At 46.6% G+C, this 71,541-nt stretch overlaps 1 protein-coding gene across 1 annotated transcript; it reads right to left on the bottom strand.

Annotated features, from left to right (window-relative positions):
- Positions 1-19,807: 19,807 nt before the first annotated feature.
- On the bottom strand, positions 19,808-40,946 carry GPRC5A (G protein-coupled receptor class C group 5 member A). The gene is made up of 4 exons (XM_010371012.2): positions 40,675-40,946; positions 24,494-25,422; positions 21,321-21,379; positions 19,808-21,009 (listed from the first exon to the last, which is right to left on the bottom strand). The coding sequence occupies exons 2-4, from the start codon at positions 25,413-25,415 to the stop codon at positions 20,923-20,925; spliced, it is 1,068 nt and encodes a 355-aa protein (XP_010369314.1). The 5' UTR covers positions 25,416-25,422; positions 40,675-40,946; the 3' UTR covers positions 19,808-20,922.
- Positions 40,947-71,541: the final 30,595 nt, after the last annotated feature.

The following is a 71,541-nucleotide window of genomic DNA, read 5'->3' as shown; positions in this document are numbered from 1 at the left end:
GAGAGGCAAGCATAATGACGATTTCTAATATTCACCTGAATCGTCACTAAAAGAGCTTCCAAGTGCACTTTGGAAGTGCCATTGAATATCTTTTCTGGGTTTTTCTTTTTGGTTGTTGTTGCTTTGTTTTGCTTTGTTTTGTTTTTGTTTTTGTTTTTGCTTTTTTTGTTTTTGTTTGTTTGTTTGTTTGTTTGTTTTTTGAGACTTATTGCAAGCTGCGCCTCCCAGGTTCACGCCATTCTCCTGCCTCAGCCTCCTGAGTAGCTGGGACTATAGGTGCCCACCACCACACCCAGCTAAGTTTTTTGTATTTTTAGTAGAGACGGGGTTTCACCTTGTTAGCCAAGATGGTCTCGATCTCCTGACTTCAAGTGATCTGCCTGCATTGGCCTCCCAAAGTGCTGGGATTACAGGCGCAAGCGCTATGAGAACTTGAATCGCATTTAGTATCTAGTTAAATCAAGTCTAGGTTTGGCAAATGATATGGTTCTTGAGGTAACTGTGTCATCATAGGATTCAAGATCAACTAAACTGCAGGAATTTCACTTGCATCTATTATTGTCCACTAATTGTGAGATGATGGCAAATATGCTACAACATACATACAGAGGAAGCTATCCATAGAATTGTACAGATATTCCAACTTGTAGAACTGACATAATTTTTCACTCACTCACATGTTCTTTACATGATATAAATGCACTGAGGGAGCACATTATGCTTTTTTAACTACTTTCTATTTTATTTATGCATTTCTTAGAGACAGGGTCTCACTATGTCACACAGGATAGAGTACAGTGATGCAGTCATAGCTCACTGCAGCCTCAGACTCCTGGGCTCAAGCATCCTTCCACCTCAGCCTCTTAAATAGCTGGGACTACATACGGGTGCACACCACCACGCCTGACAATTTTTTTTTAAGAGACAGGGTCTTGCTATGTTGCCCGGGCTGGTCTTGAATTCTTGGCCTCCTCCCACCTCGGCCTCCCAAAGTGCTGGGATTAGAGGCATGAGGTGTCACACCTAGCCTAAAATAACTTTTTAATGTGCAAGTCACCCCTTAACTATTCTGTTTTAAGAGTTTGAAAATGTGCACATCCTCCTAAAACAAGACCCACCTACATGTATTGAGGGGGCTGAACTTTTTAAAGTATATGCTACAAATGGAACATTTTTTTTGTAGTTTCCACCTAGGCTTTATTTGTATGTAGAAGAAACTCGTGTAGACTTTATCTGCAACTAATTTTTACATTTCTCAATGTTTGGCCAGACGTGGTGGCTCACACCTGTAATCCCAGCACTTTGGGAGGCTGAGGTGGGTGGATCACAAGATCAGGAGTTCAAAACCAGCCTGGCCAAGATGGTGAAACGCCGTCTCTACTAAAAATACAAAGTTAGCCAGGAGCGGTGGCAGGCGACTGTAATCCCAACTACTTGGGAGGTTGAGGCAGGAGAATTGCTTAAACTCAGTGTGGTAGAGGTTGCAGTGAGCCGAGATCACGCCACTGCACTCCAGCCTGGGCAGCAGAGTGAGACTCCGTCTCAAAAAAAAAAAAAAAATTGTCAATGTTTAATTCAGTGGCATTAATCACAGGGCAATTTATCTCTAGAAAAACTGAGTTTTTCCATTTTGGTTTGAGTATATATAGCTGGTCAGATTAAAAGAATGTTTGCTGGCCAGGCATGGTGGCTCACACCTGTAATCCTAGCACTTTGGGAGGTTGAGGAGGGTGGATCGCCAGAGGTCAGGAGTTCGAGACCAGCCTGGCCAACATGGCAAAACCCCCATCTCTACTAAAAATACAAAAATTAGTTAGGCATGGTAGCAGAAGCCTGTAATCCCAGCTACTTGGGAGGCTGAGGCAGAAGAATCGCTTGAACCCAGGGACAGAGGTTGCAGTGAGCCGAGATCATGCCACTATACTCCAGCCTGGGCAAAAAAGCGAGGTCGTCTCAAAAAACAAAATCTTCACTGTGGCACTGCTATAATTAGACTTTTGTTTTAAAAGCAAATGAAAAGAAATGAGTATACACCTAAAGCAGAATAAGATCTTAGATCATAAGGGTCCAATGATGACCCTGTGATGAGATGCCTGATCTTTTACGGTAACAACAATTTTTTTAAATAGTGCTTTCTACTTTATAGCACTTTACAATTTACAAGTGATTTTCACATCCACCATCCCATTCGATCCATTGGATGGTTACCCAATGCTTTTCAATTATGAAATACACACACACACACACATAGAGACATACACATATATTATAATATATATTTTACTAAGATGCTAAGACTCTCACCTAATAAACTGCATTTGGGCCACTATCACTCTGCTGTTTTTTACAGCATAATCTGAGCCACCTCTATAACATAAAATAGACACATACCCCATGAGAATCTTTATTTACTGGCAGAGATGTCACTGCATGATTTTCAAAAAAGACTGTGCTTTTGGTTTTTAGCTGCAGTTGTTACTGCCGTGTCCTGCTGTTGACAACTCATTTTTCTAGACACCAAAACAACTAGTAGGGGTGGTTATTTAGAAAATTAGGAAAATCTGTCAACTTTATGGAAAGTGTCACTGTGGTAGTCATAAGTGCTGTTTTCCAAATATTTCCAAACTCTCTTGTCTTCCGGGTACACTGCCAGTTTGCACTTTTGCCCTTTTTGAGGTTGTGGGGGATGATAACGCTAATTCTGCCCTAAAAGTTGTGAGCAGAGGCTGGGCGTGGTGGCTCAAGCCTGTGATCCCAGCACTTTGGGAGGCCGAGACGGGCGGATCACGAGGTCAGGAGATCAAGACCATCCTGGCTAACACGGTGAAACCCCGTCTCTACTAAAAATACAAAAAACTAGCCGGGCGAGGTGGCGGGCGCCTGTAGTCCCAGCTACTCCGGAGGCTGAGGCGTAAACCCGGGAGGCGGAGCTTGCAGTGAGCTGAGATCCAGCCACTGCACTTCAGCTCGGGCGACAGAGCAAGATTCCGTCTCAAAAAAAAAAAAAAAAAAGTTGTGAGCAGAAATGACGTCACTTCCAAGTCCCAAGCAGTTAATTGTTGATGCAAGACCCTTGTGGGCTTTTTCCTTCCTCCCATGGTGGTAAGCAATATTCCACATGGCAACTGCCGCATTCATCTGGGTTCCATGATGGAACGTGCAAGAAATAAAGCTTTGTTGTTTTATGCCACTGAGACTTGGGACTGTTTGTTACATCAGCTAACCCAGCCCATCCCGACTGACATAGCCACTGAACCAGTCGTTTGGTATCGTGAGGTAAAGCAAGGAATTACTTGTCTGAACACTTTACCATCTGTTATTCTAGTGTTCTTCAAAGACATTCTTACATCAAAGAAGAACCGCCCTGCTCTTGACTGATGCATGCCAGACTGCTCTGCCAGCCATGTGGCTCCATGCTTGTCCACATAATTACAATTCACAGAGATAGTTTGCTTCCATCATAAAAGCATGTAGAAGGTCACCCTGCAGGCAGCAGAGGGCTGGTTTAAGGTGGAGCCCTCGAAGTGTGGCCTCTGGACCTGGGCCTGGTCGGCTGATGGTTTGTCACTAGTCTGCCACAAAGTAAGTATAGAACTCAAGAGTAAGCACTTAGAATCTTCTGTCTCCCAGACAAAAAGCAATTCTGTCTAAGTGACTGAGAGCAAAATAGACTTCACAAAGGAGGTCAAAAGCTCAAGTTCTGTCTTACACGGGGTTGGTGGGGGGTAGAAATTCACTGAGCAGATGATGTCGGGAATGGTACTCAGAAAAGCCACACACAGGAAGTCTCTGTGTGAGTTAGAAACATGTGCCCCCTCTGAGCGGATGAATTTCAAAATGTGCCCCCACCCCAAAGGATGCGGCTTCAGGCCGGGGTCCAGGGCTTGGCCAGCAGTGAGGCTGGATTCCAACCCCACCCCAACCATCTCAGCTGGGTGCCTTTGTGCAGTGCAAAAAACCCAAACTAGTCAACTGACTGCATTGGCCCAGGTATGCAGGTCAGAAAAGTCTGTCTGGAGGTGAGGCTGCAACGAAAACCAAGGCTCATTCAGTGAGCTACAAGACCTCCTTATGCTGGAGCAGAGATAGACAAAGAGAGAAGCAATGGGAGAGGCTGGCTCTGACCCACAGGGCTTCCATCCCAAAAGGAGGAATCTAGACGTGGTCTGTGTGTGAAGAGCACTGAAAGGAGAGGCCTGATCATCAGCAAGCACTGCTGTGCCAGGCCCTCTTGGAGCGCGAAGCAGAAGCAAACGTGTGTCCCTATGTGCACTTACCAAAAGATCCTCCCATGCTTTGAACCAAGTGGCAAAACCTCATTTAAAAGTCTCCAATCGGCCGGGCGCGGTGGCTCAAGCCTGTAATCCCAGCACTTTGGGAGGCCGAGACGGGCGGATCACAAGGTCAGGAGATCGAGACCACCCTGGCTAATACGGTGAAACCCCGTCTCTACTAAAGAATACAAAAAACTAGCCGGGCGACGAGGCGGGCGCCTGTAGTCCCAGCTACTTGGGAGGCTGAGGCAGGAGAATGGCGTAAATCCGGGAGGCGGAGCTTGCAGTGAGCTGAGATCCGGCCACCGCACTCCAGCCTGGGCGACAGAGCCAGACTCTGTCTCAAAAAAAAAAAAATAAAAAATAAAAGTCTCCAATCAAAAAATATTAAGCCTCAGCTGGGTGCAATGGCTCACACCTATAATCCCAGCACTTTGGGAGGCAGAGGCAAGTGGATCACTTGAGGTCAGAAGTTTGAGACCAGCCGGGTCAATGTGGGTAAACCCCATCTCTACTAAAAATACAAAAAAACTAGCCAGGCATGGTGGCGTGTGCCTGTAATCCCAGATACTTGGGAGGCTGAGGCAGGAGAACCGCTTAAACCTGGGAGGCAGAGGTTGCAGTGAGCCAAGATCTCACCATTGCATTCAAGCCTGGGGAACAGAATAAGACTCCACCTCAAAACAATAAAAATTAAAAATTTATATATATATACATATATATATGAAGCCTCCTTCCCCCATCTCCCTTTCCCCTTTCTTCTCTCTTTTAAAACAAAAACAAAAATAAAAAGGCCAGGTACAGTGGTTCACACTTGTAATCCCAACACTTTTGGAGGCCAAGGCAGGATAACTTGAGCCCAGGAGTTCAAGACCAGCCTAGGCAACATAGCAAGACCCCTATCTCTAAAAAAAAAAAAAAAAAAAAAAAAAAAAAAAAATTATCTAATAAAAATATCCAAGAGGTTGGGCGTGGTGGTTCATGCCTGTAATCCCAGCACTTTAGGAGGTTAAGACAGAAGAATTGCTTGAATCCAGGAGTTCAAGATCAGCCTGGGCAACCTAGCAAGACCCCCCTCTCTACTAAACATCAAAAAAATTAGCTGGGCGTGGTGGCACGTACCTGTGAACCCAGCTACTCAGACAGCTAAGGCAGAAGGATTGCTTGAGCCCTGGTGGTCAAGACTGCAATGAGCTGTGATCGCACCGCTGCACTCCAGCCTGGCAACAAAGCAAGATCCTGTCTCAAATTTTTTTAATAAATTTTTTAGAAAGTACCAAAGAATGGTGGTACACACCCATAGTTCCAACTACTCAGGAGGCTGAGGTGGGAGAATTGATGTGGCTTGAGAGGTTGAGGCAACAGTGAGCCATGATGGTGCCACTGCACTTTAGCCTGGGCAACAGAGCAAGATGCTGTCTCAAAAAAAAATATTATAAGTCCTCGCTTTCTTTCATCTCCCTTTCTTCCCTCTCAAAATACAAACAAACTATATATATGTGTGTGTGTGTGTGTGTGTGTGTGTGTGTGTGTGTGTGTGTGTGTGTAGTGTGTGTATAGGTACGTGTGTGTGTATATATATATACATATAATATATATATATATATAGCCTTTCATTGCCAAATCTGTTTGTACCCCATTGTCAACCCTCGCAGATCCATGGCAGGCACACAGCACCCACGCAAGCCCAGGATCCGAAGCCTGATTGGGAACGGTTCCTCTCTCGCAATAACGCAGGTTTGTAAAACAAACCAAACCGCCTGGTTTTATAAGATTTTGATATGCTGTTTATCATGGGCTTTTTGGTATTGATTTTGTTTTTAAAAATATTGCGGTAAGGCTGGAGAAACTGAGGCAAGTATCAGAGCAGGAATGAAAGTTTATTAAAAGGCTTTAGAGCAGGAATGAAAGGAAGTGAAGTACACTTGGAAAAGACCACGCGGGCGACTTGAGAGATCAAGAGGACAGTCTGACCTTTGACTTAGGGTTTTATAAGTCATGAAGCACAAGACATGCTTCCGGAGTCTTGTGTTCCTTCTCCTCTGACTCTTCCCTTGGTGTGGCCTGTCCACACGCGCAGTGGCCTGCCAGCACCTGGGAAGGGAGCATGCGCAGTGTGTGGCCTGCAAGCACCTGGGAAGGGAGCATGCACAGTGTGTGGCCTGCCAGCACCTGGGAGGGGAGCATGCGCAGTGTGTTTGTACGTATGCAGGAGTTGTACACATGCTCACGTGAGGCGTTCTTCCCTTATCAGTCGAATGTCCCTAGAAGGTCATATACCAGTTAAACTTTGCCATTCTGCCTCTTAGTGGTCATGCTTGAGCCTACTTCCCCAACTCCTAAGATCTTATCGGGAAGCTTTTCATCACCCGTTTCAGGTGTTTTCTATCTACTGGGAGCCTGTCTTTCCCTGGCACCGGCTGTGACCAATTATTATTTTAGAGCAACAGACTAACAGCCGCCTGACCATCACCTGATGGTCACCTGAGGTTCCTGGTATTGGAATGGACCCTCTCCTACCCTGCTCATACTTGACAGCCACCTACTGTAACATCCCTAGGCAGATGAAGATGAGAGTGTGGAGTTCCAACAGAGGCAGACATTAGGGAATGAGCTGAAAGGTGGAGGTGGAAGTTGTGCAGGGAGATGAGATTGCACTGGGTACATAAGAAGAGAGCCTCAGCAGGTTTTGTGGTGGAGCAGGCTGTCCCATCTCCAACCAAGCTCCCCCTACGCCTTTGTCTCCATATGGAGTTCCGCTGTTAACCCTGGGCATCTCCAGCAAGATCCCTACGGGGAGGGGGAACTAATCTGAGTACTGTTTGCAGAACCACACACGACAGCTCTGAATGAATAAGCCAAGAGAACACCCTGAGATTCTTCCTGCGGATCTGGATTCCCAAGCCGGGAAGGGGTTGTTGGAGCCTGCATGGAAGATTAGTAGATCTGCAAAAACACAATGTGGGTGACTGGCCGACGCATTGTCCCGACCCTGTCCAAGCAGAAGAATCGCCGCGATACTTGCTCCAGATACAAATTCTTGGGCCCTGACTCAGATCGACTAAATCAGAACGTCCAGGAGGCCTCAAAACACTGCATTTTTAACAAATTCCCATGTGATTTTTAACACAGTATAAGTTTAGGAAGCGCTGCTCTGTTGACAAGGAAAGGCTCCAGTCTGGTTTGTAGCAGACTGTCCAGGCTTTCCCAATTTGGTGCAAAAAGGCAGAAAGTGATTGGCTTGAGAGGGCAGAATCAATGGAAAGAGTTTATGAATTATTTCTGCCCCTGGGAACTTCGTCTTTCACTTTTCATCTTCTTCCCCACCCCCATCTCTTTGGAGTATAATGTCCCCCACGCCACGGTTCCACATCAGCTCTGACCTGGGGCTCCCACCCAGCCTCCATCCAGGACACGCTCACCCTGTTTGTGTAAGAGAGAACATTGCCAAAAGCAGCTTATGCCTGAAAATTCAAGAAGACAAATTCTCCCTGAGCCTATTTGCTGGCATTCACATCTGTTTCCAGTTTGGTGTATATCATCTGAAGGGTCCTTGTTCATCCATTTTGGTTCAAGTCAGTTTAGAAAAAAATGCACTTTACGCTGGGCGCAGTGACTCATGGCTGTAATCCCAGCACTTTGGGAGGCTGAGGCAGGCGGATCACTTGAGGTCAGGAGTTTGAGACCAGCCTGGCCAACATGGTGAAACCCCATCTCTACTAAAAATACAAAATTAGCAAGGCATGGTGGAGGGCACCTGAAGCTACTTGAAAGGCTGAGGCAGGAGAATCACTTGAACCCAGAAGGTGGAGGTTGCAGTGAGCCAAGATCATGCCACTGCACTCAGCCTGGGTAACAGAGTGAAACTTCATCTCAAAAAAAATTTTTTTTAAAAGAAGGAAGAGGCCGGGCGCGGTGGCTCAAGCCTGTAATCCCAGCACTTTGGGAGGCCGAGATGGGCGGATCACGAGGTCAGGAGATCGAGACCATCCTGGCTAACACGGTGAAACCCCGTCTCTACTAAAAAATACAAAAAGCTAGCCGGGCGAGGTGGCAGGCGTCTGTAGTCCCAGCTACTCGGGAGGCTGAGGCAGGAGAATGGCGTAAACCTGGGAGGCGGAGCTTGCAGTGAGCTGAGATCTGGCCACTGCACTCCAGCCCGGGCGACAGAGCGAGACTCCGTCTCAAAAAAAAAAAAAAAAAAAAAAAGAAGGAAGAGAAATGCATTTGGAAAACAATGCAATCGATCTTTGGGGAAAATCCATTTAAAATGCTTCTCTTATTGTTTTTTGGGGGTTTTTGTTTTGTTCAGCTTTGGGGTATGCTTTTCTCTTTTCTCATATTTACAGTTTGTTCTTGTGTGGTTCTCCTAGGAAACAGCACTTTCCCAGGCTTGACAAAGAAAAGCCTCAGGGAAATAAACTGGGATGTGATGAAATGTATTCAGCCCAAGAAGTAAAAAATTCCTTTCCTTTCTTCCAAGCCTGAGGCTTGTAAGTTGCTTTTATCACACTGGATTTAAGTGTTCTTATATGGAAACAAACACACACAAAAATCTGATGGTTGATCAGCTGGAATTCATCAAAATTATTTGAAGACAAATTGTCATTCAAGACACCAGAATGGACAAGAGAGGATCCTGAGAGCTGTGTTCTGTGAGGGAAAGACCATCATTCTAATTAGCCTGTGACAAAAAAAAAAAAAAAAAAAACACCCTTCTCCCAAAAAGTTTATTCATTTTACCCATGTATACAGGCACTGTTCTAAGCTCAGGGAATACTGGGAAAAACAGAACAAGTTTCTGTCCTTCTAAACCTATATAATAATGAGAGAAAAACACACAAACCAACAAATAAATCTAAATTTAAAATTTCAGTACCCTGAAGACTTACCTGGCCAGAGCAGCCCAGCATTAAACTGCCTGCTCCGGCCGGGCACGGTGGCTCACACCTGTAATCCCAGCACTTTGGGAGGCTGAGGTGAGCAGATCATTTGAGGTCAAGAGTTGGAGACCAGCCTGGTCAACATAGTGAAACCCTGTCTCTACTACAAATACAAAATTAGCCGGGCATGGTGGCTCGTGTCTGTAATCCCAGCTACTTAGGAGGCTGAGGCAAGAGAATCTCTTGAACCTGGGAGGTGGAGGTTGCAGTGAGCTGAGATCGCACCACTGCACTTCAGCCTGGGCAATAGAAAGAGACTCGGTCTCAAAAAGTAATAATAATAAAAAATTTAAAACTACCTGCTTATATCTGAGCCAGCTTGTAGTCCCAGCTACTCAGGAGGCGAGGCGGGATGACTGAGCCCAGGAGCTCAAGATCAGCCTGGGCAACATAGTGAGAACCTGTCTGTACAAAAGATAAAAGGTAAATAAAAATGAAAGATCATGAAAATGAAGGTCACAGGGATGGATCACTCGCTGTGGGCTGGGACAGCTGGTGACATGCACTGCTTTTCAGCTACACAATCGACAACCTTGCTTTGCTACTGATTTGAATGGAAATGTGTTTTATTTGGCATGACAATGTGCACATACACATACAGTGATAGGATGCAAGGGCACTGGTTTCATCTCACACGTAGAAATGACTCTCCGTACCTTACGCTTACAGCCAATTTGTGTATACAGCAGTGGACGTGGATGTGGGTGGATGTGTGGGTGTGTCTGTACACACAGCCACTAGCAGATACCCCACACATACCAGGAATTTCTGAAATCCTCACAGACCACTGAAGAAGATGTCTGAGGAGCATGAAAGCTTCTCTACTGCCAAGCATGGTGGCTCACACCTGTAATCTCAGCACTTTGGGAGGCCAAAGCGGGAGGATTGCTTGTGCTTGGGAGTTCGAGACCAGCCTGGGCAACATAGAGAGACCACCCCCATCTCTACAAAAAATCCAAAAAAGCTAGGTGTGATGGTAAACACCTGTAGTCCAAATTACTCAGAAGGCTATTGCCCAGCCTAGGTGACAGGGAAAGACGAAAGAAAGAAAGAGAGAAAGAAAGAAAGAAAAGAAAGAAAGAAAGAAAGAAAGAAAGAAAGAAAGAAAGAAAGAAAGAAAGAAAGAAAGAAAGAAAGAAAGAAAGAAAGAAAGAAAGAAAGAAAGAAAGAAAGAGAAAGAAGAGAAGGAGAGGAAGGAAGGAAGGAAGGAAGGAAGGAAGGAAGGAAGGAAGGAAGGAAGGAAGGAAGGAAGGAAGGAGAAAGAAAGAAAAAGAGAGAGAAAGAAGAGAAGGAGAGGAAGGAAGGAAGGAAAGAGAAAGAAAGAGAGAAAGAAAGAAAGAAAGAAAGAAAGAAAGAAAGAAGAAAGAAGAAAGAAAGAAAGAGAAAGAAAGAAAGAAAGAAACCTTTCCATTATGCAGAATATATAAACAGCCATTTTTCTTTCTAAACTCTAGCTTTCTTTTAAAGTTAAATGCAACAGACAAGCATGTAGACTCTAGCCCTGATGACCAGGGAAAAATATACAGGTACCAATTCATTGTTTCTGGCACTGCCACCAGGTTTGTCAGAGAAAGGAAAGGACAGAGGACCTAGCCAGGGCCTTGGGGGCAGGGAGGGGACGGCCACCATAATCAAAAGAACCACCTCTGAGCATGCCAGGTTCTGTGCTTTTAGGAGGCCACTCCTTCTCACCTTGTCGCCCATCTTTCATGAAGCTGGGGCATTCTGGAAACGCAGAGGAAAAACTGGAAGGACGCTCTATGATGAGGTCAAACCCATATGCCCAATTTCACACACAGGTCGTGACCCTTTGGGAATCGTAACTTAATATTTTCCTGAATTCCTGATTCTCTCTCTCTTTTTTTTTTTTTTTTTTTTTTTTGAGACGGAGTCTCGCTCTGTCGCCCAGGCTGGAATGCAATGGCACGATCTCATCTCACTGCAACCTTCGCTTCCCGGGTTCAAGTGATTCTCCTGCCTCAGTCTCCTGAGTAGTTGGGATTACAGGCTCACACTACCACGTCTGACTAATTTTTTGTATTTTTAGTAGAGATGAGGTTTCATCATGTTGGTCAGGTTGGTCTTGAACTCCTGACCTCGTGATCTGCCCGCCTCGGCCTCCCAAAGTGCTGGGATTACAGGTATGAGCCACTGCACCCGGCCAAATTCCTGATTCTTAAGTCCTTAATTTTAACTTTAGTTAAATTAACATTCTTTTATCTTCATTACTTTGCTAGGCCTCTGATTTTACAACTCTTCCTCCTACTTATCAGCTCTCACTCCCCATCCCCTCACCCTCACTCTGATGCTTTCTTCCCAAGGAAGCCCTGGCACCCCACCCCTTCCTCTCCCTCCCTCTAGTTCAGTATATTCTGGACCCTCATTCTGGCTCCCAAGTATCCAGAGGTCATGGGCTTGTGACTCAGATGACTAAACTCGTGCTACCCAAGTACAACGCACATGCCTTTTTGATTTTGCTGAGTAACACGAATCATGGGGTTCTTTCTTATGCAATTAATCACCCTCAAAGACAACATGGACTAGTTTTTTTTTTTCTTAAAAAGACAGTAGTTTTTGTCTAAAGAACAAAATCAAGCAATAGTTCAGACATTGACTACATGTATCTGAGGTGGGAGAACACAGTGGTGTTTACAAAATTCAAGTGCCTTTGCAAAGCATTTTAGATCATCACCTTGTCCACAATAAAGTCATGTTAATATAGCATGAGCTGGCTGGGCGCAGTGGCTCAAGCCTGTAATCCCAGCACTTTGGGAGGCCGAGGCGGGGGATCATGAGGTCAGGAGATCGAGACCAGCCTGGCTAACACAATGAAACCCCATCTCTACTAAAAATACAAAAATTAGCTGGGTGTGGTTGTGGGCGCTTGTAGTCCCAGCTACTTAGGAGGTTGAGGCAGGAGAATGGTGTGAACTCGGGAGACGGAGCTTGCAGTGAGCCAAGAGCGCACCACTGCATTCCAGCCTGGGGGACAGAGTAAGACTCTTGTATTTAAAAAAAAAAAAAAAAAAAAAAAAAAAAAAAAAAAAACATAGCATGAGCTCTATTCCCATGGCAGCTCCCATTCTAAAGCAAGGCTCTGAACAAGGGAGTTGTCCTGCAACACACAGCTCCCTTAATTTTAATCGACATCCAATCATAACACTAAAAGGTGAGGGCCCATCCCAAGAGTGAAGAGCATTTCCATTTTCACCTAAAGAGCAAAGGAAGCGTTTGGGTTGGAGGTTTAGGGAAGGAAAACTATCCAGTAAAACTAACAACCTAAGAACCTTCTATGGCTCTTAGATTCAAATATGAGGAATAACAACTCAGCCAATGAAAGTCCAAACCCTAAGAGTCACAAGCTGCTCCAAGCTTATCTAAGGCCTTGCTCCAGACAAAATTCCCCACATTGTCCCCAGCAGAGCCGGAGGATGTGTCCTCCCCTTTTAATAAGTATTATTATTGGATGTCGTTGGTAGTTGTGTGATACAAGACAAATTCTCTTCTTCGTAACTTTGCTTTAGAATGCAAGTTGCCTTAGAAATGGAGCGCATGCTATTTGAATAGCACTGAGCTTGAACATCACCAGCCAAGAAAGGACCCGCTATTTTGCAGGAAGCTCTTCTGGAATCTGCTTCCCTAAAATTTCTAACCACAGAGCCACCCGTTGGGCGGTCATTATTGAAAATGGTGGGGAGGCAGCAGGGAGTTAAACGGATAAGAAATCTGGAGGCAGCCCACCCCGCCCTGGCTCCCAGCCCATCATTTGACAGCTGTGGAGCCTTGGGTGTTACTTAGTCCCTGGGTGCTTTGGTGTCTGCAGGTGTTAAATAAAAAAGGGTGACAATAGTAATAACCCATGAGGTTTTTATACATATTAAATTATATTATATATCTAAAGCGCTTAGGCCGGGCACAGTGGCTCATGCCTATAATCCCAGCACTTTAGGAGGCTGAGGTGGGTGGATCACCTGAGGTCAGGAGTTCGAGACCAGCCTGGCCAATATGGTGAAACCCCGTCTCTACTAAAATACAAGAATTAGCCAGGCGTGGTGGCAGGCACCTGTAATCCCAGCTACTCAAGAGGCTGAGGCAGGAGAATCGCTTGAACCCGGGAGGCAGGGGTTGCAGTGAGCCAAGATCATGCCATTGTGCTCCAGCCTGGGTGATAAGAGCAAAACTCTGTCTCAAAAATAAATAAATGAAGCACTTCAAACAGAGCCTGGCACGGAGTAAGCACACAATAAATGTTAGTGATGGTGATGATCATGTCCCTGCAACATCTCCTCTCCGGGTTAACTAGCTCCAGTCCCATCAGCCATTCTGTATGTCATGAAACACTAAAAATAGCTCCTCTGTTAGAAGCTCCTCCATCAGAGTGAGCTGCACAGATGTGGATTTTATGCTCTGATGTGGTATCTCATGGGAACAGCACATGCTTTGACTTGGACTTCACAATTGTGTCAGTGCTGCCTACGATTGCTTTGACTTTCTGGCTGTTGTCTCATCACTGGTCCTTCTCAGTTTTCTAGACACCTCAAACTACCAGGTCTTTTGCATAAAAACTACTGTCAAACCAAATCTTTCCAATTTGTATTTATGTAATGTACTTTGACAGCATGAATACATTTACATCTATTAAGGTAAATTCTTGATTTGGGATCTTTATTCCAGTTATTGTAACATATTTGTATTCTGGTTTTATTATTCAGTCTTTCCTAATTTTGTGTCATGTGCGAAACTTGATAAATGTGCTCTATCTTTATGCAAGTGATTGATGTAAACGTTATCCAAACAGATGCAAAGATAGAGCCCTGTGGTGCATCACTGGAGACTTCCATGTAGTAAAGGATCTCTTCTTGAATGTTTGAGTTATGACTCCACCTAACTCTATTATCATGATCTCTGCTTTTTTCCATTGTTCATAAAGATATGCTAAAAATTGACACATGCTTTTTCTCTTTCAATTCCTGGCAGAAAAAAAAAAAAGCTGGCCTGGAAGCATTTCTTCTTAGAGAAACATAGTAGCTTTACATAATCAGGAAACACAGTGCTAAGCCCCTACAATCATATCCCAGAGCTCACAGCATGGCTACATGGGCTTGTTAGAGGAGTTTTCTGAGTTGAATTGATACAAACCCAGCAGGATTGACAGATCATCATATGGAAGGGGCTTGCACTAGAAGCAACTGGAACCAGGCAATTTGGTGTGGCATATGCGGCAACTAAATTTCACTAACATGTCATCTTCTTTTCTGTTGAAGACCATGATTGGATTGGACTTGGATTGAATCACTGGGCTCAGGGCAAACATCTTGGCTGAGTCATTACAAACACAAGTTATCTGCAGGGCTCTCCAAGGACTACCTCTGCACCTGCTCCCAGAAGCTGTACGGGGAGAGAGGGCTCTCCCAGGTGTGGCATTTGCTCCCTGAAGGGAGCCAGAATTCCATGCAAAGAGAAAGAAGGGGTATGGGTGTGGGTTTGGGGCTCATTATGGGCCTCAGGAAAGTTGAAGGAATCAATAACACAAACAAGTGAATAGGAATTCACTGTTGGTTGGGGGCATGGTGGCTCACACCTGCAATCCCAACACTTTAAGAGGCCACAGTGAGAGGATTGCTTGAGCCCAGGAGTTCAAGACCAGCCTGTGCAATATAGTGAGACCCCGTCTCTACAAAAAAAAAAAAAAATCTCAAAAATTAGTCAAGCATAGTGGCGCATGCCTCTAGTCCCAGCAACTCAGGAGGCTGAGTGAGAGGATCGCTTGAGCTCAGGAAATGGAGGCTGCAGTGAGCTGAGATCACACCACTACACTCCAGCCTAGGCGACAGAGCGAGACCCCATCTTAAAAATAATTAAAATGAAGAATTAACTGTTTACTGGATCCTGAGCTTAAGACTAGCTGAATCTGGTCAATTCTGAGATAAGTTAAAAGATGAATGGAAAATAAAATATCAGGCTGGGCATGGTGGCTCATGCTTGCAGTCCCAGCACTTTGGGAGGCGGAGGCAGGAGGATAGCTTGAGCCCAGGAGTTCAAGACCAGCCTGGACAACATACGGAGACCCTGTCTCTACAATTTTTTTTAACTAGCATTGTGTGGTCGCGTGCACCTCTGGTCCCAGTCAGTACTCAAAAGGCAAAAGGAGGAAGACCACCTGAGCCCAGGAGGTTGAGGCTGCAGTGAGCCGTGATCATATCACTGCACTCCAGGCTGGGTGACAGAGCAAGATCCTATCTCAAAAGAAAAAAAAATTACATTTAAAAATTTTTTAATGTTTTTAAAGAAAATCTCAGTAAAGGGCAGCGTGTAAGAACTGGATGAAACCTTGAATACATTATGATATGAAACCAAGTATATCAAAAGATGGTGCTTGAAAACCACAAATTTTACCACCTGACTCAGACTTCTTTATCATTGTTTTATTTAAAATGTTATTGTCTCTGATTGGAAAATACAGTCATGAGGGCTAAAACTTGAAATGATGTGAAAATGCATCCATTAAGCAGTGTTGCCCCACCACCCTCTCCGTCAGTCCTATCTCATGGTGGTGGGGAAAATGAAGACAGAACTCTTTGCCTTGCTTTGCAATCCCTCCTTTGACGGCCTTCTGTCCCAGGAAGCCAATGTTCATTTGATGTGGAAGAGGGACCTGTGTTTAACCAGAAGCTGTCCTCCCCTCGATCCCCTTCCCATAGCTTACACGCCAAAGGGAGAGGCAATGACCAGAGGAGAAATCAGGGGAAGAAAAGGCAATGGGGGAGGCAAAGGGAAAGGAGAGGAACACTTAAAATATACAGTGAAATTTGAGTAGGATTCTCTACTCCAAGACTTCTCTGGGAAAAGTGTCCAGAACTGACCACACAGGTGCTGATGGTAGAAAGAACACAGAACCGAAACCCTGATCTAGTTGCATTAACTCCATTAGGCCTGAGTTCCTCTGTAAAGTGAAGACTGTGGAGGCACCAACTGGAAGATTTCTGTGACCTTCTCAAACTCTAAAATTTTTGTCACTGGACTGTTCCACTTTGAAGGGTCAAGAAAGAAATCTGGAGGTTGCAGAAATCAGGGTCAGGCACACACACACACAAATCCAGCAGCATCCTTGGAACATCCTGAAGTCAAGAAAGGCACAGCGCTGTCTGCCCCGGATAGAAGGAATTCCAGAAAACAGCCACGAGGTTGGGTCACAGAATTTCCAAAGAGGGCTATCTACAAACTGGGGGTTGATTTCCCAGTTCCTGGATCTTAGCAGTCAACACTCCAGAAGGATTTTTTTCTGGAGCTGCCACCTCCAATTCTGAAATAATCCCATGTTTCAGACTGGGGCTGGAACGGTGGCAAACCTGCAGACCCTGGCAGCGACAGCAGGGCAAGGAAGGGAAAGGTCAGCTGGGCACAGTCCAGTTCTCAGCAGTAATGACAGGTCTAGAAATGAAGGAAGGAAGCTCAGAATGAATGCACGGGGGAAATGGGTTTTGCTGATGCATTTCCAGGGCCGGGCCGTACTCTTTGTTTTGGCACAGTTTTCCTGACAAACAGCCAGTGTTCTCAACACACAAATACTAGTCGACGTTAACAACAACAGCATATGAGACCGTTCTCCATAAAGATGCCAGATTGCATGCAAATGGACTGGAAGTACCTTGGAGGGTTTCACAAAAATAAGACAAAGGGCAAAGGAACTCTGCCAAAGGAGATGGAGAGCAATTCTTTAAAGATAGTAGGAGGGAGGAAGCGAAGAGCTCATAAATATAAGCCTCTTAAAATGGGACGCGTTTACCTCGCGCCTACTGGGTGTCTGCAGCTCAGCTTGGTGCCCCACACAGGAAAGCGGCTTAAGTGGCTGCCTTTGCAAGGCTCCGAGGCCCTGAAGGTTGATGCCTGGAGTGTCAGCGCCATCTAGTGGAAACATGGGGTATGGTCGCTTTGGACAGCCTCAGCCTAAAATGAGAGGCAGAGACAAACGGTCTATTTCGCATCTCACAATGAAAGATGAAAGGCTATTGAGTTTTATTTCATCATCGCCCGTTTAGGTCAAAGGAGATGCCACTTTGGCTCCCAGTCATCAATCAACTGGCAACACCCAAGGACCAGGCTGGGCTCCATTTGCACATTCCATTTCAGCCCAGGTAGGGATGGAGACACGTATAAGAACGGCTTCGGAATCTTCTCCAGTTTGATTCTGAGATGCCAAAGCCTCCAGGCCATGAGCGGTCCCTACTTAAACAGAAGTGCTATCCTTTGGTACCCTCTCCAAAGAAAAGAAAGAGTTAAAAATAATAATAATTTTTATAAAGAGCTTATTTATGTGCAGAAGGTGTGAGACCTGAAGATGAGTTAACAGCCACAGCACGGCGAGGAGGGGTGACAGGTACTGCTCAAATGAGCAACCTTCGGCCACCTGGCAAGAACAGGCATTCAGTGCAGGCTCCAAGGCTCCAGAGACCACTGTGTTTCTTAGAAGGGAAACAATGGGGCAGGGCACGGTGGCTCATGCCTCTAATCCCAGCACTTTCAGAAGCCAAGGGAGGTGGATCATGAGGTTTGGAGTTCGAGACCAGCCTGGCCCATATAGTGAAATCCTGTCTCTACTAAAAATACAAAAATTAGCAAAGCATGGTGGAGGAGGAGGTGGAGGAGGAGGAGGAGGAGGAGGAGGAGGAGGAGGAGGGCGGGCGGGGGGCGGGGAGAAGGAGAATTAGGAGGAGGGTGGGGAGGAGGAAGGAAGAAGGAGAAACAACAGTCCAGAGATGATGCCATTTCTGGGGAAAGAGGTTGACTTGAGGAAGGCAGTCATGGGGATAAAAGCTCCCACAGATCCTTTTCCCTAAAAAGAAAGCAGGCCGGGTGCAGTAGCTCACACCTGTAATCCCAGCACTTGTGGGAGGCCAAAGCAGGAGAATCTCTTGAGTTCAAGAGCAACCTGGGCAACAGAGCAAGACCCCCAACTCTACAAAAAATACATTTCTTGTGTTTGGTTTTCAAGAAGTGATTCAAATTGCTGCTCAGATTTTAAAACTTACTGTAACTATCAGTGTAAAGACCCATGCCTGGATCCTGTTTCATTTTTATACCAACTTGGTAAAAATGCTGTTCTTGACACCCTGTCCTCCCTATCCTCCCTCAAACCACATGTGATCTCTGAAAAAATAAAATTAGCCGAGTGTGGTGGTGCATGTCTGTGGTCCCAGCTGCTCAGGAGACTGAGGCAGGAGTATCACTGGAGCACAGGAGGTTGAGGCTGCAGTGAGCTATGACTGTGCCACCGCACTCCAGCCTGGGCCATAGAGCTAGACCCTGTCTCAAAAAAAAAAAAAAAAAAAAAAACGCCGATCCAGAGTATTTTGTGATTTTACCTTTTACTACTCCTCCCTTGCTTTGTTGGTAGTATGAAGACCAGAGAAGGAAAGAAAAGATGGAAGGGAAGCTGGGCACAGTGATTCCCACCTGTAATTCCAGCACTTTGGGAGGCCAAGGTGGGAGGATCACTTAAGATCAGGAATTCAAGACCAGCCTGGCCAACATGGTGAAGCCTCATCTCTACTAAAATACAAGATTTAGCCAGGTGTGGTGGCACACTCCTGTAATCCCAGCTACTCAGAAGGCTAAGGCACGAAAATCGCTTGAACCTGGGAGGTGGAGGCTGCAGTGAGCCAAGATCATGTCACTGCACTCCAGCCTGGGCGACAGAGTGAGACTCTATCTCAAAAAAAAAAAAAGAAAGAAAGAAAGTGGGGAGGGAATATGCATTTCTTTAGTCCCTAGCCTATGATAGATAATATATGTGAAACCACATTGCTTTCTTCTCACAACAAACCTCATTAGGTCACACCTCCTGGGAAAGACCAGACAGATCTGTGTCACTATGTGGCCTTCCCCCTTTTCAGTACAAAGCTAGGCTAATCTTAGTGCAAAGCCTACCAACCAAACCTTTGTGGCATATAAACATCCCTAACTCAGCACATCATCTGTTTACCTCCACCTCCCTCGCCTCTGCCTCACTCTGGTTTTTCCTTTTGATGAAAAGCAGAGCGTCAGGCTCTTAGGAAGTAACTCTCTGACTTAGCTACACATTTTTACATGTCACTCAGTTTCTGTATAGAGGGATTATTTCTTTTCCCATAACCAAAGAGAGATTTCCTATTGCTCTGCCCTACAGAGCTGTTGCTTGAATTAAGTCAATTATCACGGTTAAGTATCATGTCTTTGCCGAGAGACATTTGTGAACTAATTCTGTCAAATAGGGGATCTGGATTTGTCCTCTCCCACAGTGAGACCTTGGTGAAACATGAAACGGGCTTTGAGCTCTCCTCCCTGCCTTTCCGGGGCTGCCAAACCCCAAGCCAAGTTTGCCACTCCTCTGCCTTGCTGGAGTAAAACCTCAGGCCCCGTGACGATCCTGGCTCTCTCACCAATGACAACCTCAAAAATTAGGGGAAACACACTTATTTTAGAGGCAACAGGACAGACACATGAAGAAGGGTCAAGTACAAACCCAAGGAAGTGAACTTGAACTTCAGCTCCAACATGAAGCTCACAGGGCAGCCCGTGTTCTCTCCCCCAGCGTCTAATGCTCACTACTGGTAACTGCTGCCACCACCGTGAAAAGAGTGGTCACCACATCTTTATTGCATACTCAGGTGAATAACTTATTACACAGTGAACACTCCTCCGTTAGGAGACCACACCCACTTACAGAATGCAGCCGTGAATGCGGTAAATCTATTTACAGAGGCTGGGGTGCAAGACAGAGAAGTACCAGGCCCAGGAAGTTAGAGTAAGAATGATCTGCAAATTCTCCTGAGAAGGAGCAACTGTGCCTGTGCCAGTGAGGTCTGAAAGAATTCCTGGCAGAGCGTAGGGGGGATTGGATCTGGGAATTGACAGCAAGTTTGGGGACAGTGCAAGAAAAGAGGGGTGACCTGTGAACTGGTGCTGGGGAGCTGCTGAGGCCCAATGTGGGGCAACACCAGAGAGATGAGTAAATGTAGGGTGATCTTTTAGCCTTGCCTACCCAGGCAAGAAGGGTTGGAGAGCGGGGGTGCCAGCAAGTTGGTTCCAGCGTAGATTCAGGCCAGTGGGTTGAGAGACAGGCCTTTGCTGTTTTTGTTCAGATGTGCAGGTCTGCTCTGGGCCAAGCAATCCTCACAAAAGCCACTGTGAATGAGAGGAGCAGGCCCCTAGAGCTGTGTGAGCCAACGTGCGCTCAGATGACCAGACCTTTAGTCCATGGGAAATAACAGCAAGAGTAAGGGTCTAGGCTGGGAGCTGTGGCTCGTGCCTGTAGTCCCAGCACTTTGCGAGGCAGAGATGGGAGGACTGCTTGAGCACAGGAGGTCGAGGCTACACTGGGCTGTGATCACGCCACTGCACTCAAGCCTAGGTGACACAGCAAGATCCTGTTTCAAAAAACAAACAAAAAGAGTAAGGGTCTAAACTTGCATTGCCTGAGACTCCCACTTAAAAGAAGTATCCTAAGGAGGAGAAAAAAAAAAAACCACAGGCCACTAAGAACCGGAGTCGTGTTAGTCCACATCAGCCCCAGCATGGAAGAATTGTGGTTGAGGTGGGAGGGAGGCAAGTTCTTCCCGTAGCGTCTTGTACAGTTTTCTCAGAAGACTCAAGATTTCGCCCACATCCCTTTGAGCTCCCGCTGGATCTGCCGCCCAGCTGCGTTTGTCCCAGTCTTCAGGACAGAGTTAGCTGCCCTCTTTCTTTCCTTCGTAGTCATTATAAGGGCTCGGCCAAGCGTGGGCCCGTGGGATGGAGAATTCCTTTTGGGGAGGCTGGTTATGAAAAAGAAACAATCATATCGTGAAACCCACTCCAGTTCCTGCCATCTCAACAGGTCTCCAGTCTGGGCAGGAGTCTCAATTCCTTCCCCTTCTCCCAGGCCTCCCACCCCCAAGTCCTCTCTATGCCAAGCACTCATTCTTCCCCACTAACCCCATGAGGCCAATTAGAGGAAAGAAGACCCATCATTCCTTCAAGTGGCCATCTAGGGGCCATCAGAATGGTAACATCGCCTGTTTCCAAAGGATCAGTGTTCCTGAGGGGCTAACGCCTTTGACGAAGAGGGAGAAAAAAAATCACTTACCTGCAGCTGAAAATGTGTGGAATAGGGGGCATAGAGCGTGTCCCCTGTCTCTTCAAAACCTGAAACAGAGGGAGAGGAGAAATTAAAGCACTGGGGCCCCACCTGTGTTCACCCCGTTGTATCACTGATCACAATGTGACATCTTGCCCATTTAACTGCCTGTCTCTCCAGCAGACCTTAAGTTTCCTGGAGGGAGAGAGACTAGGTCCTCAAGCCTAGGACCAGGCACAAAGCAAACACAATATTGGTTGAATGAACGAATAACTATAATGAATAGGGACACCCTTTTTCAGAACTTCACCATGCCCGGTTCATTTTCAAATGTGCTTTTGAAGTGGTCATCCTAGGACCACTTCAAAAGCACATTTGAAAATGAACCGGGCATGGTGGCTCTCACGCCTGTAATCCCAGCACTTTGGGAGGCCAAGACGGGTGGATCACGAGGTCAGGAGATCAAGACCATCCTGGCTAACACGGTGAAACCCCGTCTCTACTAAAAATATGAAAAAAAAAAATAGCTGGGTGTGGTGGCGGGCGCCTGTAGTCCCAGCTACTTGGGAGGCTGAGGCAGGAGAATGGCGTGAACCCGGGAGGCGGAGCTTGCGGTGAGCTGAGATCGCACCACTGCACTCCAGCCTGGGCGAGCGAGCGAGACTCAGTCTCATAAAAAAAAAGAAAAAGAAAAAGAAAAAGAAAATGAACCGGGCACGGTGGCTCACGCCTGTAATCCCAGCACTTTGGGAGGCTGAGGCGGGCGGATCACAAGGTCAAGAGATCAAGACCATCCTGGCTAACGTGGTGAAACTCTGTCTCTACTAAAAATACAAAAAATTAAGCCAGGCGTGGTGGCTCATGCCTGTAATCCCAGCACTTTCGGAGGCCGAGGCAGACGGATCACGAGGTCAGGAGATCAAGACCATCCTGGCCAACACGGTGAAACCCCATCTCTACTAAAAATACAAAAAATTATCTGGGGGTGGTGGTGGGAGACTGTAGTCCCAGCTACTTGGGAGGCTGAGGTAGGAGAATGGTGTGAACCCGGGAGGCGGAGCTTGCAGTGAGTAGAGATCGTGCCACTGCACTCCAGCCTAGGCAACACAACAAGACTCCGTCTCAAAAAGAAAAGAAAAGAAAAGAAAAGAAAAGAAAAGAAAAGAAAAGAAAAGAAAAGAAAAGAAAAGAAAAGAAAAGAAAAGTCATAAAAACCAGTCATTTCAGATATAAATCTGGCCAGGGGTGCACCTACAGTGAATCTCACTGGGGAGTTACCTATTTCCTTAACTGCCTGACAAGGAAAATATGTACATATTTGTATCATTTTCTTTGGGAAGAGGCAGGATTGATGAGCAACTGTTTTCTGTGTATTTGGGGAAAATCAGAGGCTTGGGAAAGAAGGATAAACACATGCAATCATCATGAATGCAATTCAAAGCAATTCATTTATTTCCCACCAAATTTACCTGCCCAATTTGCTGAATAAACACTTAAACACCTTTATGTAAGAGATTGTGAAGCACGTAAGTGTTAACCAGAATGATCCCTCCTTGCAGCTGACGCTGGAGAGTGAGGAACATATGATAGGCCCATAAATAACAATGCAATGAGACAGACCCTGATAAGAGCATTTCAAAGTCCTACAGATGCACAGGGTGGAATGAGTACCAGGGGAAACTGGGGAATGCCCGATCCTGGAGAAGGGCAAAAGAGGGAGACAGCCACGCCAGGCAGAGGACAGACACACCTGGAGCACAGGCACAGGCAGGAAAGCGCGGTGACTTGGTTTATCTGGACTGAGAGCAAAGCTTCCGAGGTTGTTGGTTCCAACTGTGGAAGGGCTCAGGAAGGATTTTGATGGGATGGGGTGGATCGCGGGACGCAGGGAGGAAAGTGAGCAGCAAAGCATGGAGGCCAGAGCAGCATTTTAAGGGAGAAAGCTGACAGTGGTCCATTAAATGAATGAAGGAAGGAAGACTCGTCAGTGAATGAGAACAGGAAGTCCAGGAGTGAGGTGATGGAGTGAAGCCACGGAACAGACAGGAGGGGCTGGGTGGTTCAATAATCACCCTTCAGACTTCCAAGTGCCCTAGAAAGGGACCACAGTTGCAGTGAGTAGCACCAGGAAGTTCCACACCTCAGGCTTAAGAGCAAAGAAAAGACCTATTTTTAGCTGGAGCTAAGAACGCGGCCTTGGAGGTTCCTCATTCCTATCCCAAAACCACTCACTCCCTGTGATTAGACTTTAAAGGTCAGTGTAAACCCTAGAGACCAATGATTAGGTCCCTATGAGCAGGGGCACTTTCTGGCCATCAGTTTAGCCTCTTTTGCTTATGAAAACAACACGAGAATATCTGGCTTCTCACAACTCCAGACAAGAGCAAAATCATTTGATTCTTTTTTTTTTTTTTTAATAGAGATGAGGTCTTGCTATTTTGCCCAAGCTGGTCTCAAACTTCTGGGCTGAAGCAATCCTCCCACCTCAGCCTCTCAGGGTGCTAGGATTACAGGTGTGAGCCACCATGCCTGGCCTGAATCATTTGATTCTTATATGTCAGCTATGATCTGTTCCTTCCCATGGGCCCAGAAGCACACACAAAAAAATGTGGTTCTTTGCACTAAACCAGAATCCTTACCAATTTTAAGGAGACTTCCTGCTGGTTTGTGATAAAAGGGCTTTCTCCCTTCTCTGCTCTGTGATCACTGCAGGAAATCATGGCTTGGTTTTATGCACTGAAATCGACAAAGGCTCCACATTTCTGGAAGGAATCCCTCGTTATCTTTTACAAAAAACACAATCTCACCTTCTTGTTGCTGGGAATTTGTCTTGTTATCCCTTTTCCATTTCTTTGCTGCATCTTATTTTGATGCACAGAAACCTCTGAGGTGTTCTGCCCCACAGGAAATTACACCACAAGAAAGGGGAAGTGAGGAGGGCTCTCCCCTGTCTACACCAATTGTACCAAGTACTCAATAAAGACTCCAGAGGCCAGCTTCTTGTTCTACTTGTCTCTAACAGGCTGGATGATTTTAAGCAAGATCTGAGCCTTAAGGAACTTACCTATTCTATCAAGGGTATAATCTGGAACATCTTGCATGTTCCTTACAGTTATAATATCCTATGATTCTCCCCCACCTTTCTACAAGGGATTCTCTGCCTAGCCAGGCTGTGTCTGTACCTTGAGTGATTTCCTCTTGAGAGTAGGCTCTGTTCTCCACACCATAGCTCTTCTTCATGAGTTGAGGTTTACAGAAAGAATCCTCAACAGGATAATCCATGGGGTTTCGTTGCTTTGTGAGCAGCCAAAACTCAGGACTAACATAAGCCAACAGGAAGACCCAGCCATTGGCAACCAACGCAGAGCTGAGGATGGTGTCATCCCACCTGCGGTCAAAGTCAGGAAGCATGAGCAGGGTGATCCAGGCCACCCAGATGGCAATGGAGAGGAGCATCGTGAGGTAGATGTGGGCCCCATGTCTCTTCCAGCCCGTGAAGGAACCACAGAAGGCGAAGGAGGACATGAGGAAGGTCAGCGCCATCAAGAAGAGGACATAGATGAGCAGGAGGACAAAGTCTTCATTGCGACGAGGAGCGGAAAGCTCAGAAAAGACGTTGACGTTGGTCCTGTTCATGGTCAGGACAATATATTCAATAGCGATGACATCCTGGACGAGGCTGAAGCCCACGGCGAGACCCAGAATCACCAACAGGGAGAGGGGCTTCCTCCCCCGGACGAGCTGGGTCAGATTGAGAGCATGAGCCAGCAGGCAGGAGAAGCAGATGGAGAAGAGGATCCCAAAGAGGAAGAAGCGTGTGGGCCCCGTGCTCCCATCCAGTCTGATGATGAAGGCGAAGGTGAGGCCAAAGATGCCCAGCACACCCAGGAGGAAGAGAAACTGAGTAGGGAGCATTTTTCGCCTGTTGGAGTCCTGCACCTTGCAGACGAGGAGTGGGAGAGCAAGCATGAAGGCCACCGAGGTCACAACCCCGGCTGCGGCCAGCGTTTCTAGGACGATGCCCCAAGCTTCCGCCTTATCACAAAGTCTGTGGTACCTGAATTTCAGGCCATCGCGGCAACCATCGGGAACTCTTGTAGCCATTCTGGACCTGCAGAAAAGGAATGTTGGAGTGGGGAGAAGGTGGTGAGTCTCCTAACACAGTCCTCAGACATAGAAGACTAAAAAAGGATTAGGAAACAATTTTGCATGTTTAGCCAGGGTTTTGACTTTGAGCTTACTACATTAAGTAAAGCTACTAACTTTCCCCTATCTCCTGTAGTAAATTCTAAAACTTGTTGAAGAACAGGAAGAAATCTCGTATGTCCCTTCCCCCAGTTGAACTATCTTAATAGTTACCTTAAAGCCAGAGAACCTGAACACTCTGAAGAGGTATTTTGAAGCTTAATTTCAAAAAACTTCACAGGACTGGACGTGTTGGCTCATGCTACTATAATCCCAGCACTTCGGGAGGCTGAGGCAATGGGATCATTTGCTCTCAGAAGTTTGAGACCAGACTGGGCAACGTAACAAGACTCCATCTTTATATGAAAAATTAGCTGGGCATGGTGGCACGCACCTGTAATCCCAGCTACTCAAAAGGCTGAGGTGGGAAGATTGCTTGAGCCCAGAAGTTCAAGGATGCAGTGAGCAGTGATCACATCACCGCACCCCAGCCTGGGCAACAGAGCAAGACCCTGTCTCTTGAAATATATATATATATATATATACCTGCCAGGGATCCTGATATTTTTTTGCTAGTGTTTTCTTAGTGAATTAGTGAACATGGAACTATCTTAGTGAATTAATTTCTTTCTATCTTAGTGAATTAATTTCTTAGTGAATTAGTGAACATGGAACTATCTAAGCTTGAAGTTAACACTTTAATCATAATTTCGCAGCCTCTACCTTTGGCCCTGATCCAGTTATTTGTAAGCATCCTAGTCTCTCATGGTTAAGAGGAGTTATCTGGATGGCAGATTTTTCTCTTTCTTTTTTTTTTTTTTTTTGAGATGGAGTCTTGCTCTGTCACCCAGGCTGGAGTGCAGTGGCACAATCTGGGCTCACTGCAAGCTCAGGCTCACTGCAAGCTCCGCCTCCCGGGTTCAAGTGATTCTCCTGCCTCAGCCTCCCGAGGAGCTGGTACCATGCCACCACCACGCCCGGCAAACTTTTTTTTTTTGTATTTTTAGTAGAGACGGGGTTTCACCGTGTTCGCCAGGATGGTCTCTGAATGGTAGATTTTTCTACAGAAGGCCAAGCATTCCCTTCTGAGCCAGTGGCTGGGTCCTCTTCTTAGGCTCTGTGATCTCAGAATGATTCTGCCCCTCGTCCTTAAGATTTGTTTTTTTTTTTTTTTTTTTTTTTTTGGAGACGGAGTTTCGCTCTTTTTGCCCAGGCTGGAGTGCAATGGCATGATCTTGGCTCACCGCAACCTCCGCCTCCTGGGTTCAAGCAATTCTCCCGCCTCAGCCTCCTGAGCAGCTGGGATTACAGGCATGCCCCACCATGCCCGGCTAATTTTGTATTTTTAGCAGAGACGGGGTTTCTGCATGTAGGCCAGGCTGGTCCTAAACTCCCGACCTCAGGTGATCCGCCCGCCTCGGCCTCCCAAAGTGCTGAGATTACAGGTGTGAGCCACCGCGCCCGGCCTCCTCCTTAAGATGTATAAAGATGGCTCCATTAATTCCAAAAAGTTATGAAAGGGGTCTTGTCTGTCATAACCAGCTCTAAATTGGCTACCTGTAAAGAGGAAAGTCCTGGATGGCACATAAACAGCAGGTAATCAAACAAAAAATAATCTTCATAGCTAACATGCTCATTTTTAGTATGGCTCCAATTTTTAATTTTTACTCCTGTTTTTGGGGGGTGGGGGAACAGAGCCTCGCGCTCTGTCACCCAGGCTGGAGTGCAGTGGCACAATCTTAACTCACTGCAACCTCCACCTCCTGGGCTCAAGCCATCTTCCCCCGACCTCAGCCTCCTGAGTAGCTGGGACTACAGGCATGCGCCACCACACCCAGCTAATTTTTGTATTTTTTTTTTGTAGAGATGGGGTTTCACCATGTTACCCAGGCTGGTCTCAAATTCCTGGGCTCAAGCAATCCTCCTGCCTCGACCTCCCAAAGTGCTGGGATTACAGGTGTTGAGTCACCCCGCCCGGCCTCAAATTTTATATGTATACATTACTTACTTCATTTCATAGCAACCCTATGAGGTAAAACTATTATCCCTATTTTACAGATGAGGAAATTGAGGCAGAGAGAAGTCAAGTTACATGCCCTACATCATACAACCAGGAAATGGCAGAGCCAGGATCTGAATCCAGGTCGTCTGGTGCCAGGACCCAAGCTCTCAAGTACTCTAGGTGTCTCCTCTCAAATTAGCCTTAAAATGAGATCTGAGATATCCTTCTCTCTCTCCTCTCTACCTCTCTTTCTCTCTCTCCCTATCCCTGCCCTCATCAGATGCCTCATTATGACCCTGATTCCATCCTCCTAGTTCAGCCCCAGGAGGATAGGAAATCCCAGTAATAGACCATCTACAAAGCGAGAAATCTACTTACTCGGATAATCAGGAATCCGCTGGCCGTGTAACAGTTTACTTCCCATATATCTGTCCTTAATCTGTCAGGAGAAAGGCTTCTTTCTCTGCCCCTACAACCTTCATATGAATTTTAGACCCAGCTCCTTGACTATACCCCTAGGAAATCTAAATCCTCAGGATTCAGGGCACAAGTGGGAAGATAAATTGGGAAATTGGAAAAGAGAAAGGAGTGATCCCATTTCCTCAAAACAGGTGGCTCTCAAATTCCAAAGTCAATGTCGAATAAGATGTTGAGCTTCAACAAGGCTAGACATAGCTCTAGGTCCAGTTTCTCAACAATGTCATTCAAATTATTTTATTGCTTCTTTAAGTGTCTTCTACACTATTCTTTTTGTTGTGTTCCATGCTTTTTGGGCATGGAATATTTTTTCTTGAGTTTTGTTTCCCAATGACATTGTTCACGTGGCATTAAAAAGTTTTGAATGGAATAGAAGAGAACTATGGTGTGGCAGGAAAGAGGCCAGAGTTAGAGGAAGAGAAGGCTCACAGAGGTCACCTCCAGCGCTAAAGAGGGACGGAGATGATGCAGCAAGAAATCCAAAACAAGGGGAAGAACTGGGGTTGGGAAGCAGGAAAAGATACAAAGCATTCACTGAATCCTGCCTCTTTCCTTAGAGCAGAAAAAACAACCTTCTTGGCAGGGCACAGTGGCTCATGCCTATAATTCCAGCACTTTGGGAGGCTGAGGCAGGCAGATCACCTGAGGTCGGGAGTTTGAGACCAGCCCGGCCAACCTGGCAAAATCCTGTCTCTACTAAAAATACAAAAATCAGCCAGGCATAGTGGCACGCACCTGTAATCCCAGCTACTCGGGAGGCTGAGGCAGAAGAACCACTTGAACCCAGGAGATGGAGGTGCAGTAAGCAGGGCTCATGCCACTGCACTCCAGCCTGGGTGACAGAATGAAACTCCGTCTCAAAAAAAAAAAAAAAAAACACAAAATTATCTTTTCCATTAGAAGAGATAGTCATCTTACCAAAATTATTTAATTCACATAGCAAGTAGGAAAAGATTGTACATATGTATATGTATACATGCAAAATATATATATGTATATATAAAATATATGCATATGCATAAATATGTATGATACACATAAGAATATCATGTGAATATATATTATCACAATATTATGTATAGTGTGTTAAAGTGACACCAGATATAGCTTAGATCAATCTTCCTGAATTTTAATAAATTTGGCTCTCCAAGCTTAACTTTATTGTATGTCGTCATTCATTCAACAGATATTTACCGAGCACCACTCCGTGCTGATCACTGCTCTAAGCACTCAGTGGTAAAGGGGGAAACAGACACGTTCCCTACCACAGGATGGCACCTGTCACTATGGCCGTGGCCCTCCCCCCACCTTCCCTCACAGTGGGTCTGTCACCTGCACAGTCTGGCCTCCTGGAATCTACACCACAGCCATCGCTACCACAAGCAGAGCACAAAGAATGGGCTATACCTCTACGGGGCAGTGCAGAACGAAAACAGGAAGAAAAAGGCAAATGAGGTTCAGATATAGGCAGCCCCTGCAATCCAAGCGCCCAAGTCTGATCCGCCTTGCCTACAAATGTCCCCTCTTTGATCCCCTCTTTGACATGGGAAAGGGGAGGTATGAGGGCTCTCCCAGGCTACACCGTGAATGTGGACGAGGAAGACCCTGTCTCACTCAAGGGCCGCGTGGGGAAGGAACTCAGGCCCTGTGCACTTCGCTGTTGTCTGTCCACACCCCGGCAGATTAATCACCAGGGCGATGTCTAGCAGGAAAGGTATTTCCCTCTTCCCTTTGATCTCTCCCTCTCCCTGCCCCTCCCTACCAACTGCTCCTTCCCCACCCATCAGGTATTACTGTTGGTGGACAAGTAGCTGTTAATCATAATTACCTGGTCGTTATGAGGGACTTTGAACCTGATGACTCTAAATCTTGACAGAGATTGATGTGGTGTTTGCCTCAAGAACAGTTCTGGTACTGGACAGACAGACGGTAAGGCAGAGCCCCCATCTAGAAGCTACAGGCTCCTCTTCCTGTGCAGCTGCAGAGGAGGGTGCTGTGTCTCGGGGTCTTATAGCACCCACAGACCAGGATCCAACAAGAGCAATGGCAGTGGGTGTAAAGAGAAGGAAAAAACAATTTCCCCAAATTTCACCTCCACCTCCCACCTCCCAATCATGCAAGGGGGAACGGAGAAACAGTTCTTGAAGTGCTTTAAAACATTATTTAGGCCAGGCGCAGCGGCTCATGCCTTTAATCCTAGCACTCTGGGAGGCCAAAGCGGGCTGATCTCTTGAGCCCAGGAGTTCAAGACCAGCCTGGGCAAGATGGTGAGACCACTGTCTCTAGAAAAATAAAAATGTAAAAATTAGCCAGGTGCAGTGGGGCACACTTGTAGTCCCAGCTACTCAAGAGGCTGTGGTAGGAGGATTGCTTGAGCCCAGGATTTTGAGGCTGCAGTGAGCTATGATCACATCACTGCACTTCAGCCTAGGAGATAGAATAAGACCATGTCACTATTTTTAAAATATTAAACTTTTTTTTTAAACTTGCTTTCATTATAGAAAGTTTTATAATAGAGTCCCATGTATCCAGCACTTCATTTCAAAAATTATTACTATATGGCCAATTTTGTTTCGTCTGCATTCCCTACCCCACTCCCTAGACTATTTTTAAGCAAGTCCCAGACACCATATAATTTTATCTATAAATAGTATGTGTATTTTTTTTTTCTTTTTTCTTTTTGAGGCGGAGTTTCATTCTTGTTGCCAGACTGGAGTGCAGTGGTGCGATCTTGACTCACCGCAACCTCCACCTCCCAAGTTCAAGTGATTCTCCTTCCTCAGCCTCCCGAGTAGCTGGGATTACAGGCATGCACCACCATGCCCAGTTAATTTTGTATTTTTAGTAGAGACAGGGTTTCTCCATATTGATCAGGCTGGTCTCAAACTCCTGACCACAGGTGATCCGCCCCACTCGGCCTCCCAAAGTGCTGAGATTACAGGGGTGAGCCACAATGCCCAGCCCTTTTTTTTCTTTTTGAGATAGGTTCTCACTCTGTCACCCAGGGTGGAGTGCAGTGGTGTGATTGTGGCTCACTGGAGCCTTGACTTCCTGGGCTCAAGGTATCTTCCCACCTCAGCACCCCACCAAGAAGCTGAAACTACAAGTGCACACCACCACACCTGGCTAACTTTTTTAATCTTTATTTTTTGTAGAGATGGAGTCTTACTATGTTCCCCAGGCTGGTATTGAACTCCTGGCTTCAAAGGATCCTCCCCCCTCAGCCTCCCAAAGTGCTGGGATTACAGGTGTGAGCCCCTACGTCCAGCCTAGAATGTCTCTCTAAAAGATAAAAACTCCTTAACCATACTTTAATAACTAACAAGAATCCTTTATTATCAACTATGTAGTTAGGATTCATATTTCCCAATTATCTCACAAATGTCTTTAAAAAAAAAAAAAACCTTCTTAGTAAATTTTTAATCTGGATGACTAATCAGTTTGAAATTATCATTCTTTTTTTTTTTTTTTTTTGAGACGGAGTCTCGCCCTGTCGCGCTGACTGGAGTGCAGTGGCACCATCTCCACTCACTGCAAGCTCCGCCTCCCGGGTTCACGCCATTCTCCTGCCTCAGCCTCCCGTGTAGCTGGGACTACAGGTGCCCACCACCACGCCCAGCTAATTTTTGTATTTTTAGTAGAGACGGGGTTTCACCGTGTTAGCCCGGATAGTCTCGATCTCCTGACCTCGTGATCCACCCGCCTCGGCCTCCCAAAGTGCTGGGATTACAGGTGTGAGCCACCGCGCCCGGCCGGAATTATCATTCTTAATTCACCTCTGTTAGCCTCCCCTACCCCATCCCTAAGCTGACAGGGATTGCTTAACAAGTCTAAAATGTTCTGAGTACCTTGAATTTAAACAGAGGAAAATAAAACTCACTGGAGTTATTAATAAGCAAGTCTGCACTGAAAGGTTACCGTGTTGCCCAGAGAATGACCCAGGTAAGGGAAAGACACCAGGGGACTGGAAGAGAAGGACAGGGTTCTGAAAAACTGAAAAGGATTTCTAGAAAGCAGCGTATGAGAGGGAAAAGAGAAGTGATTAGCATTTAGGAATATGAACTGTCTGGAGCTAGAGAAACAGCCTGGGAGAGCAGCAAAGGGTTGGAGCAGGAAGGAGAAAAGAGAATGAGACTAGTTGTGGTTTGGATATTATTTGTAACCAAAGTCAAAGGAAGGGAGATCTAGAGTCCAGTCAGCAAAGAACTTGCTCCTATAAAGACCAAACGGACCCCACCCCTCCACTTGACTAGAGGTCCTTTCCTCCAGGATGGTTGTTTTTTGGTTTTTTTTGATGCCCAAGTCTGATGAGACACACATCTCACAAACTCTCAGACACTCTCAGCTTTTCCTCCCATAGCACTTGTTACACAACCCAGTCTGTCAGTAAGTCTGTGTTTCCCTCTAGACTCAAAGGTTCTGTGCAGGCGGAGACTGGAGACTGAGTCATTAGAAGTTCTCTCTCCCCAGCCACTTGCCTAGCACCTGATGCTCACTCAGTAAGTACCTAACCAGAATGGATGAGGCAGCAAGAGAATGGCACTCGGTGTGTGGGGTAAGGGGAGTCAGGAGGAGGACGGGCTGCTCCTGAGATATGGTAGGATGGGCTGTGCCTGGTTTCCTCTCAAGCCCTCAGGCTGCTATCCTTAGTTCCAAACAACCTTCCTCCCACCCTCCCTCCCACCCTCCTTCTCACACGGGCTGCCAAAAATTGCACTTTGGGTCTGAGATTAGGAGCGCCTGGCCATGTCGGCAACCCGCTCCTATCTTAGTGGCCACAGGTGGCTCCCAGGAAAGCATGAATCCTGAGGTTTTACTGGTAAGCAGGGAGGGATTAACTGGGATCCAGTCATGTGCTCCACCCAGTACTCAGTGACTAAACCCTGCACTTTGGAGGGAGATGGTAATGTTTCAGCATCAGCAGCCTCTGGCTATGGGCATGAGCAAAGGACTTTGAATATGAGGACGAGACCCTCTTCACTTATTCCAGCTGCCAACAGTTAACACACAGCCATCCAGTAACACAAAGATGCCCACAGTTGAGACCCTGGAATCGCTTGTTGCTGTCTTAAGCCCTTTTGGAATGAATCTAGGCATAAAAGAAAGGTGTTTTTTGGGGTTTGGGTTTTTTTTTTTTTTTTTGGTTTGGTTTTTTTGGGTTTTTGTTTTTTTTTTTTTGTTTGTTTGTTTTTTTTGAGACAGAGTTTTACTGTTATTGCCCAGACTGGAGTGCAGTGGTGTGATCTGAGCTCATCGCAACCTCCACCTCCCAGGTTCAAGTGATTCTCCTGCCTCAGCCTCCCAAGTAGCTGGGATTACAGGCATGCGCCACCATACCCAGCTAATTTTGTATTTTTAGTAGAGATGGGGTTTCTCCATGTTGCTCAGGCTGGTCTCGACCTCCCAACATCAGATGATCTACCCACCTCGGCCTCCCAAAGTGCTGGGATTACAGGCATGAGCCACCATGCCCAGCCTCAAAAGAAAGGCTTAAAAAAAACCAGTGGGGGAGAGGGAAGGGAAGAATAAGAACAAGAGGAAGAGGGAGGAAAGGAAAATGAGGGGGAAGTCACTTCTTGGGCTCAACTCCAAGCCCTCTGTTCCTCCTCCCCTTTACGGAGAAGGGGTTTCAGCTGCCAGGCTGTGTGAATAAGTAAGTCGCTTGACCTCCCAAAGCCTCCTCTCATCTATAAAATGCAAGACGCGCTGCTGAACTATGTGGTCTGAGCTCATGTTCAGCTCCACCGTTCACCCATCTGGGGAGCTTCATGTACAAAACTTCCAGATCTTTCTTCCTCCCCCTCATCCTCATTCTTGCCCCATCTCCTGTCATTAAAAGAATATGTGCCACAAACTCCTATCCAAACTAAAAGCCAGGGCTGGAGGTAAGGTTGAAGGGTCGGAAGAAGAGGCACACCAGGGGACTGCCCACCTGAAGGACAAAAGCCAGAGGCTCCTGGAGCAGCGCTGACCCTAGACGTGGCCTTGACTGACACACAGCACTGACCACTGTGCAGGGACAAACGTGAACATGTGATGAGTCTCCCGCTTTGGGTTTCTAACCTGAGACTCCTCTTCATGACCAGAGAGATGGGAAAAGTGTCTAGAGTTGCTTATGACTAGGCCTGGAAGGTTGCCCATGCTGATGCTATGCAGTCCTTCCCAGAGCATCTGCCTAAGCCTCCCGAGGAGCTGTAATCCCAGCTACCTAGGGCCCAGAACCTTGCAAAGACAAACTGACTTTGTCTTCCTTCTTATGAGATTTCTCCCTTCCCATGAGATTTCTCCCATTCTGTCAAAATGTGTCTTTGCACCAGCCCAGCCCTAAAAATGTGTGACTTGCTAGCATGTTCATTTTCTCTGTATTCTCGAATTGCTACATTCAGTCAATAGTAATAACAGTCATGATGTAATTATGAGTAAGAATAATGACAACCATGGTCACCTCCTGAGTCCTATTATGAGTCAGGCACTATGCTGAGCAGTTATGTGTTTTTTACACATGTTCTCTCATTTATATGCTTTTACAACCATTATCTCATTTAACATTCCTACAGCCCATTCATTTTATAGGTGAGAAACCTAACTGAGAGAGAGTAAGGTACATGTCCAGTGTCACATGGTCAGGAAGAATAGCTCTTCGTGAGTAATCATAATGGTAATTCAATCCTCCTTTTCACCTCTAAATCACTGTCATCCCCTCTAGAGCTTTTCTTCCTGACCCCACCCTCTCTCCATTTAAACCACCATATGTTCAAGCATTGGCTTGCTGAGAAGTCTCCAAAACAAGCAACTCTCCACCTCTATGCAAGGCAAGCAAATCTTCCTAGAGTTCTGTATTTTCCGTCTGGAAGGGAATTTGGGTTCATTTAAGGTCTTCTCGTGCTCTTTGCCTCAACACATAAATTATTCTCCTAACCAGAAAGATCCTCTCCCTCCTGTTTATGATCCACTTACCATATTTCTGCAAAACTTTGCCCAAGATTTAACCTCTGAGTTTTTTGAATTATTATTATTACTATTAATCCTATAGCTTTTTTTTTTTTTTTTTTTTTTAGACAAAGTCTTGCTCTGTCGCTCAGGCTGGAGTGCAGTGGCACTATCAGCTCACTGCAGTCTCTGCCTCCCAGGTTAAAGTGATTCTTGTGCCTCAACCTCCTAAGTAGCTTGGATTACAAGCACGCGCCACCACACCTGGCTAATTATTATATTTTTAGTAGAGGCAGGGTTTTGCTATGTTGGCCAAGCTGGTCTCGAACTCCTGGGCTCAAGTGATCTACCCGCCTCAGCCTCCCCAAGTGCTAGGATTACAGGCGTGAGCCATCGCACCTGGACTTGAAATCCTATTGCACTCTAAATGTGTTGATCTCTTCATAGTTTTTACAATTAAATATATCTTGGCACTCAAGGTTTTCCACATCTGTGTTCTATATTACAAATTAATATCAGTGCTGAGCTGCCTATCAGAAAACAAGCTTCTTAAGAAAATAGAGCAAACTTGTATTTGTTGGTATCCCCCTTACTCTGTACTCTACGCAGTGATTACTGAGCAAATGCTTTGGACTAAGACTGAGTGCTGAATATTTACCCAAAGCAAGTTATTTATTAGCAAGTGTGAGTAATGGGGAGGAAAATTTTTTGAAGATGAATATGTGCTGATGTTAATCCTCATATTTCTACTCAGGCTGAGTTCTTTTAAGGGAGAAGTCCACAGAAATCCCTCTGCCCTTGATAAAGGGTTAGTTACAAATACAAAGTGTCTATAAGGAAATCTCCAGGATCCCCTATTCTGGGTAGCCATCCCAATTCTGATGACATCAAAGTGATTAATCATGGCAATAACTTATGAATAACATCTGAATAACATCACTGAATTGAGTTTCTATGTAATAATGAGAGAAAATAAGTCATGATAGCACCACAGACAGATCAAAACAAGTATAACCACAGTGTTCATTCTAATTTCTACACTTCCAGGTAGTTCCCTAGGTGTATTACCATCTTCCTGTTACTCTAAACAAAGCTTGTAGACTTGAGTAATGTGAATGTAAAATGAAATACTGGAAATCATTTTTTAAAAATAAAGCTTAATATTTTGAGTATAGCTTCTAAATCTCTTATGCCCAGAATTCAAAGAAATGAAATTTCCAGAAAATAAAGTGAAGTCCTCTACTAGTATACTACTTTTTTTTTTTTGTCTCACTCTGTTGCCCAGTGGGATCTTGGCTCACTGCAAGCTCCGCCTCCCAGGTTCACACCATTCTCCTGCCTCAGCCTCCTGAGTAGCTGGAACTACAGGCATCTGCCACCATGTCCAGCTAATTTTTTTTTTTTTTTTTTTTTTTTTTTTGTATTTTTAGTAGAGATGGAGTTTCACTGTGTTAGCCAGAATGATCTTGAACTGCTGACCTCATGATCGGCCCGCCTTGGCCTCCCAAAGTGCTGGGATTACAGGTGTGAACCACCACGCCAGCCTTCTACTAGTATACTATCTTAAGGCTCTCAAAGATCCCTTCATTTAAATATCTTATTCTGATACATAAGGGTAATATTCACTGGATCCAACAAGTTCAAAGCTGAACTGATCACCTCTCCTTATAAGCTTATCTTTCCAAGCCCTGAGAATGGCACTACCATCTACTCAGTTGCCTAGTATATCTAAAAATATGAAATAAACTGTCCAATGCAGGAGATGGAGATGACCAAACCATATGGTCTAAAATTAGATGACAATAACAAGTAACTATTATTACAAGAAATGTAAATGGTAACTGTTTTATTTAAAAAAAAAAAAAAGGCCAGGCACGGTGGCTCCTGCCTGCAATCACAGCACTTTGGGAGGCCAAGGTGGGCAGATCCCAAGGTCAGGAGATCGAGATCATCCTGGCTAACATGGGGAAACCCCGTCTCTACTAAAAATACAAAAAAAATTAGCTGGGCATGGTGTTGGGTGCCTGTAGTCCCAGCTACTCGGGAGGCTGAGGCAGGAGAATGGCGTGAACCCGGGAGGCAGAGCTTGCAGATCTCGCCACTGCACTCCAACCTGGGCAAGAGCGAGACTCTGTCTCAAAAAAAACAAAAAAACAAAAAAAAAGACTAAACTATATCATACCTAGAAGAACCTAACCTAAAACAAAAAGATACACAAGAGTTAAAAGCAAAAGAATAGAAAGAAATGAAAATAAATTCAAAAAGAAGAAATACTAACAGATAATATTTATTTAATAAGTATTATGTGTCAGACACAAAGTTAAATAGATTATTCAAGGTAAAATAATTAAGCAGAAGTTGAGGTTTTCATATCATACAAAGTTGTAATCAAAGTAAAAAGGCATTATGGGCCGGGCGTGGTGGCTCAAGCCTGTAATCCCAGCACTTTGGGTGGATCACGAGGTCAGGAGATCGAGACCATCCTGGTCTACACGGTGAAACCCCGTCTCTACTAAAAAATACAAAAAACTAGCCGGGCGAGATGGCGGGCGCCTGTAGTCCCAGCTACTCGGGAGGCTGAGGCAAGAGAATGGCGTAAACCCGGGAGGCGGAGCTTGCAGTGAGCCGAGATCGCGCCACTGCACTCCAGCCTGGGCAACAGAGCGAGACTCCGTCTCAAAAAAAAAAAAAAAAAAAAAAGGCATTATGTTGACCAAAAAGCTTGTTTTACAATAATTAGGGATGCTCTACACTGAAGATAAAATATACAATATGAATAAGAACATGGTAAAATTGTGTAAATGTTCTATGGATACTTTAATAGAAATATTCTCTATCTTCATGTCTTCTTAGATCTCCATTACTAATCATATAATTCAGATCCTCTATATCAGTGATCAGCATAGATTTTCTGTAAAGGGCCAGATTAGAAGCAATTTAGACTCTGCAAGCCACACATTTGTAGCATGAAAGCAGCATAGATGATACATAAACAAATGAGCATTGCTGTGTTTCAGTAAAATAGTGGATTACAGGCAGTGGCTTATGCCTATGATCCCAGCACTTTGGGAGGCCAAGGCAGGCAGATCACCTGAGGTCAGGAGTTTGAGTCCAGTCTGGCCAACGTGGTGAAACCCCGTCACTACTAAAAATACAAAAATTACCCAGGTGTGGTAGCGAGCGCCTGTAATCCCAGCTACTTGGGAGCCTAAGGCAGGAGAATGGCTTGAACCCGGGAGGCGGAGGTTGCAGTGAGCCGAGATCTCATCACTGTACTCCAGCCTGGGCTGGAGATAAGAGCGAGACTCCATCTCAAAAAAAACAAAAACAATTTAAAAAAAAACACTTTATTTACAAAAAGAGGCTAGGCCGGGCGCGGTGGCTCAAGCCTGTAATCCCAGCACTTTGGGAGGCCGAGACAGGCGGATCACGAGGTCAGGAGATCGAGACCATCCTGGCTAACACGGTGAAACCCCGTCTCTACTAAAAAAAATACAAAAATCTAGCCGGGCGAGGTGGCGGGCGCCTGTAGTCCCAGCTACTGCAGAGGCTGAGGCAGGAGAATGGCGTAAACCTGGGAGGCAGAGCTTGCAGTGAGCTGAGATCCGGCCACTGCACTCCAGCCCGGGCGACAGAGCGAGACTCCGTCTCAAAAAAAAAAACAAAAAAAAAAAAACAAAAAGAGGCTATAGGTCATACTTGGTACATGGACCATATTTTGCCATCCCTACTCTGTTATGATTGCTTAATAGGAACTATGGTCCATGGGCCAAATGGAACATTTGCCAAAAAATGAGCAGATTTAGAATACAAAGGCAAATCTGGAATTCTAAAATAAGAAATGTACAGACCATATAGTCTGACCACAGTGCAATAAAAATAAGAATAAAAGAAGAAACTAACACCCTGAACTACTCAGGAAATCAAAGACTCCTCAAGCAAAAATACTATTCAATTTATTGTTTACTATACTACCATATGAATTCCTCAGCTTAATCTGTGGACTTCAAATAGTAGTGGACTCAGAACGAGAAGAATAAAATCACGCCGTCAAAATTGTTCTTCATACCTTGTTGTCTTTGATTACCATTAAAGACTAGAATACAAAAAAGCCAGTTCTAAAGAGGACTTCCAAGGTGATGTGTGCAGATAGAGAGGGGCTAGAATCTAAACACAGGAGAGGAAATTGGGGGCCTCCCCAAGATCCCTATGAGGAACTCAGGCCCAGCCCCTTGCCTGATCACAGTTCCCTGTTCCTGCGGACCTGGGAGGAGAAATCAGTCTTCCTGACTCAAGGTTGAGAGCTCTTCCCAGGAAACAAAAGGGTTTTGCTCATTCTATTCTGCCCTTGAAGCACTCACCTCTCCACACCCTTGGAGGAGCCCCTTGTCTCCCAGGTAGTGCCTCTCCCGGCCATTCCTTCTCCTCATTCCTTCCCTCACCTAGCAGACACCCGCATTCAAACCTGGAGGCTGTGCGCCCCCTCTGCCCTCACCCCTCCCGTGGTCCCTAGCCCATTGTATCTGAAGTGACTGAAGTGTTCCCCTTCAGGAATGAACCCATAGCAGTGGCTGATTCGGCCGAACCCCTCAACAGGTGTGTTGTTTACACAAGGCTCTGAGGAGAAAATCAGCCTGGAAAGAAGTCAGGAATCCAAAGTCCTTCAAATTTCTTGATTCTGAACAGGTTTCAGCTGTTGGCTAGGCTTTCCCATCGATGTTTAGAGCTGTGTGCTAGCCTTTCCCACGGATCTTTAAAGCTATTTGTGGCCGGGCGTGGTGGCTCACACCTGTAATCCCAGCACCTTGGGAGGCTGAGGCAGGCGGATCACCTGAGGTCGGGAGTTCGAGACCAACCTGACCAACATGGGGAAACCCCCGTCTCTACTAGAAATACAAAATTAACCAGGCGTGGTGGCACATGACTGTAATCCCAGCTACTCAGGAGGCTGAGGCAGGAGAATCACTTGAACCCAGGAGGCAGAGGTGGTGGTGGGCTGAGATCATGCCATTGCACTCCAGCCTGGGCAACAAGAGCAAAACATGGTCTCAAAAAATAAAATAAAATAAAGCTATTTGCCAGCCTTCCCCAAGGACGTTTAAGGGATCAGATTGAACAGCATCTAGGCTATTCCCAAGTCCTATCTATAAAGTTGTTGGTGGAAGGTGAGCTCTTGGTGCACATTCAACTTCCTTCTGTCCTGGGTTCCTGAGCAACTCAAGGGACACCAGAGTGGAACTGACCGCCGCACACATCAAGAGAAAAGGGATGGGCTTCTAGATCTAATTCCCAAAACTCAGAAGGGCTTTTTTGCAGTATCTGGGTAAAGTAGCAGCTGTCACCGTGTCCTCCCTCCTGCCCCTGACCCTTGTTTCCCACTCCCGCTCCACTCCCAGTTCCTTTGGGTCCTCTGAGATCTCTCTCCCCCTATTCTTTTCCTTCAGAGTGATCCCAGAGCCGCTCACCTCCTGCCTGGCCGGATTCCACCTACTCAAAGTTTGTAGAATGTGTCCGAGCAGAAACTATTACCCTGATCATCTCTTTGCTCTCCGCGTCTATCTTAGTCTAGGAAACCCGCAAAGGAAAAAAAAAAAAAAAAAATCTAAGTTGTTAAACTAGAGGAACTGTTTCCTAGGGAATTTTTTTCTCATAGTCAACTGTATTCCATTACCAAGATTTCTCTCCTCTTCTATCCCACCCCTCCCAAGGCCCCGCTCTCCCCAGACGATTTAAATCCGGAGGCCCGAGCACTCCGGGCTCCTCGCTTACCCTAGTGCCCAGGCGTTGGCCGTGAACTCGGTGCAGTTTCCCGCGCGCAAGAGGGCAGCAGGCGAGCTCCTCAGTGCTGCGGGCGTCCTCGGACAGCTATCCCGCTCTCCCGCTCTGAGCAGCTGTTATAAAGACGGCCCTCGCCGGAGGGAGGGAAGGAGCGACGGGTGAACAGAGGGACAAGGGGCGGGGGAGGGTCGAGGGAGAAGACACGCCTATTCCAGTTTCACGGCACTTCATGCTGTTATGAAAATAAAGTCCTGGTGCCAAGGAATGACCCAAAAGCAGTCTGACGTCAGAGGCACAGTCACCCCTGGAAGCGGGGCGGGGGTGACCACCCGGCCCTACCCAGCGCATCGGACTCCTCCGAGACGTGCTCATGCGCTGGTCCCAGGGCTCCGGCTACGACAGGGGAGCCGGAGCAGACCAGATCCATACGGGCCCCGCCGGCTGTCACCTCCCGGAGGAGCCACACCCGCCTCCCCGCAGGCACTCGGGTCCACCTGGGGCAGGAGCCCAGCCTGCGAGATTGCAGCAGCTCCGCCGTGACGTCCAGCGGGACAAGCCAGCCTTCCTCCACTTTCTTTGGCCCTTAGCTTAGTCTTTCTCTCCATCACTCTCCCCCAGCCCCTGCCGTATGGGAAGCCAGGCTTAAGAAAAAGGAGGCAGCCACCTTCTCAGGGCTCCCCAGCCAAAGCCACGTGAAAGCCAAGGAAAACTTCCCCATGAGGTCCGTAGTTAGCCCAGCAGCTCCACCTGTCACAGTCTAGACAGGCACCATTAGTGCTGCTCTGGGGCTGAGAGATAAGTATCTCTCCTTTCCTAACTGCCTCTCCTAAAGCCTCGACACTGCAGGCTGATGGAACGGGGCGCCAGATGAAATTATGAAATGAAGAAATTTGCTTTGGCGCCCGGTTTCCTCTCCCTCCACTGCCCACTCCTCTTCCAGGATCAAGCCAATCGGACCGAAACTTGGCTTTGTTTACGTGTGAAACAATCCTGGAGTGGCTGCCCGCCTGTGTCAGGGCTCAGGCCAGGTTCTACCCCATGCCTCGCGGGAGGCAGGAGGGACTCTGCTTTTAAGGTGGTTATCAGCGCGCTTGGCAAACTAATCTGGATTATTCTGCATATGAATAAACGGGGGAAGACCCAGGACTCCCCGGCTTTCTCCCCATTTCTCCCTACACCCCAAGTCTCCAGAGCCTAAAGTGCTTTTAAAATGTGACCTGACGGGCGCGGTGGCTCAAGCCTGTAATCCCAGCACTTTGTGAGGCCGAAACGGGTGGATCACGAGGTCAGGAGATCGAGACCATCCTGGCTAACACGGTGAAACCCCGTCTCTGCTAAAAAATACAAAAAACTAGCCGGGCGAGGTGGCGGGCGCCTGTAGTCCCAGCTACTTGGGAGGCTGAGGCAGGAGAATGGCGGGAACCCGGGAGGCGGAGCTTGCAGTGAGCTGAGATCTGGCCACTGCACTCCAGCCTGGGCGACAGAGCGAGACTCCGTCTCAAAAAAAAAAAAAAAAAATACAAAAAACTAGCCAGGCGAGGTGGCGGGCGCCTGTAGTCCCAGCTACTCGGGAGGCTGAGGCAGGAGAATGGCGTAAACCCGGGAGGCGGAGCTTGTAGTGAGCTGAGATCAGGCCACTGCACTCCAGCCTGGGCCACAGAGCCAGACTCTGTCTCAAAAAAAAAAAAAAAAAATGTGACCTACTGGAGACTATGACCCCACCGCTGTTAGGTTTTTATTTCACTCCCAAAAAAACACAGGCAGTGACTTGAGTGTTGGAACACTTCCTTGGAGGTGCCAGCCCAGGGGTCTGCGAGTCCACCCCTTTCACACCCAGGGCTCCCAGGGGTGTGTCTGGCAGAGTTGGGGTGGGCACTGAGAGACTGGTGGGACTGCAAATGACAGTGTTTTATAGTGTGTGCCATCCACTAAGTCAGGGCTTCTCTCTGGACCCCAGCGTTCTCATCTGTTCAAGAAGGAAGTTGAACTAGACTACCATTGTACAACAAAACTATAATTCAAGCCACAAACATAAGCCACATTTGTTTTTTATTTTTTTGTGGGTTTTTTTTTTTCCTCTTTTTTTTTTTTTTAGACAAGGTCTCACTGTCACCCAGGCTGGAGTACAATGGCACCATCGGCTCACTGCAGCCTCAATCACCCAGACTCAAGCTATCCTTCCACCTCAGCCTCCCAAGTACCTAGGACCACATGTGTGCATTACCACACCTGGCTAATTTTTTTGTTTTTTTTCTTGTTTGAGATACTCTCACTTTGTCACCTAGGCTGGAGTGCAGTGGTACCATCATGGTTCACTGTAAGCCTTTACCTCCCAGGCTCAAGCAATCTTCCAGCCTCAGCCTCCCAAGTAATTCTTTTTTATTATTTATAGAGACAAGGTCTCGCTGTGTTGCACATGCTGGTCTCAAACTCCTGAGTTCATGCCATCCTCCTACCTTGGTCTTCCAAAGTGCTAGGATCTCTACACCCCCTCCCCAGGAGTCCTCCTGATTAGGAGGATCTAATTCTCATTGAGTCCTCCTAATTAGGAGGATCTAATTCTCATTAGGTCCTCCTAATGAGAATGTGGTGAGTGTATTTGATCTTTCCTTTGTTCACTGTTCTCTGGCTGGTGTCTGTCTGGCAGGTCCAGGGTGTGTGAGAGAGAGAGCATGCGTGGGGATGCTTGTTCCAAACCTGTCTTCAGTCATTGTTCTTCACTTTGCTATTGGCTTTGTTTGTGATTGTTGTTATTCTTAGAGACAGTGTCTCACTATGTTTCCCAGGCTGGAGCGCAGTGGCTATTCACAGACCACCATACCTCACTACAGCCTCCAACTCCTGGGCTCAAGCCATCCCGAGTAGTGTCATTGACTTTGGATGTCCCACTTTGTCCTCTTAGTACTCTTTTTTTACTCTCCTCGTAATCTCTTGTTCTCCTCCCATCCCTTTACAGAGACACCTGCCTGCACAAAGCCAGGACTAGATGAGGCCATGAGACACCCAGAGCACAGAGTTCAAGGAGACGCTCCACAACTTTAAGAATGGGTGCCCCTTTAAATTCTGAGCTCTAGGCCCCTTCCGTGCCTCTCCTAGTCCCGGCCCTGCACCTGTGTCCCTGGGGGCTGGCTCTCTGGAAGAAGACAGGGAGGACTAGGGCAGGTGGAATAGCTGAGTGATTCTGGGGTATCTGAGTGATTTTGAGATGCCCCAGAGGAGAAGAAAGACTGGACCAGTAGGTGGAATTGTTCACTTCCTAGATCTCTCATCCTGTTAAAATGGTCTGGAGACCAAGGTTGAGGGTTCTTGGGAATCAATGAAAGAAACAGTAGGACAGGGGTCTGGAGACCCATGTTTCACTCCCAACTCTAGTTATCATCCTTAGAGTGTCACCCGGTTGAAAGTGACAGGTAGCTTTGTTGAGCAACACAGAAGAAAGCTCACCAGACTGGAAATGAGGAGAGGAGAATAAGGGTACCTGCAATAAGGGTGCCTTGTTCCCCCAAAAAGAGAGGCTGGTCTGATGATGTAGAGGACCCTCATTCAGCTCCAAGGCCAGCAAAGTGTGGGCAGGGGTTAGGGGGCCTATGGCCCAAGATCATGGGCCTGGGTCTGCCTCATTCAGGAAGTTCCAGAACTCAATCCCTGCTGACCCCTTCCCTTCTGATACCCACCAACCATCACTACCATGACCCCCACTCTTGATTGCAAGAATGAAGCAAGAACACAGACAGTTCTGCCAATGTCCTGATCCTGACCCCCTTCCTAATGCTGCCTTGGAATTCCTGGCTGCACAATCTCAGGCCTAGGGCTTCCCCTTTCTCTCCCTTTGCTTTTTTACTGGCAGGAGGAAGGTGCTACTTCTTCCCCTCCTTGACCTCAATTAAGTCTCACATAAGAAGTACCTGAGTTGGCAGGAGGAAGGCGGAGGGGAATTCTCTTTCCTTAGGTTATTACTTTATTGGAGCTGCTAGTGTCAGTGAACCACAGCTCCCACCAGGTTCCTGCTAATAATGGTTCTTCCATTCAATCACTAAACAAAACTGGACTCATTTGAGAGCCACCTATGCACCATGCATTATAGGGAATATGACAGAAGTAGAAGAAAGATCGTACTCGATCTTTATCCCCTGAAGGGAATGTCCGTTTATTGAGTGAGTCATTTAGCAACTATAGATGGTCTTCTATGTAACTATGCTGGAAAATCAAAAGAAAACTGCCTTTAAGAAGCTCAGTCTGTAGCCGGGCGTGGTGGCGGGCGCCTGTAGTCCCAGCTACTAGGGAGGCTGAGGCAGGAGAACGGCGTAAACCCAGAAGGCGGAGCTTGCAGTGAGCTGAGATCCGGCCACTGCACTCCAGCCTGGGCGACAGAGCGAGACTCCGTCTCAAAAAAAAAAATAAAGCTCAGTCTGGTGGAGAGACGGGCAGTAATCAAACAAAAGCAATGCATTGTGTTAGGTGTCACACGAGGAAAATGCACAGGGACCACGGTCAGGCACAAAAAGCTGCAGTCAATACTCACCCCAGAATTCAGAGTCGCCCCTACTGAGGAGGAGGAACTTAAAGGATGAGTTAAGGCTTTTCAGATGGAGAAGAGAAGAGGGGTAAGGATCAGGAAGGGCATTTCAGGCAGAGGGGGCAGAATGCCCGGAGGCATGTGTCAGCCCTGCCTGTTAAGAAAGTGTGAGCACAGACCAGGCAAAGTGGCTCATACCTGTAATCCTAGACTTTGAAGCAGGAAGACTTCTTGAGTCCAGGGGTTCAAGACCAGCCTAGGCAACATAGTGAGACCCTCATCTCTACAAAAATAAAAAAAAAATTAGCCAGGCCTGGTAGCATACACCTGTAGTCTCAACTATTCAGGAGGCCAAGGTAAGAGGATCACTTAAGCCCAGGAGGTCGAGGCTGCAGTGAGCTATAATGGTGCCACTGCACTCCAGATTGGACAACAGAGCGAGACTCTAAGAAAACAAAGAAAGTTTGAGCACAATGTGTGGACAAGAAGAGAGGCAGCTGGCCAGTGGCCAGTGGCCAGCTTGAGTCTAGAACCCCAGACTCATCTTAGAAACAGAAGGGCACTGAAGGCATGAAGTAGGGATGGTCATAATGCCATGTGTGAGAGGAAGAGCCATTCCTGTAGCCCTAAATCCAATAACTGGTGTCTTTATAGGAAGAGAGATCAGAGACACAGAGGAGATAGACACACAGAGAAGGCCTTGGGAAGACAGAGGCAGAGTCTGGAGTGATGCTGCCACAAGCCGAGGAACCCAAGACTGAAGGCATGGGATGCTTCTCCCTCAGCACCTCCAGAAGGAACCTACCCTGCCTACACCCTGATCTTGGACTTGCAGCCTCTAGAACTATGAGGCAATACGTGTTTTTGCTGTTGTAAGCTGCCCTGTTTTTTGTACTTTGTTACGGCAACAACATACCTTTGAAACGTACACCTTTGAAATTTTTGCATATGCCAGCATGTGACATGCTAAAAAGCGTCCACCTAGCACAGCAGGAGTCTCTAGGGCTTCATCTCCAATGCCTCGGTTTCATTCCCCCCGCCCCCAGGTGGAATGGGGACAGGAGTGGCATGTGCAGAGGGCAAACACGTGCCTGCAGAGTGAGGGATGACACCTGAAGCCCCGGAATGCAGTCTGTAGGGAAGGCTTGCAGTCAGCAGGCTGGCCAGCCCCAGCGCTGCCTCTCAGGGGACCTCTCATTGTTATCAGCCTATTTTAAAAACGTCGTGGTTACAGCTCAGCCTTCCTCACCTTTTCTGGGACGGACTTTAAGATTGCACTCATTCCCAGGGTCTTAATTCCAAGGAAATTCATAAACCGAAGCCCCCACGCTGAAACCAGAGAGGGGCTACCAGTAACCCCAAGCCTGGGTTAGAGAATCCCATGAAGCACCCACACTGGTTCAGTGACATGAAACCCAATGCAGTTGTGGGATTCTCCTTCCCGCTCCATGAATCTCCCCTGACTTCTCTCGTCCTCTCTCTGAGGCTGCCTCAGGGCAGGGAGGGGAGCCAGCGGCTAGGAAGGCTCATACCTCAGCCTCGTTTTTGATCAGGCCTCATAAACCAGTCTGTTCTTCTGGTTCTTGCTGCTTAAAAGCCTTTGCCTGACCTAGAGGAAGTAATTGGGAGTGAACTTGAACCTTAGAGTTAGGAAGAAGTGGCCTGAACCCTACTCAACAGCATCATGGTTTATTTCCTCATCTAAGGAAAGGGCACTCACCACACTGAATTCACAGGGTTGTGGTGAGCATCAAATGTAATTTACATCTAGCACTCAGGAGACTTTCTGTTTTCTTTGTTTGTTTATTTGAGACGGACGGACTCTGTCGCCTAGGTTGGAGCGCAGTGGCCGGATCTCAGCTCACTGCATGCTCCGCCTCCCAGGTTCACGCCATTCTCCTGCCTCAGCCTCCGGAGTAGCTGGGACTACAGGCGCCCACCACCGCGCCCGGCTAATTTTTTGCACTTGTAGTGGAGATGGGATTTCACCATGTTAGCCAGGATGATCTCGATTTACTGACCTCCTGATCCGCCAGTCTCGGCCTCCCAAAGTGCTGGGATTACAGGCATTAGCCACTGCACCCGGCCTAGGAGATTTTCAATAACATTTACTCACCCACTCTTGGATTTCTGGCACCAAAGGCAAGAAGGAAGGTAGCTTTGTGAATCGGCACGTAAAGACAGGCCGTGGAGCTGGCAAAACTGCCTTCCAGCCTGTCCCCTTGGTCAGGCCTCCTCCTCATTTCCGCCTCCACAAACACTCCTGTGCTTTCTTTTTTTTTTTTTTTTTTTTTTTTTTTTTTTCACACTCTATCACCCAGGCTGGAGTGCAGTGGCCAGACCTTGGCTCACTGCAACCTCCACCTGCCAGGTTCAAGCAATCCTCCTGTCTCAACTTCCCAAGTAGCTGGGACTACAGGCATACGCCACCACGCCGAGCTAATTTTTTGTATTTTAGTAGAGACAGGGTTTCACTGTGTTGCCCAGGCTGGTCTCGAACTCCTGAACTCAGGCAATCCGCCCACCTCTGCCTCCCAAAGTGCTAGGATTACAGGCATGGGCCACTGTGCCCGGCCTCCTGTGTTTTCATAGCTTGCCCAACCAAAAAACTCATTCATACCAGAGGGTTCAAGGGCTGAAAGGATTCCCTATGACTCCTTCTGGGAGGATTTTCCATTTAAAGAAGGGCCGATTAATTCCACTTAGCAATAAACAGGAATGAACTACTGATACACACAACGTGGATCTCAAAAACTGTCATGCTGGAGCAGGAGAATAAAAGCGTGGATCTCCTATGCTGAGTGGAGAATAAAAGATTGCACACTGTACGCTTCTGCTTATATAAAATTCAAGAATAGAAAAAAATTAGTCTGCGATCACAGAAATTCAACCAGTGGTTGTCTGCATCTGGGGCAGGGGCTAAGAATTTCCTGCAAAAGGGACACAAAGGAACCTTGTCAGGGTGATGGAAATATTCTGTATCGTTATCGTGGTGGTTATACAGCTGTATGCATTTGTCAAAACTCAGCAAAGTGGGTGAATTTTATAACATATAAATTATACATCAATAAAGTTGTTTTTTTCAGAAAAGATCTATTAAAGAGGTTGATATATAATACAAAAAAATTAATCACTAAGGCTGGGTGTGGTGGCTTACTCCTGTAATCCCAGCATTTTGGGAGGCCAAGGCATGTGGATCACCTGAGGTCGGGAATTTGAGACCAGCCTGGACAACATGCCAAAAGCCCATGTCTACAAAAATACAAAAATTAGCCAAGCATGGTGTCGTGTACCTGTAGTCCCAGCTACTCGGGAGGCTGAGGCAGGAGAATCACTTGAACCTGGGAGGCAGAGGTTGCAGTGAGCCAAGATCACAGCACTGCACTCCAGCCTGGGCAACAGAGCAAGACTCCATCTCAATAAAATAAAATAATCACTAAGAGCACTCAGAGTAGAATTAATTCTAAGGAAGCTGAAGGATGACAAAACAAGCTACGGGAAACATTTCAGGAGAAGGTTCCAGTCTGAAAATTAGCTGGTGTTCTTTCCAGGCATAAGAAGCAGTTTTGTAGGCCGGGCGCGGTGGCTCAAGCCTGTAATCCCAGCACTTTGGGAGGCCGAGACTGGCGGATCACAAGGTCAGGAGATCGAGACCATCCTGGCGAACACGGTGAAACCCCGTCTCTACTAAAAAAATACAAAAAACTAGCCGGGCGAGGTGGCGGGCGCCTGTAGTCCCAGCTACTCGGGAGGCTGAGGCAGGAAAATGGCATAAACCCGGGAGGCGGAGCTTGCAGTGAGCTGAGACCCGGCCACTGCACTCCAGCCTGGGCGACAGAGCGAGACTCCGTCTCAAAAAAAAAAAAAAAAAAAAAAAGAAGCAGTTTTGTTTTTTTTTGAGACAGGGTCTCACTGTGTCACCCAGACTGGAATGCAGTGGCATGATCTCTGCTCACTGCAAACTCGACCTCCCAGGCTCGAGAGATCCTCCCACCTCAGCCCCTTGAGCAGTTGGGACTACAGGCACACACCACCACGCCTGGCTATGTTTTGTTTTTTTGTAGAGATGGGGTTTCACCACGTTTCCCAGGCTGGTCTCAAATTCCTGACCTCAAGTGATCCACCCACCTCCTCCTCCCAAAGTGCCGGGATTACAGGCGTGAGCCACCGCACCTGGGCAAGAAGTTGTCTTGGAAATGTGGTTTAGACACCTGAATATTTAGGATTCTGTGGTTACTTATCTCCTCCCTGTTTGTTCTACACTCCCTGGCTTGAGACTAGGATATGTATTCATTTAATAACTGTATTTTGAAAATCTTTATGTGCCGAGCCTTCTTCCAGGAGGTAGAGATTCTGCAGTGAACAAGACAATGTCTCTGTCCTCACGCAGCTAACATTTTAGTGGAAGGAAGAAAACAATAATCAAGTAAATATGTTAAGCAGAGTCAGGGAAAAGGAGTGCAGGGTTGAAGGGACAGGTGCTGTTTTACACAGGGTGGCCTGTGAAGCCCTCGGTGGGAAGGTGACACTTAGGCAGACACCTGGAGCCAGGAGAGGAGAGAGGCTTGCAAATATATAGGGTGAGGCACCCCGGGCAGAGGACCCACAGTGCAGGGCTCTGTGCTTGTTGTATTTATGAACAGCCAGAAGGCCCTAGAAAAGGGAGGGGAGGGTGGAGGCAGAGAGTAGGAGGACAGCGGGTGGAGAGAGGCAGTGGGAAGGTACGGGTTCACATCAAGGCAGGCCTTGCAAATCACTGAGAGGTGCTTGGCTTTTCCTCTTTGTGAGGCGGGAAGCCACTGGAGGATGAGGAATTATGTGATCTAAGGCTTTAGGAAGCTCCCTCTCCATCTCCATCCTCCAGTGTTAAGAGCAGATGGGGAGGGGCAGTGTGCTCCCGCAGGGTGGCCTAGGCGGCCTTGCTGGGGACGAAGGCTGTTTGGAGAAAGCGGTACCTGGAGCTAATAAAAGGTGCCAAGATCCCGGTTACATTGTGAAGATCAAGCCCACAGAATTTGTTAATGGCTTAGAACATAGGATATGAAAGAAAGAAGAGTCCAGGACAATCCCAAAATTTCGGGGACTTTGAATATCATTGAAAATTCTTTTTGTTATGTATTTATTATCAGAAAAAACGACGGCCCTTATTACCAAATTCTCCTCTAAATTAAATGACCATATTTCAAAATATAAAATGAGATGGTGTGAACTACCAAATCGTTCTGATGCCACGCTCAAAGAGCAAGAGGCAGTTCAAAGATAAAGTGACCTAAAAATCAAAACTTCTGGGAGACTGGGCCCAGTGTTGTGGCTCACCCTGTAATCCAAACACTTCGGGAAACTGAGGCAGGCAGATGGCTTGAGCCAGGAGTGTGAGACCAGCCTGCGCAACAGAGCGAAACCCTACCTCTATTTAAAAAAAAAAAAAAAAAAAAAAAGTTGCGACATTGTAAAGGCTTATGGGATCAGTTTTGGAGTGAATATTTGAAGCTGGGATGATCCCTTAAAATTTTAAAACCTCTTACTTTCAGCAGGGCGTGGTGGCTCACGCCTGTAATCGCAGCACTTTGGAAGGCCGAGGCAGGCGGATTACGAGGTCAGGAGCTCGAGACCAGCCTGGCTAACATGGCGAAACCCCATCTCTACTAAAAATACAAAAAATTAGCCAGGCGAGGTGGCGGGCGCCTGTAGTCCCAGCTACTCGGGAGGCTGAGGCAGGAGAATGACGTGAACCCGGGAGGCGGTGGTTGCCTTGAGCTGAGATCCCACCACTGCACTCCAGCCCGGGCGACAGAGCGAGACTCCGTCTCGAAAGAAAGAAAGGGAAAAAAAAAAAAAAAAAACACCTCTTACTTTCACCAACAGATTTCTGGAAATGATTTCTCAATAATTCTCGTTCCTACTTCATGGTCTAATCACTTGTGCTGGTGTGGCTGAGTGGGATGGAATGGAATACCTTGGTGGTGAGACCAGAGTTTGGTGACATGTCAGGCGTTAGGATATAGAAGTTAACATGAAGTTTGCCAATCCCTAGAGGAGTTTAGAATAAATCAATCATCATTTATCCAAAAAGGGAAAACATCACAGAAGTACAAATGACAATATTTTCTATCTCGGTTTTTTTTGTTTGTTTTGGTTTTAGTTTTTTGTTTTGTTTTGTTTTTTTTACAGAGTCTCGTTCTGTTGCCCAGGCTGGAGTGCAGTGGTGCAATCTTGGCTCACTGCAACCTCCGCCTCCCAAGTTCAAGAGATTCTCCTGCCTCAGCTTCCCAAGTAGCTGGGACCACAGGTGTGCGCCGCTACCCCTGGCTAATTTTGTATTGTTAATAGAGATGGGTTTCATGTTGGCCAGGCTGGTCTCAAACTCCTGACCTCAGGTGATCCACCCGCCTCAGCTTCCCAAAGTGCTGGGATTACAGGCGTGAGCCGCCGTTCTGCCTCCATCTTGTTTTTACCCTCTCTGGCACCATCTTGCACAAGTTTGAAGTCATAGGCTTTTTTCGCAATAGTTCACAGGTGAGGTGATTCACTTAGAGTCCCAGTGTAGAACACAAATTCCTTCTTCTGCCTTCAAGCCACAACATTTATCCCGCAGAAAATAAAATAAGTTGAGAGAAAATGGAAACACTTCTACTCTCATTGACTGGAACAATCCAGAATTTCAATTTAGGGTGGCAAGGCACACCTTCACTTTTGAAATTGTTCTCAAATGAACTTGCTTCCCAAATGCTCTCAGAACACCTATATCCCTAAGGGGGTGGGCTGGGCTAAGACCTATAAAAAGAAAAGTAACTTGTCTGAAATTTACCTGATGAGTCAGTGGAACCCAGAAAAGCATTTCTACCAAGATAAGAAGGTCGGTAAACAAAGTTAATTCTGCCCCCCAGCATAGAGGAAATATTTGGCTTTTCAGTGTACAGTGGCCTGAAGTTTTTAAATATGTTCTTTAATACGGCTTCACTCATGGTTTCCTGAGGCATCTGAAGTAAGAATGAAACACCTCAGGGAAGACAGAGGTAAGAACCAAGTATTGATTGAAGTCGTACTGTGTGCTGGCTCTCCTTTTTAGTACAAAAGGACTATGGAGAACTGTTCATGTATTCTCTCCACAAACTTGTATAAACCACCTACTATGTGCCAGGTATCGTTATTATTTTAGATGAAAGTGAATCAATGAATAAACAAACAGGCCACATTCAAATTTTAAAAACAAACAAAAAAACAAACAAAAAAAACACCTTTGCATCAAAGTGTCCTTAGTCTCCTCTCTTGCGTTAGAAAATCCGATTACCACCTTATGCTGCCTATTCTTTTGGTTGCTAAGTTCATTTGGTGTGTTGATAGGGAATCCCAAGGAAAACAGTCAAAAAGAATAGGGGTGGGGTCCCACAGGGGTGTGAAGAGACAGGCTCAGTCTGCTCTCCAGTCCCCAGGCCATGGCTGAGTCTATTCTAGCCTTGTCCCAGAAATGGGCCGGTGGCACCAGCAGACACAAGATATCGCCTGGGTTCTTTATGTTTTTTTCCTCTACCCCGAGATGGTGTCTCACTCTGTTGCCCAGGCTGGAGTGCAGGGTACGATCATGGCTCACTGCAGCCTTGACCTCCCGGACTCAAGCAATCCTCCCACCTCAAGCTCCCAAGTACCTGGGACCACAGGCACCCACCACCACACCCAGTTAATTTTTTAATTTTTTTGTTTTTTGAGATGGAGTTTCGCTCTTGTTGCCCAGGCCAGAGTGCAGTGGTGCAATCTCGGTCACCGCAACCTCTGCCTCCCAGGTTCAAGTAATTCTCCTGCCTCAGCCTCCCGAGTAGCTGGGATTACAGGCATGCACCACCAGGCCCAGCTAGTTTTGTATTTTTAGTAGAGACAGGGTTTCACCATGTTGACCAGGCTGGTCTTGAACTCCTGACCTCAGGTGACCCACCCACCTCAGCCTCCCAAAGTACTGGAATTACAGGCGTGAGCCACCGCGCCTGGCTGATTTTTTAAATTTTTAATAGAGACGGAGTCTCCCAATGTTGCCCTGGTGTCTCAAACTCCTGGGCTCAAAGAATCCGTCCTCCTCCACCTCCCAAAGTGCCGGGATTACAGGCGTGAGCCACCATGCCTGGCCTGATATATTCTAACGGGCTCATTCCAAAGACAACACAGACCCAAACCCAGAGTGAAACTCCTGTGGAGAGACTCTGGGCTGCTGCTAAGGAAACACCCCAGGGCCCCACCATCAGGGACACACTGCAGTGGCAGCTCCGAGCCACCCTGGCCCGCGGCTGGGGGGGCAGCAGAACAAGGATGCCATTGGGATCTCCACTCACCCACGACTCATTTCCTTATTTCTCTTGCACTACCCCAAACCACAACTGCTTGAAATGCCTTTAAAGAAACTGACGGGTGTGGCCTTGGGAGGGAACAGTGTAAATAGGGCCTGACAAAGGTGGGTATTGAGGAAAGAAGAGATCTTATGGGGAAGTGGGAGAAGACCAAGCCACCTTCATCTTGCTAAAGATGAGGGCCCCAGAAGTATGACTACTTGGTTTCGCATAACCAAGGCACGTCTAGATCCCCTGAGAAAGAATTTTTGAATTGAGACCTATGAGAATTTTATTTTCCCATTGTAAAGAAGTATGGCTGCCTTCCCACAAAATTATAACAGTACGTGTGTGTGTGTGTGTGTGTGTGTGTGTGTGTGTGTGTCTATATGCAGAGAGAATGTTTCATGGTTTTTAAAAGATTTCTACATGTTGTCCTGTGTAATTCTCACAGCGTCACCATAATGTCAATACAACCATATATAGCAAGAGCCTGGAGTTGGCTAAGCCTGAATGCCAATTGCAGGTCGTTCTTTAAATAGTTATATGACCTTGGGCCAACTATTTAACCTTCTCCTTAGCTGTAAAATGGGTATAATAAGACTTGCTTTGCAGTAATATTAAACACATTAGCAATTATATTTGGGGTGGGGGAGGAAATAGCTTAGCCTCAAGAATTGTGAGAAAATAAATCTCTGTTATTTGACCACCTGTGCTATGGCATTTTGTTATGGCAGCCCCAGCAGACTAAGACACCTAGTGTCCACGGACCACACACACACACTGGGACTCAGGGATGGGCCTCAAGTTAAGAACCTTCTCCCTTGTTGTCAGAAATACATTGTTTGAGTTCCGCAGATCCAGACAAGTCTGGACAACATAGCAAGACTTCATCTCTACTAAAAATCAAAAAAACTAGGCTGGGCTTGGTGGCTCACGCCTGTAATCCCAGCACTTTGGGAGGCCGAGGCAGGTGGATCACGAGGTCAGGAGTTCGAGACCAGCCTGGCCAACATGGTGAAATCCCACCTCTACTAAAACAAAAATTAGTTGGCCGTGGAGGCACGCTCCTGTAGTCCCAGCTACTCGGGAGGCTGAGGCAGGATAATTGCTTGAACCCGGGAGGCGGAGGTTGCAGTGAGCCGAGATCGTGCCACTGCACTCCGGCCTGAGCAACAAGAGTGAAATTCTGTCAAACAACAACAACAACAACAACAACTAAAAATCAAAAAAAATAGCTAAGTGTGGTGGTGCACACCTGTGGTTCCAGTTACTCACAAGGCTGAGGTGGGAGGACCACTGGAGCCTGGGAGCTGAAGTCTGCAGTGAGCTATGATCATGCCACTGCACTCCAGCCTAGGCAAAACCCCGAGAAAGAAAATAAAAGAAAAGGGAAGAAAAGAGAGCATTTTCCTTGAGTATGTCCATGGCTTTCACCACATTCTCAAAGGAATCCATGGCAAGGTTAGAAGCGCTACGAACCTGTATCCCTTCACCTGTGTACCTGCCAGCATAGGTCAGGTTTGCCTTAGAAGGTGCACCTGGCTCTTGATGTTAAAGGCTGCCTCTCCAGGTAACACAAAGGGGCTGGCAGGGATAGACCTACACAGGGCAGAGGAAGACAGGGTCCATCCAGGGGAAAAAACATTTCCCAATGTCAGTTTTTGATTTTTTGTTTGTTTGTTTGTTGAGACAGAGTTTCACTCTGTCCCCCAGGTTGGAGTGCAATGGCATGATCTCGGCTCACTGCAACCTCCACCTTCTGGGTTCAAAGCAATTCTCCTGCCTCAGCCTCCTGAGTAGCTGAGACTACAGGTGTGCGCTACCACACCTGGCTAATTTTTGTATTTTTAGTAGAGACGGGGTTTCACCATGTTGCCCAGGCTGGTCTGGAACTCCTGACCTCAAGTGATCCTCCTCCCTCGGCCTCCCAAAGTGTTGCGGTTACAGGCGTGAGCCACTGTTCCTGGCTCCTATGTCAGCTTTTTATTGGAAGCCTATTTGCTTACTGCAGGAAAAAAATATATATATATATTTTATCTCCAGATGGTAGGATTTTTTTTCCTCTCACGAAAATACACCATGGAATAGTCATCAGAAGGAAACTTTTGTTCTTAACCAGTATTGTTTCTCTTTCATGATAATGACATCTGACATTCAGTTTTTACAGTTTCCAAAGCCCTTGTACTTGCTTTGTCTTGTTTTTAATCTTTACAGAAACTCTGTATAGCAGATGCTATTAGCCTCATTTTATAGATGAGGAAACAAGCTTAGAGAGGTAAGTAACCGGCCGGGCGCGGTGGCTCAAGCCTGTAATCCCAGCACTTTGGGAGGCCGAGACGGGCGGATCACGAGGTCAGGAGATCGAGACCATCCTGGCTAACACAGTGAAACCCCGTTTCTACTAAAAAATACAAAAAACTAGCCGGGCGAGGTGGCGGCGTCTGTAGTCCCAGCTACCCGGGAGGCTGAGACAGGAGAATGGCGTGAACCCGGGAGGCAGAGCTTGCAGTGAGCTGAGATCTGGCCACAGCACTCCAGCCTGGGTGACAGAGTGAGACTCCGTCTCAAAAAAAAAAAAAAAAAAAAAAAAAAAAAAAAAAAAAAAAAAAAGGAAGGTAAGTAACCATTAGAAAGCAGTGCAGCACCACCCAGCCCAGCCCTAACTGCAGAGCCAAGTAGTCTTTGCTGCATCCCTCTGCCTCCAGAGAGGGCTTCTGGCCCTGCAGGTGGCTTTCACATTAGAGGCTGTGGCCCCTGTCATCTTTTCCCCAAGAGAACAGTGCGGAGGCCCCCGCCCTGCTGAGCTCATTTGCAGTTAATATTGCCCTGAGGCCTTGGTACGTCACACAGTCTGCTTTTTAGACTGTTAGGTTTGGCAGGGACTGCGGCTCCGCCCTTAAGTTCTCTTTCCCAAGTGAAAATAGCTGACGAATTGACTTCGCTGAGGCCGGGCTGGCATCTCTTAGCAAATGTCTCATACACATCTTGTTTTCCGTACTTCATGTTTGGTGCTATTATTGTATTTCTACCCATTCCAAGATGCAGAAAAGAACTCTCAAATGGCTGTGTCTTTACTTGCTATTAGTCAGGGACTTCATTTCTCGGGATCCAGCTCACCTGTAATTTTAGGGCTTCTGGCAAGCAAGGCCACCCTTGTCTAGAACAAGCTGGAAAGGAGATGCTCTCAGTGCCAGGCCTCCTGCTCTCCTCCCCAGTTCCAACCCACTAATTCCAAGTCCTTTCCCATATCTCCTCTGTCCTCTGAGCACCTTCTCACTTCTAACCTGCTCTTGTTTACACTAACAACATCTCTTGAGCACCTTCCTTATTCCAGTGCTTTATATTCATTATCCAAATCCATTTTATGCTCCCAGGAAGAAGCTGATAAGCATATCCATGGCAAGGTTTATAAAACAGCTAAGGCTTAATGGTCTAACCCCAAGGGCATTTAGTGGAAACCAGAGACCTTCCAGCATCGTAAATATAAAAGTGTTAGTAAGCCAGGTGAGGAAAGAAATGTATGCTTGGTTTAGTTTTGGTTCACTGGAAGTTTTTTCCTATAAGATCTTATATTGTGCTAAGGATTCACCTGTTCCTCTTTTGCAAGACTGTCTGACAAGTGTCATTACTCATTTCAGTTCAGTGCAGTGCTAGATATTAAGCATCTATTATGTGCAGGGCATTGTACTAATCTGGCAATACAAAGATCTCTGCACAAAGGAGACCCCCGGACTCCTGCAACTAAGGAAAGGTAATAATGACATTTTTCAGGGGAGATTTTTTTTTCTTCCTTTTTTTTGTTTGCTTGTTTTTTGAGACAGAGTCTCACTCTGTCTCCCGGGCTGGAGTGCAATGGCGCGATCTCAGCTCACTGCAAGTTCCGCCTCCTGGGTTCACGCCATTCTCCTGCTTCAGCCTCCCGAGTAGCTGGGACTACAGGCGTCTGCCACCACGCCCAGCTAATTTTTTTGTATTTTTAGTAGAGACGGGGTTTCACCGTGTAGACCAGGATGGTCTCGATCTCCTGACCTCGTGATCCACCCGTCTCGGCCTCCCAAAGTGCTGGGATTACAGGCGTGAGCCACCACGCCCGGCCCAGAGATGTGTTAAGGGCTTCTTCAACTCACCGCAGGTTCAGAGTGACTGCTTTACAGATTTAAGTTATAAAATAAGCCCAAAGATAAGACACTAGAAAAAAGAATGAGCATACAAATAGAACAAATTTATAAACATAGACAAAAAGTTAAGTCCCCTCTCTCTGTACTGTAACCACCCAAGGGGTTCACCTTGCCGCTGCCTAGACAGAGCCAATTCACCAAGACAGGGGAACTGCAATAGAGAAAGAGTAATTCATGCCGAGCCGGCTGTGAAGGAGACTGGAGTTTTATTCTTACTCAAATCAGCCTCCCTGAGCATTTGGGGAGCAGAATTCTTAAGGATAATTTGGCAGATGAGGGGAAGCGGGTGAGCCAGGAGTGCTGGTCGGTCAGAGATGAAACCATAGGGAGTCGGAGCTGTCTTCTTGCAGAGTCAGTTCTGGGTGGGGACCGCAAGATCAGATGAGCCGGTTTATTGATCTGGGTGGCGCCAGCTGATCCATCAAGTGCAGGGTCTGCAAAACAAGTCAAGCGCTGATCTTAGGAGCAGTTTAGGGGAGGGTTAGAATCTTGTAGCCTCCAGTTGCGTGACTTCTAAACCATAATTTCTAATCTTGTGGCTAATGTTCGTCCCACAAAGGCAATCTAGTCCCCAGGCAAGAAGGAGGTCTGCTTTGGGAAAGGGTTGTTACCATCTTTGTTTAAACTATAAACTAAGTTTCTCCCAAAGTTAGTTCAGCCTACACCCAGGAATGAATAAAGACAGTGTGGAGGTTAGGAGCAAGACGGACTCAGTTAAGTTTGATCTCCTTCACTGTCTCAGTCATACTTTTGCAAAGGCAGTTTCAATCTGATGTTCTGCTGTGATAACTTCCTTAAGGAGCCTGACATCTCACAGGTACAAGTGACCAGAGGAGGCCCTGCAATGGCAAGCAGGAGGGGGAAAACAGAAAGGCCTAGAAAATCAACTCCAACTGTTTGACAGCGTTGCTTTAAGATGCAGGAAATGAAGAGTGATTGGCTTGGCCGGGTGTGGTGGTTCACGCCTATAATCCCAGCATTTTGGGAGGCTGAGGCGGGCAGATCACTTGAGGTCACGAGTTCGAGACCAGCCTGACCAATATGGAGAAACTCTAGCTCTACTAAAAATACAAAAATTAGCTGGGCATGGTCGTGCACACCTGTAGTCTCAGCTACTCAGGAGGCTGAGGCAGGAGAATTGCTTGAATCCGGGAGGTAGAGGTTGCAATGAGTCGAGATTGCACCACTGCACTCCAGCCCAGGCAACAGAACGAGACTCTGACTCAAAAAAAAAAAAAAAAAAGAGTGATTGGCAAAGCGGCCTGCAGTGCCTGATGTTATTATTAGTTCCTCTTTCACATTCCTATCTCAGGCCTTCAAATCGCCAGTTACCATAGCTGTCATTCACCTCACGCTGTGATGAGGACTGGGCATGCATTTTCTTTTTTTTTTTTTTTTTGAGACGGAGTCTCGCTCTGTCGCCCGGGCTGGAGTTCAGTGGCCGGATCTCAGATCACTGCAAGCTCCGCCTCCCGGGTTTACGCCATTCTCCTGCCTCAGCCTCCCGAGTAGCTGGGACTACAGGCGCCCGCCACCTCACCCGGCTAGTTTTTTGTATTTTTTAGTAGAGACGGGGTTTCACCATGTTAGCCAGGATGGTCTCGATCTTCTGACCTCGTGATCCGCCCGTCTCGGCCTCCCAAAGTGCTGGGATTACAGGCTTGAGCCACCGCGCCCGGCCGCATTTTCTCATTCAATCCTCACAGCAACTGGATGACATGGACATTGTTATGTATCCCCACATTATAGGGAGGAAACTGAGGCTTCATAAGGTTAATATCTGGCCCACGAGAACCAGAATCAACTCCAAGTTTCTCCAGCCAGAGACTAGGCTGGTCATCACCACTTTAGATGGCGGCTGATGCTCACGCCCTCCAAGGGTTTCTGTGGATTCTAAGTGGAGCTCTGTGCCACGGAGGAGAGCCAGAAAGGAGGCCCCAACCCTGCAGGGCTGAAGAGGCTCCCCAAGATTGATGCCCGCTCACTGGACCACCAGTCTCCTCCCAAAGGGCTTTTAAAGGAAACCAGGAAGTAACATTGTTCCCCATACATGGGGTCTGATGGTGTCACTTTGAGTAGAGAAGAGGCTCCTATGAGATCCCATTCTGAAAGGGAGCAGGCCAACCTGGTCTTTGCAGGGAGGCAGTGCATACCTGGACTAGAAGTTAGCTTTATCACCAGCTCTTTATTCTTTTCACATTTGGTTAATAATCATTCATCAAACATCAACGATGGATCAGGTTCTGTGCTAGGTCCTGATTAAAATAAAAAGTATTGTTTCTGCCTTTAGAAAAGGTAATAGTCTAATTTGCAGAGAAGGCAGGTAGGTGAAGCTGTAATACAATGTAGGAAGAGCTGAAAATGAGAAGCAATTAGGAATAAGACTGGGTTTAATTCTGAGTTTGACATGGAAGTGCAGTGGAGTTATTTAAAAACTGTAAGCTTCAATTTCCTCTGCTATAAAATGGGGATAATGAGACTGTCAGGCCTCTGAGCCCAAGCCAAGCCATCGCATCCCCTGTGACTCGCACGTATATGCCCAGATGGCCTGAAGTAACTGAAGAATCACAAAAGAGAGGAAAATGCCCTGCCCCGCCTTGACTGATGACCTTCCACCACAAAAGAAGTGAAAATGGCCGGTCTTTGCCTTAAGTGACGACATTACCTTGTGAAAGTCCTTTTCCCAGCTCATCCTTGCTCAAAAAGTTCCCCCACTGAGCACCTTGTGACCCACACTCCTGCCTGCCAGAGAACAACCCCCATTTGACTGGAATTTTCCTTCACCTACCCAAATCCTATAAAACGGCCCCACCCTTACCTCCTTTCACTGACTCTCTTTTCGGACTCAGCCCACCTGCACCCAGGTGATTAAAAAGCTTTATTGCTCACACAAAGCCTATTTGGTGGTCTCTTCACACCGACGCGCGTGACAGAGACCTTTTACCTCTTAGGCTTCGTTGAAAGGATTAAACAACAAATGTATGTAAAATGTTTAACTCTAGGACTGTTCCTGGTTGTCTGGTGAATAACTGCCAATTCTCACAATCTTAGGCAGGTGACTAAACCCTTCCTCTTCAGCTTCCCAATCTGTCAATTCAGGCTGACATATCTTCCAAACTTCCGGATCTGTCAATCAATAGAGGTCACCTAAAAACTCTGAGAGGAATTATGAGAACATAGAAGGAATAAAAAGCCCTCAGAAGGGCCAGGTGCAGTGGCTCACGCCTGTAACCCGGCACTTTGGGAGGCTGAGGCAGGCGGATCACTTGAGGTCAGGAGTTTGAGACCAGCCTAGGCAACATGGTGAAACCCCGTCTCTAGTAAAAATACAAAAATTAGCCAGGCGTGGTAGTGCACACCTGAAGTCTTGCTACTCAGGAGGCTGTGGTAGGAGGATCACTTGAACCCAGGAGGCAGAGGCTGCAGTGAGCTGAGAGCACGCCACTGTGCTCCAGCCTGAGCAACAGAGACCCTGTCTCAAAAAGAAAAGGAAAAAAAAATCCCTCAGAGGGCTTCCAGAAAAGCTGGGAGACTAACAGGAGCAATGCGTTGAACACAGAAGTGAGTCAGTGTGAGCTGTATGGTGTCTACTCTTCCCTCTGTGGTTCTTCAAAGGGAGTAGAGGGTGGATGATGGGGGTGACTCAAGAATGCATAGGACTTTGTCAATCAAATTCCCATATAGAATCAGGAAAAAGTCTGGCAGGTTCATGGACCAGCGAAGAGATTAGCGTAGATCCTTTCAGGGATCGTTTAGATTATAATCATAGACCTTCGGGATCACCTAACTGGGTGGATGAGAACACCACTGAGCTCATGCTTTGTCCACAGTCCCAGCAGTCACCCTGCCATCTCAGATGTCTTTCCTCAGAAGCTTTCTCCTGCAAGTGGCAGCCACTGGGGTCACCTGTCCCCAGGTGCCTCATCTCATCAGGCTCCCTGAAACTCCTCCTCTCCACCCATCAGCCTGGATCCAGGCCTGCACCTTCCAAGAATGTAGATGCCATGACCAACCTGCATCCACAGAGAATGAGAAACACAGCTTGAAAGGCCAGTGATGCCCCCACAGAGTGGCCAATCACATCTTGCTAGAGTTTTCTATGCCAATAAAACCAGATAAAGCAAATAAACACTTTCAGCCTGACCCAAAAGAGAACAAATGAGGCAGTTTTAAGAAGGTAGGGTGTGACCCTATAAACATAAACCGGTAGAGCTGGAAAAAACTCCTTCAAAGAGAATGGCTCACCTTGCTCCATTTCCCTTGCAGTGATTCCTGGGGCACATCTATTATCAGCAGTTGCAGGCATTAGTAATGGAAATGAAATCCATACCTCCCAGCTAACCATCTCTGCCCAGTTACTTCTAGTTACTTATCTGTCTCTATCAAGTAGCACATATATTAAATTCATGCCTAAATAAACAAGAAAAAAAGGCTAATTTCCTGGCAGGAAATTTTTACATAATTAGTCAGCAGCTCCCGCCCCTGGTCCGTCTCTAACCAGCACTGTGACCTTTAGGAGGTCCACCTCTCTTCATCACCCTCAGCACAACCACAGGCCCAGCCCCCACAAGCCTCTCCTGGACCACCCCAGTGGCTTCTAGCTGATTTCTATGTCTCCAGTTTTTCTTCTCTCCCAAGCATTCCCCACTCTAGAAGCCTTTTGTGTAGAGATCCTCCTAAAACCCCAAATCTGCTCAACTCTCTCCTGCTTAAAATCCATACCTCTCAGCCTGGCCCAGTGGCTTCACATCTGTAATCCCAGCACTTTGGGAGACCAAGGCAAGAAGATCACTTGAGCCCAGAAGTTTGAGACCAGCCTGGGCAACATAGTTAGATACTGTCTCTACAAAAAGTAAAAAGTTAATTGGGCATAGTGGTGCTCACCTATAGTCCCAGCTACTCAGGAGGCTGAGTGCGGAGGATGGCTTGAGTCGAGGCTGTAGTGAGCCGTGCTCACGCCACTGCACTGCAGCCTGGGTGACAAAACAAGACCCTGTCTCAAAAACAAACAAAAATCTACAACCTCTCTTCATTTACTCTAGGACAAGTTCAGACATCCATGTAGGGCTTACAAAGTCATTCATGATCTGGCCCCTGTTTACCATTACAGAATGATATCTGTCTCTCCATTCACAACCCCCCTGCCCTTTATTTATTTATTTATTTTTTTTGAGACTGAGTCTTACTCTATCTCCCAGGCTGGAGTGCAGTGGCGCGATCTCAGCTCACTGCAACCTCCGCCTCCCGGGTTCAACCAATTCTCTAGCCTCAGCCTCCCGAGTAGCTGGGATTACAGGCACATGCCACCATGCCCAGCTAATTTTTGTATTTTTAGTAAAGATGGATTTCACCATGTTGGCCAGGCTGGTCTTGAACTCGTGACCTCAAGGAATCCGCCCACCTTGGCCTCCCAAAGTGCTGGAATTATAGGCCTAAGCCACTGCGCCTGGCCTCTCCATTCACTGTCTTAAATTCTATGTTCCAGTTATGTATTTCCATACCCATGGCTCCCTGTATAATACTAATAATAGCAAAAATGACCAACATCTATTGTTTCCTATGTATCAGGTTTGTTCTAAAAAACTTTTCCTTCTGATTCAAGTTGGTGTTTGAAAAAGAAAGACAAATAAAAATAGATTAATAAAAGACTCTTTCTGCATTAACTTATTTAATCTTTACAACTCTACTAGATATTAACTATAATTATCTCCATTTCACAGATGAGAAAACAAAGAAAGGTGAAATAACTATCCAAAGTCACTCAACAAGTAAAAGGTGTAGAACCTGAATACAACCTGCTTACCCTGCCCTCACTCCTTCTCTCTGGGTCTTTGTACAAGAGGCTCCTCCACCTGGAAGACCCTTCCTTTTCTCCCCCATTCTTCACTTGGCTAACTCCTCCTCCTCGTCTGAGAGTTCCTCTGTAAACATCTCCTCCTCTGAGGTTTCCCTTGCCAGGCTGCTATTTCCCCTTAGTGGCAGCTAGTCTCCAAAGACAGCACCCACTGAATGATGTCTTCCAACAACCATGCTCTTACGTAGTTCTCTCGGATACTGAATCTCATTTGACCCTGTGACTCACTGTGGAATACAGCAGAAGGGATGCTGAATAAATTCCAGGGCTAAGTCATAAAAAGCCTTGTGATTTCCACCCAAGTATCTTGGAAAAGTCACTCTGGGGATCTATAAGGAACTTAAACAATCCAACAAGCAAAAAATAACCCCCTTAAAAATGGGCAAAGGATATCAGCAGATGCTTATCAAAAGAAGACATACATGTGGCCAACAAATATATGAAAAAATGCTCAACATCACTAATCATTAGAGAAATACACATCAAAACCACAAGGAGATACCAGTTTATACCAGTCAGAATGGCTATTATAAATATATATATGGATATATATATTTTTTGAGACAGAATCTCGCTTTTGTTGCCCAGGCTGGTTCTTGGCTCAGTGCAACCTCCGCCTCCTGGGTTCAAGCGATGCTTCTGCCTCAGTCTCCCGAATAGCTGGGATTACAGGCACACGTCACCATGCCTGGTTAATTTTTTTGTATTTTTAGTAGAGGTGGGGTTTAACCATGTTTGTCAGGCTGATCTCGAACTCCTGACCTCAGGTGATCCACCTGCCTCCACCTCCCAAAGTGCTGGGATTATAGCCATGAGCCACTACACCCGGCAGAATGGCTATTATTAAAAAGTCAAAAAACAACAAATGCTGGCAAGGTTGCAGAGAAAAGGGAATGCTTACACACTGCTGGTGGGAATGTAAATTAGCTCAGCCACTATGGAAAGCAGTGTGGAGATTTCTAAAAGAATTTCAGAACTGCCAGGTGCGGTGCTCACACCTGTAATCCTAGCACTTTGGGAGGTGGAGGCGGGCAGATCACCTGTGGTCAGGAGTTCGAGACCAGCCTGGCCAACATGGTGAAACCCTGTCTCTACTAAAAACACAAAAATTAACTGGGTGTGGAGGCAGGCGCCTGCAATCCCAGCTACTCAGGAGGCTGAGGCAGAAGAATCACTTGAACCCAGGAGGCGGAAGTTGCAGTGCCAAGATTGTGCCGTTGCACTCCAGCCTGGGCAACAAGGGTGAAACTCTGTCTCAAAAAATAAAAGAACTTGAGAACTACTATTCTACCCAGTACTCCCACTACCGGCTATATGCCCAAAGGAAAATAAATCATTCTACCAAAAAGATTCGTGCTCGCACATGTTTATCACAGCACTATTCGCAACAGTAAAGACATGGGATCAACCTAGATGCCCATCAGCAGTGGAATAGATAAAAAACATATGGTGCATCTACACCATGGAATACTATGCAGTCATAAAAAAGAATGAAATCATGTCCTTTGCAGCAACGTAGATGGAACTGGAGGCCATAATCCTAAGCAAATTAACACAGGAACAGGAAACCAAATACAATGTTTTCACTTGTGAATGGGAGCTAAACAGTGAGTAAACATGAACATAAAGATGTCAACATGGCCAGGCACAGTGGCTCACGCCTGTAATCTTAACAATTTGGGAGGCCGAGGTGGGCAGATTACTTGAGGTCAGGAGTTCGAAATCAGCCTGGCCAACATGGTGAAATCCTGTCTCTACTAAAAATACAAAAAAAAAAAAAAAAAAAAAATAGCCAGGCATGGTGGCAGCTGCCTATAATCCCCGCTACTCGGGAGGCTGGGGCAGGAGAATAGAACCCAGGAATCAGAAGTTGCAGTGAGTCAAAATCACTCCATTGCACTCCAGCCTGGGCGACAAGAGCAAAACTCTGTCTCAAAAAAAAAAAAAAAATGGCAACAATCTTTATGGAGACTACTAGTGGGGAGGGCTTGTAGCAGGGACATGAGTTGAAAAATTACCTATCTGGTATTATTATTATTATTATTATTATTATTATTATTATTAGAGATGGCGTTTCATACTTGTTGCCCAGGCTGGAGTGCAATGGCGTGATCTCGGCTCTCTGCAACCTCCGCCTTGCAGGTTCAAGTGATTCTCCTGCCTCAGCCTGCCTAGTAGCTGAGATTACAGGTATGGGCCACCACACCCGGCTCATTTTGCATTTTTAGTAGAGACAGGGTTTCACCATGTTGGTCAGGCTGGTCTTGAACTCCCAACCTCAGGTGATCCGCCCACTTTGGCCTCCCAAAGTGCTAGGATTACAGGCATGAGCCACCTAGCAGGGGATGACTAGCACAGCTGAAGACTTGACTGAGCATATCTCCAGCTCCATGTAGCTTTTCCATGTGGCTCGCTTGGCTTCTTCACAGCATGAAGTACTTCTTATAGTGTCTGATTTCCTCCAGAATGACTCGTCATTTTTCCTGACTTTTATGTTAGGTTCAGGGGGTACACGTACAGGTCTGTTACATGGGTAAATTGTATGTCACCAAGGTTTGGTGTATGAATTATTCCATCACCTAGGTAGTGAGTATAATACCTGATAAGGAACCCTGCATAACTATTTGTTTTTAAGAGATGAGGGTCTCGCCAGGCACGGTGGCTCACGCCTGTAATCTCAGCACTTTTGGAGGCCAAGGCGGGTGGATCACCTGAGGTCGGGAGGTTGAGACTAACCTGGCCAAGATGGCGAAACCCCATCTCTACTAAAAATACAAAAATTAGCCGGGCATGGTGGCATGCGCCTGTCATCCCAGCTGCTCGGGAGGCTGAGGCAGGAGAATCCCTTGAACCCGGGAGGCAGAGGTTGCAGTGAGCCGAGATCACGCCACTGCACTCCAGCCTTGGCAACAAAAGTGAAACTCCATCTCAAATAAATAAATAAATACAAACAGTTATAAAGAGTAAATTAAGTACTGTTTGTAATGTTTATCAGTAGCGTACTGTATGGTAACATTCTCTACCTAATTTATGTGTCTATATTATATATATATATATATATATATATATATATATATATGTCACGTGTGACTAAATATATTTATAGCTAATTATAGAAAAAGAATCTGGTCTAATAATAATCAGGGCTTGTCAAAGCTCACGCCAAACTACAACAGAAGACATATCCCTCTAGACATGTGAACTTATCTCAATGCTTTACATTGTATAACTAAGTTATTAATTATATTTCGCTTACTTGAAAGCCCATATCCTTCTATATATTAAAAAAATGAAGAGAGGGACTGACTCTTACACTCCAGCTTATACTAAATAGGAGACTGAACTGGCCTTTCCGTGAGGGCAGAGAATGAGTCTTGTTTATCCTCATATCCCCATGCTGATAAAAGCACCTGTATATGGTAGCTGCTAAGTATGAAATGAATGAATGAATGAATGAATGAGTGAATGAGTGAATGAATAGAAGAACTCATAAGACCTGAGCACATATAAAGTGTCAGGACTAGGCTGAGCATTTTATCTAGAGAATCCCATTTGCTTTTCCCAACCATCCTATGATACTGGCAACACAGTTGTTTCTGATGGAAATCATTCTCCTGTATTCAACACTTTGTTCAACATTTCCTATAACACAAACACAGAGATGATCTTTTTCAGATAGGAGAAGTGTGGCTTGTCTTACTGGCCAGAGAGAAGGCTCCCATGGCCACACAAAGTCTGTCTTCCAATTGTTACATATATATGTGAATAACCTTTGAAAGTTTAGATCAGCTGGTGGAGGAAATAGAGCAGAGACAACTATCCAGTAAGTGGGGCACAATGGGAGCCACACATCTAGATCCCTTCAAGGCCATTACTGAATATTCCTAATTAATGGATGACAGGAATTTCAACTGGGGAGATCAAACTAGATGTCAAGAGACTCATTCAAAGAACCTTTCTAGTTCTTTGAAGAAAGTCCTTGCATTTCTTCTTTGAGAATCCCTACATTTTTGCTTTCTGTCAAAGAGAGAATATACCTATGTCAGTCTGGGTACAATCAGGAAGCAGAAACCACAGAGTAATTTAAATGGGGGACGTCTAATTCAAATAATTATGAAGCTAGAATGGGAGCATAACTATGAGAGAATGCTAAAGGGAACTTCAGGGCTGAGGGAGAGTGTCCAAGGAAAGACATACTCAGGGGGAAGGCTCCCTCCTAAGACTGAGGTCCAAATCTCTTTGGAGAAGGTGTGGTTGCTGCCCACTGGATGGCAGAGAAGTAAGTTGCCCAGGCCAGAGGTGGTCCACAGTCAAGGGGCAATCAGGAAACAACCCTCCAGGGGTAGGTGACCTGAGCCTGGGGGGCAGGTGAGCTGAGGCTACGGGGTAGCAGTGCAGGAGGAGTCAGGGCACCAATGCAGGGGCAAGGCCTGCAGCTTGCAGCATCCGCATCAGAGTGCCAGAGGAAGGTGGTCTCTGGGCCTGGGTTGGAGGTGCATAGTCACCAAGAGACTGCACATTTTGGTCACCAAGAGACTGCACATTTGGGGTCAGTGCACCATTAGATATCCTCACAGACCCGAACCACTGATCACTCATGCAGGAAGAGTAACAAAAAGAAAAATGCAACACACCAGAACTAAGAAGGGAAGCCTGCAATTTCCCTCCATTGTCTTCTACTGAGACAACTTAGCATCAGTTTCACCACAGAATAGAAATGCTTAGCGTCCAATCCATCATTGCAGAACAAGTACTGAATGGTGAATTTGGGGCTGAGGGGCCATAAATTGATAACTAGCACACAGTACCTACATATGAAAGGAAAACATATTAAGAATATTCTTTTTTTTTTTTTTTTTTTTTTTTTTTTTTTTTTTTTTTTGAGATGGAGTCTCGCTCTTGTTGTCCAAGCTGGAGTGCAGTGGTGTGATCTCGGCTCACTGCAAACTCTACCTCCTGGGTTCAAGTGATTCTCCTGTCTCAGCCTCCTGAGTAGCTGGGATACAGGTGCCCGTCACCACACCCACCTAATTTTAAGAATATTCTGGGCCGGGCGCGGTGGCTCAAGCCTGTAATCCCAGCACTTTGGGAGGCCGAGATGGGCGGATCACGAGGTCAGGAGATCGAGACCATCCTGGCTAACACCGTGAAACCCCATCTCTACTAAAAAATACAAAAAACTAGCCGGGCGAGGTGGCGGGCGCCTGTAGTCCCAGCTACTCGGGAGGCTGAGGCAGGAGAATGGTGTAAACCTGGGAGGCGGAGCTTGCAGTGAGCTGAGATCTGGCCACTGCACTCCAGCCCGGGCGACAGAGCGAGACTCCGTCTCAAAAAAAAAAAAAAAAAAAAAAAAAGAATATTCTGGGCAGGTGCGGTGGCTCACCCCTGGTGAGCCTGGTAATCACAGCACTTTGGGAGGCCAAGGCGGGCAGATCACCTGAGGTCGGGAGTTTGAGACCAGCCTGGCCAACATGGTGAAACCCCATCTCTACTAAAAATACAAAAATTAGCCAGGCATGGTGCCATGTGCCTGTAATCCCAGATACTCGGGAGGCTGAGACAGGAGAATCACTTGAACCCGGGGGACAAAAGGTTGCAGTGAGCCCAGATTGCACCGCTGCACTCCAGCCTGGGTGACAAGAGGGGGACTCTGTCTAAAAAAAAAAAAGGAAAGAATATTCTATGTGGATAAAAGAATAAACATGTACTCTTTCCCTCTTATTCCAAAAAACAAAACAAAAAAATGAAAATTATTGTTGGTAAGACTTTTGCACCAGGGCTCTGTACTCTGTATCTGACACAGTACAAAGAAGTGGGCATGGATTTTAGGTACTCAGGTTTACCCTGCCTGGCAGCAACCTAAAGTTGGAAGACAGATCCCAGAATGTCCTAGCTCTCCTCAGAGATTTCATATGATTTTGTCATCACTGTTCTACCTACCTGCTTTATCCAGCTAAATACAATTTCAACCTAAACTACCTCCTACTTCTCCTTGAGTATTTCTTTTTTTTTTTTTTTTTTGAGATGGAGTCTCGCTCTGTCGCCCAGGCTGGAGTGCAGTGACCGGATCTCAGCTCACTGCAAGCTCCGCCTCCCGGGTTTACGCCATTCTCCTGCCTCAGCCTCCCCAGTAGCTGGGACTACAGGCGCCCGCCACCTCACCCGGCTAGTTTTTTGTATTTTTTAGTAGAGACGGGGTTTCACCGTGTTAGCCAGGATGGTCTCGATCTCCTGACCTCGTGATCCGCCCGTCTCGGCCTCCCAAAGTGCCGGGATTACAGGCTTGAGCCACCGCGCCCGGCCAAGTATTTCTTAGTCAATCCAGACGTAAGTGTCTATATGTAGTAATGCACCTTACAATAATTGTACACTCCAATGTCAAGAGTGTCTGCTATTTCTACAGTCTATTTTGCCACTGCACCTAGTTTTCTTTGCTCTATTCTACAGAAACTTGGTAAAACAAACAAACAAACAAACAAAAAACAAAAACTGGATCTCTTTGTATCTTAGATGAGTTTTCCTATCTGAGCTTCAACGGTAACTTTGCCTTCTGAGAGGATGGATTTAGCTGGGTGTAGTGGTGGACGCCTATGGTCTCAGCTACTCAGGAGGCTGAGGCAGGAGGATCACTTGAGCCCAGGTGGTTGAGGCTGCAATGAGCTGTGACCACTGCACTCCAGCCTGGGCAACAGAACAAGATTCTGTGTCAAAACAAAAACAAAAGCAAAGCGGAGAGTGTGGATTCATTTCCTAGGGCTGCAGTAATAAATTTACCACAAACCTGGATGGCTTAAAACAACATAAATTAGTCTCTCACAATCTGGAGGCCAGAAGTCAAAAATCAAGGTGTCAGTGTCCTATGATATCTCTGAAGGCACCAGGGGAGGCCCTTCCCTTGCATCTTGCTGGCTTCTGGTGGCTGCCAGCAAGAACTGGCATTCATTGGCTTATAGATGCATCCCTCCAGTCTCTGCCTTTGCCATCACATGGCTTTGTCTTCTGTCTCTGTGTCTAAATCTCTTTTTTTTTTTTTTTATGGAGTCTTGCTCTGTCACCAGGCTGGAATGCAATGGCGGGACCTTGGCTCACTGCAACCTCCACCTCCTGGGTTCAAGCGATTCTCCTGCCTCGGCCTCCCGAGTGACTGGGATTACAGGTGCATGCCACCACTCCCAGCTAATTTTTGTATTTTTAGTAGAGTCGGGGTTTCACCATGTTGGCCAGGATGGTCTCAATTTCTTGACCTCGTGATCTGCCTGCCTCGGCCTCCCAACCAAATCTCTCTTAGAAGGACAGCACTTATTGGATTAAGGCCCACCCTAATCCAGTATGACTCCATTGTAACTTGTTTACATGTGCAAAGACCTATTTCCAAATGAGGTCCCGTTCACAAGTACTGGGGGCTAGGGCTTGAACGTTTATTGTGGAGGGGGTACAATTCTACGCATGACAAGAGCACAAGATTGTGCTTCGTTGCCCTTAAGCAAGAATAAACCCTGTGCAGCACCTGCTTCCTCACCAAGGACTGGCTGGGATGCGGGAAAGCTAGAGACCCAGAACTTTCAGGGGTTTTTCTCTTATTTATTTAACTTTTTTTTTTCTTTTGAGGCCCAGAACATTCTGGATGTTGGTACCAGCCTCCGAGTCTTGGTTGAGGAGTTGTCTACACATTTTAGAAGTGGCAAAGGGAGAATTTCTGCAAAGGCACTTCCTGAGCAAAAGCATAATTTAGTGAGCGGTTATCTATATGTGGAGATGCCTTTAGCAATGAATAGAAGTGTGGGATAGGCTAACCAACTTAGCAGGCATTGACACCATCTCTATGGGTCTACGGACTGCCACTTCGGGGGTTTGTCCGTGTTCCGCTCATGTACACTCCAAGATCACTTACAAGTAGCCTCATTGGTTTCAATTCCCTCTCTTGAACACCCCCTCTTCCTTCCCCAGCCCTTTCCCATCTGTAGGCCCCTTCATGTTTTAGATCTTCTGTCT

The sequence above is a fragment of the Rhinopithecus roxellana genome, chromosome 10 (assembly GCF_007565055.1).
Source record: "Rhinopithecus roxellana isolate Shanxi Qingling chromosome 10, ASM756505v1, whole genome shotgun sequence".
NCBI lineage: Eukaryota > Metazoa > Chordata > Mammalia > Primates > Cercopithecidae > Rhinopithecus > Rhinopithecus roxellana.
The sequence above is the reverse complement of the archived record's forward strand: the minus strand, read 5'-3'. Positions and strand labels throughout refer to the sequence as shown.

Coding starts and splice junctions, on each gene's coding strand:
- GPRC5A (XM_010371012.2), bottom strand. CDS start 25,415: ATGGCTACAAGAGTTCCCGATGGTTGCCGCGATGGCCTGAAATTCAGG. Junction 21,380..24,493: donor TCAAGAGGAAATCACTCAAG/GTACAGACACAG, acceptor CCTCTGTTTCAG/GTTTTGAAGAGACAGGGGAC. Junction 21,010..21,320: donor CCACACATTTTCAGCTGCAG/GTAAGTGATTTT, acceptor TTTCATAACCAG/CCTCCCCAAAAGGAATTCTC.